Source organism: Vicugna pacos, chromosome 6 (assembly GCF_048564905.1).
Source record: "Vicugna pacos chromosome 6, VicPac4, whole genome shotgun sequence".
NCBI lineage: Eukaryota > Metazoa > Chordata > Mammalia > Artiodactyla > Camelidae > Vicugna > Vicugna pacos.
In genome coordinates, this window is record NC_132992.1 from 90,372,101 (window position 1) to 90,444,189 (window position 72,089).

General features: G+C 50.3%; 1 long non-coding RNA gene across 1 annotated transcript; it reads right to left on the bottom strand.

Annotated features, from left to right (window-relative positions):
* Window positions 1-25,514: 25,514 nt before the first annotated feature.
* Window positions 25,515-32,484, bottom strand: LOC140697197 (uncharacterized). Its single transcript, XR_012074047.1, has 3 exons — window positions 32,280-32,484; window positions 31,675-31,743; window positions 25,515-25,758 (listed from the first exon to the last, which is right to left on the bottom strand). It is a non-coding gene; the product is annotated as an uncharacterized lncRNA (long non-coding RNA).
* Between the last annotated feature and the right edge of the window lie 39,605 nt (window positions 32,485-72,089).

The window sequence follows — 72,089 nt, forward strand, 5'->3', positions numbered from 1 at the left end:
ACCTCCCATCTCCCACACCTGTATTACCCCTACCACACTGAGAGTCTCACCAGTGTTTGCTGAAAGGAATCACTGAATGGGTGGAATTAAATGAAATGCTAAGGCTTTACTTAATACATGATCCTTAGACGTACAAGGAGAGATCTGACTCAAGGAAGGGCCCCCAGCTCCTGGCCAAAGGCTTGGGTCCATGAACCAGATCCTACCACACCTGTTTCCTCTTCTTGGAGTCACAGAAAGACTACATTTCCCAGCATCCCTTACAGATTGTTAGGGCCAATGGAATGAGACTTTCATGATGGACACCTTTCTCAGCCAGCTCTAAGCCACTGCACATATGATCCTCATTTCTCTCTCTCTCCCTCTCTCTCTGGCTGGGAAAAGTCCTCTGAAATAGCGGACCTGCATGCTGGAAGGAGCCCAGTTTCCTGAGTCAGCACTTAAAGGAGAACCACAAGTCCTCAGCGTCTGCTAACATGAGTAAAAAACAAATATTTATTATGATAAGTCACTGACATGCCAGGGGTTTTGTTACAGCAGCTAGGGTTACCTATCATGACTGATCTAGAAATAGGAGGCAGAAGGGGTTGAAGAGCCTCTGAAACTCTAACGTAGGTGGCATCAGCTTATCAGTCAAGAGGTGGGAAGTGAAGAAACAGATACATTAGGATGGATGGATGGACATCTCAGTTATGCAGGGGTCAACCTTTTCTAAGACTGTTGTCTACGATAATTTGGAGGGCAGAACCTCTGTGTACTAAACTTATGGTTCAAAAAAAAAGTTTGAAAACAGAGCATTAATGTCTGTGTATATCAGATACAGTTGGCTGCATCCGGGGAAATAGTATAAAGAAAGAGATAAGCCCAGGAGATAATCGACCAGTTGACAAGCAGAACAGACATGAACAGAAAGTCCAGAAATGTGGGGCCTTACAGGGTTGGAAAAGACACCGTCCTAAATAGAAATGGAATTGTAAAGGCGGGGCAGAGGCCCAGGAAATCCTCTGGGCTGGATAAAGTGACTTAAAGCAAAGATCAGATTAAGGGCGTGTCGCTTCTGTTCAAGCTAATGAGGGACTTGGGGTATGGTTTCTGGTCCAGAAAATGGGGCGGAGCAAGCTGGTCGAACACTTACTAAGTTCTTGAGGTACAAACATTGCCAAAGAAATCAAAAGTAAACGTTAAAACCCTTTCACCATTCAAGGCTAAAGACATGTTTTGTTCTAGAAGAAAACGGGAGAAAATCTTAATGATCTTAGGTTAGGTAAAGTTTTCTTGGATACAGTACCAAAAGTACAATCTTTAAAAAAAAAAAGTTGATAAATTAGATGCAATCAAAATTAAGACTTCTTCTCTTCAAAAAACACTGTTAAGAAACTCAAGAGACATGCCAAAGACTGGGAGAAAATATTTGCAAATCACATATCTAATAAAGAACTTGTATTCATAATGTATAGAAAAACTTGGTCAATTGAAAAAATATGCATAACCTAAAAGTTGGGAGTTATGTTTGATTCAGCAGACTTTCTGAGGGCACACCTCCTCAGATGGCTTTAAGAGATTGCTCCAAAGAGGTAAGGGAGGAGCCAGGATATATAGAAATTTTTACAACAAAGACCAGGTAGTCAGAACATCAAAAGATTACTGTTGATTAAAGAAAACCAGACATCTCAAGTTAAGGAATTTAGTGCTTTTCTATGTATGGAAAGGTGCAAAAGTCTGGGCTCATTGAAATCATTCCTTTGCTATGCACCTAGCTATCTAGGGCCAGTGTCCTGTTCTTTCCCATCCTGAGTTCCCTAAGGGGGCGTCAGTGAGGGTGGCAGCAGAGGCCAGGCTGCCTGCTTGTCTCCAACCTGAGCTCCCTCTGCTCACTGTTGAAGAAGTTGCTAGTGGCTGATGACTTGATAGCCCCAGCATCCTCTGTTTACTGTTACGACAGGCAATATTTTTCATTCACAACTCTCACAACTCAAAATAAGGAAACAACTCAATAACAAAACGGACAAAAGATCTGAAGAATATCATCAAAGAAGATACGTGGATGGCAAACAAACACATGACAAGATGCTCAATATGATTAGTTACTAAAGAAATGCAAACTACACACCTCTTAGAACGGCAGAACAAAAAAGACAAAACACCAAGTGTTGACAAAGAAGGAAGGTAACTGGTGTTCCCAGGTGTTGCTGGTGGGGATGAAAATAGCACCGCCATTTTGGAAAACAGTTTGTGAGTCTCTCATAAAATAAACATACACTTCCTACATGACCCAATAACCCATTCCTAGATATTTACCCAAGAGAAATGAAACTTAGTTTCACACAAAAACCTGTAAGTGGATATTTATAGCAACTTTATTCTGTTTCTTGCCCCAAATTAGAAACAATGTAAAATCCTTCAATGTGATGTCCTTACAGTGGAATACTCCCTGGCAATAAAAAAAAAAAAAAAGAACTCTTGATCCACGCAACAATGCGCATGTGTCTCAAATGCATTGTGCGCTACGTGAGTGAAGTTTGACTCAAAAGCTACCCACTGCATGATTCTAAAACAGATCAGAGGTTGCCAGGGGGTTGGCAGGAGGGGTTGACCACAAAGAAAAACAAGAGAAACTTGAAGGGTGAGGGAACTAGCATTCAAAATCTCAACTGTGGTGGCAGTTCCATCATCTTATATGTTGGCCAAAACCCACATAATAATTGTCCACTAAAAGGTGAATTTCACCATGCTTAAATTATACCTCGATTTGAAAAATATTTTTAAAAAGCTCATGATGGCGGGGAGGGTATAGCTCAGTGGTAGAATGCATGCCTAGCATGCATGAGGTCCTTGGGTTCAATCCCCAGTGCCCCCGTGAAAAATAAATAAATAAATAAATAAACAAGTAAATCTAATTACCTCCCCCCATAAATAAATACCTAATTATCCCCCCCATCCTCCCAAAAACAAAGCAGAAAAGCTCTTGAAGGGCTATTGATAATTGAATAGCATTAAAAGCACACACATATGCACATTTAATCTCCAAACCTTTCCTTGAGCAAGAGGTGGGCTTCAAGGCTGTACAGGAGGGCACTGTCCCAACAACCACTTCAGATGTGGTCAGGGAGCGGAACGGACGAGAGAGAGCCCCGAAGGAGTACAGCCAGGAGCCACAGAGAACTCCGCATCAGGGACTTTCTCCTGGAGACCAGGATCAGGACCTGACCAAGGACAGTCCCCAGTCTCCAGGTGCAGAAGCCTGCATGACGTCCACCAGGATGAAGATTCCAGACTTGCTGCAAACCACCATCTAAGGAAAGAAGAGTTCCTAACGCAGGAGTTTACCACAACTGCTCAGCCCCTGTCCTAGCACCCTCCTAGTGTTGGACATCTGGGCATAAAACTTGTCTTTTTAATTCATAGGTCCTCAAGCCACGAGGAGTCATAGCTGGACCAGATGGAGAGGGCGCTGTGTCATCCAGAAACCAGCTTAAGCTGGATGCAGGGACTGATGGTATTTGGGGCTGTTCCCTTGAGGGAGGACGCGAATGCCTTCTGTGTAGGGGAGGAAGAGGTAAACGTTATTTGACAACCAGAACTGTGGACTGTGGCTGAGACTGGCTAGAGGTTCATCAATACCATTTCCCCCTCCAGGATGCACGGGAAGATTAGAGCTTCCAGCCCAACTGCAGTCAGGTTTAGGTCATGTGATTGACTTCCGGCCAGTGGAATGTGGGCAGAAGTCCTATAGGCCAGTTCTACACCTGGTCACTTAACAGTCCCATTTTCCCTTCCCTGGTCTCCTTCCCTCCATCCCACGTGGCTGTAAGCAAAGGAGCCCAAGAGAGTAGAGCCGTGCAGTGGGAAGAACCAGGGTCCCTGAGTCCCCACCCAGAGATGAGCTGCCCAGGAGAGGCCTCTGGCTCTCATCAGATGGTGCTGTCAGCAGGAAGTCAACTGTCGTTTTGTTGGGCTCCTGAGAGTTGGTTTGGGGGTGGCTGTTTCAGCAACCAGTGTTACTTGTACTGACTGATACCCATTTAAGAAAGCATATGTGAGCTGGGTACCAGTGGACCCAACATCCGAGCCAAGTCAAAAGGCTGGATGACATCTGACGGGCTTGCATAGCTTCTGCGGGAGCACAGGTGAGGTGGACATGGCCAGACAGCAGCATGAGTGTGGGACAGACAGACCTCCTGCATGTAGACGTCACTTTGCTCCAGCAGCGACAGTGTGAACTACCTCTGGATCCCAGAATGACTTACGCCACTACAGAGAATCAGAGACGTGGGAGCGCAGGGGTGGGCAACATCTGGATAGCCAGTCGTTCATTCATCCAGCAGAGACAGGATCTGGTTTCTGGAGGAATTTTCTACCACCACAAGGCAGGGCCTAGCCTGAAGGGATTGGAATGACCTGGATCACCAAGAATCATCTCCAGCAGAGAAACCTGGTTCCCAAAGCTGGGACCCAGTTAGACAACCAGGACCTGGGATGAAGCCAAAACCCAGAGGCTACAAATGGTCCACAAGGGCAAGGGTGGGTTAACTCCATAGAGAGGCAATGATGAGCTAAAAGAGTAGAGGGCTCCTTGCTCCCAGTCCCCACCAGCCAGGTGACGCTGGTCCCAGAGGCCAGCACCCGGCTTAAGCCTGCTAGGAGGGGTGAAATGGTCCCAGGAGAGATGCTCAGGAGGTCCAGGAGGCAGGCAGGACCTGCGATTTAAGGTAAGTTTCTTTATAAAGATCTATCCTTCGTATCAAAGTTCCCTAATTAGTAACAAGGTCTGTGTGTGTGCTGGTGGGGGCTCTTTGGTAAGTGGGAAGTCTAAAGGTTAAAACAACCCACAGGAAATATCGCTTTTAAGAATGACTGGATTATAGACCAAGTGATCAATGGTCACTCTAACACGATAAGAATAGATTGCAAACACCATAAATATGAAAATATGAGACCCTCTCTCTCTCTGCTAGTGTTTTGCACACGACCTGGATCCTGAGGTGTACACACAGGGAAGTGAGTAAGTGAAGATGGAGGTTTCAGAAAACACACTTTATCCTTTGAATAATTAAATGGCCCTTCGTGTTTCAATAGAGCAGTGAAATTCATACGATGCATTCACACTGTCTCCTGTGATATTTCCCCAAACCCTTCAAGGCAGATGTCCCTTCTCTGCTTTCGGCAGAGGCAGAAAGACAGGCTGAGTGTGGAGGGAGAAGAAAGCTGGCCTCAGCCGGGAAGGTTCTCCCTCCGGCACTGCTGCCCCTTGGGGGCTGGAGAATTCTCCGTCAGGAGGGCTGGCGGGTGCTTTGCAGGGCGTTTAGCAGCCGCCCTGGTCTCCTTCTACTGGATGGCAAAAACAGCACCACACACAAGTCGTGGTCATCAAAACTGTCTCCAGACCCCAGCCAGTGTCTCCTGGGTGGTCAGCCCCGCAGGAAGAATTACTGCTTTAGGGAGTCTCCTCAAATCGCTGAGGAAGATGCTGGCCCAAGATCCCTTATCCCAAACCCTCGAGGCCCAATGTGGTTTAGAATCCAGAATATTCTGGGTTTAAAAAGGTAAATGCATAATATCCCAGTGGAGTCGGGAGCCGCCCTCCATCATCCTAGACATGATTGTTCTATAGCAAAGTGCATGCACATCTGAATTAAGAGGGATAAACAAAGATTACAAGAGTCTCACATACGTGCAGGTCAAGTTTTGCTCTCAAATGAGTCTGCTATAAACCTGCAAAAGAATTGACTTTGGGGGCTTTTTGGATTTCAGAATTGCAGAATGGTCCGTGAGCAAGGGGCACCATGGAGAGGCTGGGTAACGTGCCCGAGGTCACATGACTATCACTTTGGACAGGGATCTCTGCCAAGCTCTTTACCATCACTCCACACCCACCTCGCCTCACTGCCTCTTCACCTGCCAGGGCCCCACACTGCTGAAGGAGGACCTGGATGCAGGTCCTGGCCCTGGCCATGGCCCATCTGGTCCCCTGAACTGTCCAGCTTCCCTTGGGACCCCACCTTGATTTCAGGAATCACAGTCTTACTCTTTTTCTCAGGTTGTCTCCGCTTCTGATCAGGCTTCCCACGTGGTCAACCCAGAAGATGAAAATCAGTAGAGTGAGAGACCCAGGAATTTCGGAAACAGAAAAAACGGAGAAGAGCTACAGAGGCAAAGAGGAGGCACCTTCCACAGCCAGGTCTGAAGACGCACCCGCCAGGGGGCCGCGACACTCCCTGCACCAGCCCAGAACGCACTCCCTCGTTCCTGCCGGTCAGACCCCACCCTAAAGCAAGCATCGCAGGGTCAGGTCTATTTATTCAAATATTAGCCCCCCAAAATGGAGCTGCCAAAACCATCCACCTCACCCAGGCCTGGGGACACAGATTTGCCTCCAGCTGAAGAAGCCAGCCTTCTGCTTTTGCCATGGGGACCAATCAGAGGCTGAGACAGCCCATGGGGCCTGGGAGTCCACGGTATCCAGCCATCTGGGGGGCCCTCACTTCTCTCGGCCGGCGGTGGAGGCAAGGGAGGTTTTTTTTTCCCAGAGCTTGGTGAAGCTCCATATGGTCGAGATCAAAGGTGTTGCTGGGTGCATGGTTCTGCTTTATTTCCAAGCACTGCTGTTAATTAGAAAACAAGATCAGAGGCAGTATTAAAATCCAATTAAATTGATATGAACAGATTGCCAAGTGATGTTCACTAATGTATAATTGAGCACCATGCAAATTTCGGTGGCTGGCTTTTGTTTCTTCCCCCCACACTCTGGAATGAATGATGAGGCTATGAAGTTTCCCTTCATTGTAAAAAACAAACAAGTTAATGCATTGATCTAGGGGGTATCGCCCTGGTGATTGATGAAAATGAGAGAGGAATAGTTAAGTGTGACTTTTGCAAGGGAGGGAGCAAGGATGCTTTGATTCACTGTCTATTTCTTCTCTTTGGTTCCAGCGCCATTTCTCCTGCCAGGGGTCGGGTCTAGCTTTCTGCTGACACTCCCTCGTTAGCACCCCGGAGAATAGTTCCTCTGGACTGCAAGGATGGATCAGAAACACATTTTAGAAGTTTGAAGACAAACCCCACAGATGAAAAAGGGTCTGTATGCAAGTAGGTTTGGCTTTCATGTTAATTGCTAGTTTCGGCCTTTGTGTACTTAAAAGAGAGATTCTGTCCTGACTGGGGCTCCTGAGCAAGACCCCTGGGATCTGGAATCTGGGGGAAGATCCCAGGAAGGTGAGGAAGGTCCAGTTTTACCAACAGAGGTGAGAAGCCTCCGGGGCAGCTGTTCACATAAACATGCGTCAGGGGTTGACTTCTGGTTGCAGAACCAGACTGTGCGCTCACTGCGGATACAGCAGGTCAGTGAGCATGCTGTCAGTATTCGTGTTAAAGAAAAAAAAAAGGTACCACCAAGGAATCGAAGAAAGACAACGGCGGATGGCAGTGTCGACATATTCATGATATGCTGGTGGCATTGGGGGTTTTGTTTCAACTCCCTGAAAAGAAAGGAAAATCAAATTTGCTCTCTCCCAGGATTGCAATGGGTGAGGGAGGCAGTGAGGAAGACTCAGAGATACCCCTGACCCCGGCCTTGACCTTCAGGCACCCAGAAGTGGGGCAGGGCGGCAATAAATAAGCAGCAGGGGACGCAGTGGGAAGGCAAGGCCGCTTCTAGGCACCCGTAGCCCTACTGCTCCCTCCCTCCGAGAAGCCCTGGCTGTGCTCAGGAGGCCGCCTGCCTCCGTGCAGTGCGGGGCTGGGGACCCCAGCCCCAGGGGAGCTCCCGATGGGGCTAAGCTGGAGGGACGCCCCCAGTCCTTATGCCCGCGGGAACGGATGTGACCCAGTTCCGGTGGTGAGATGTGAGCGGGAGGCCTCTCCCAGGGCTGCTGGGAGGAGCCTTCCTGGACGATGAGAAGCGAGGGCTGCTGCAGCTGCCGTCTGTCCCGAGGGGCGGCCGCACTTCCAGCAGGACCCGGAGAGCTCCTGAGACCCAGAGCCCACGCCCCCCACCCCAGATATCCGGCGCCTGGAACCCACACGTCTCTGCGCTTGCTCTTCCCCGTGACGGCAGAGCCCCTCGTTGTGTAAGCCTCTCTGGGCTGGATTTTCTGTTAAACGGTGCCAAAAGCACCCAGCTGATCTGGGCTGAGACCCCAGAGAGGAGGGTAAGTTTCATGCCCGAAGCTTCCTGACAGAAATGGCTTCCTTGTTGGTCTCAGTCATGGAAGAAGGGGGTGTGTCTGGCCATTGGTTGTTCCACAGGTTCATTTCCGAGAAGGAGCTTCAGCAGAGGTTCAGAGGGCAAAACAAGTGTGTTAGCAACCTCCACTCCTTTTCACAGAAAGGGGAGGACAGCCGCATTTATTAAGTGGCCCAACTATGTACTCCCCAAATAACAGCTCCCTAAAAAAGGCGGGTGTGATGGACGCAGTGTCCCTTTTAATCCTCCCGACAAAACTCTGAGATGGGCTTGACCACCCCCATTTTGCTGATGGGAAAACTGAGGCTGAGAAGAGTGAAGTACCTTGCTCTGTTGCAATCTCTCCTAGCCTCCTGCACATTCCCTCCATGACATTTACTACCTAGATAGACAGCAAATATTTTAGAGTTGTTTTATTGAGATCCATCTCCCTAGACCCTCAACTCCAGAAGGAAAAGGGACAGATCAGCCAGTTCAGGGGAAGGAGGGGGACAGATCACCCCCCTGACCACATGCCTGGCCAGCATTCTAAGAACACTCTATCAATGCGGCCAACATCACTTGTTTAGTGAGGCAGACCCTGCCATCTGAACCCAAATCCATCTGTCTCCGGAGTCCCAGCTCACGCCCACTAGCCCACACGCCTTGCCAGGATGGCTGTCTTCCCGGCCCAAGCATGCCACCCAGCACCCGGTGGGACTCACTGAATGTTTGTTGAATGAGTGTCCCATGACGCAGCCAACAAGAGAGAGATGAGGAAAGGTGGGGCAGGAAAGACTGGGCGAGGGCTCTGGCCACCGGCAGGGAAGATGCTCGGGTTTACTGCTGAGCTCGGTAGCTGTTGAGCTGTGTGACCTCGGGCAGGTCACTGCACTTGCCTGGGCATTAGCCCACTGTGAGGAGAAGCATCCCAGAGCTGCGTTACTCAAACGAAAATGCGGCTTCCCAGAGGGAGCCATCCTTCCGCCAACTGGCTGTTCCCCTGAAGCCGGCCGAGCGGCCCAACTCCGATTCTGAACACCTCATTGCTTGACTTCCATGAAGTCATCATCCCGCGAGGATGTGGCTAAATATCTCTAGGTCTCAGCCCCAGTATATTTGTGGGGTCCAGGGCCAGGTGTACATGCAGAGACACTTGTTCAAAACACAGGATAACCCTGTCCTGAGAGGGACTGAAATATAAGCTCTTTCTTCCACAGTCTTCTCTCTCCACTAGTCGTGCTATTTTTGTTTCGTATTTCGTGTCTTGCTAAGTAAAGAAAAATTAAAATTGTCAGCGATAGTTTTACCATATATCTTTATATAAATATGGATAGGATATATTCCAGGTTCAAATGCAAACATAAGGGCATCTGATTCATGTGTCAAATAAGCAAAATTACACAATTCGTAGTTGATGGCTCGTGCCTACACATACGTTTCCTTCTGACCAGAACAGTGGGAACTCTGCAGAAGCTGGCTCCACGTTTCACTGCTCAGCATGGGCCCCTTCCGCCAAAGCACCGCGGAGGCCAGGCGCTTCCATTACCTACTTGACAACATCCTGAACCTCCAAGCGCCGTGAGTCCACTGGCATTCTGTGCTCCCAGGGCGTCGAGAATGATCTACGTGAATATAGTAGAAAGTGGAGACATGCATAGGGTAGGCATCACCTCTGCTCTCACTCAAGCCCCACCGTTTCACTGGATGTCACTTACACAGCACAAGTTCAAAGATAAAATTATTTCGAATTTTAAGACAGCCCAAGCAGAGCGTTAAAGCCAGCATGGGCCCTTTGAAGTGTCAGGCCCGTGCAACTGCCCTGGTCATGGTCCGTGAAGCTGACCTTGGACTCGGTGCTGCTGTCTCTGCCATGTTTAATGGCTGAGTGGTCCAACCTGAGACCTAGCACCCCCAAGAGCACCCAGAAAGGGTCCAGCGCCCCAGGGCCAGGAAGCCCCATGGCTCATGACATTCTATTCCATGCCAAACAGCTAGATTTTTAAAATCCATATTTCTTCCAGATGTTTAATCATTTCAAACACCAGGGCTACACTGCTTTTTACTCAGCTTTGTTTCAAACATGTTCTAAATTGATTTACCAAAATACATAAAAAAAAAAGAACTAACTCAGATGAAGGGTCATTGCTATTATCAGAACTACATCCTCTATCCCCTATCAGATGGTAAGACGGTATCTTAAGCCATTTTATTCCGAACAGAATATATAGCACTGCACTGAACACATTGGTGCCTAATAATTGCAGAATGACTACATGAAATGTGCGGCATCACCATTTTTTTAACTAAACAACACACCTTCCAACAGACAGCTCATTTTTGAACTAATTAACCGAGCTCACTAGTTAATTAATCAGCCCACTAGGACTTGAGAAAATTTATAGGTGTTTTTTTTTAATCTACAAAGTCTTTGTATGTGCTTATCTCATCTGATGTTCAAACAGGTTTCCAGTGGAAGCTGGGTTAGCCCCACTTGGCACAGGAAGGCCTGGGAAGAGAAATGACTTGCCCATCATAACACACAAGAGACAGAACAGGTTTCAAACCCAGCTCTTTCTGACGCCAGGATTTTCTATGACTTCAGCCTTTGAGGTTATGAAGTAATCATTTGGACCAGAGGAATTTAAAAATGGGAGGAAAATGATCTGCAGAGAAAAAAGAGTGAGATTCCTCCAAAAATGCAAATCACGAGTCCCTCTGACTGAGCCACACGGAGACCTGACGGACGATTCGACACCCCGGGGGTCTGACGGGGCAGCAGCCGTGAGCGCAGCTCCAGTGCTGTGTGCACTGGCCACACACAGAGAGGAAAACACGATGGGCGTCAGCCACAGAAGACAGCTCGTGAGCTTCCAGACAGAGCATCTGATACACACAAGCTCCATCCCTGCAGCCAGTTAGGGGAGTGAAACCGGCCTGGGTCGCTTGACTGGAATCAGCACACACTGAGGCCTCGAGTTTGAGACCCTTCGCAGCCCATCATCCTGTGTGTGGAGTGATGAAAACCTGGGCAGTCCGGACAGTGAGGAGAGCTGTCCCACAGCTGGGCTGCCCCAGGCCCTTTCCTGCAGCTCACGGAGGCTCAGACATCACAAGGGGAGGCCAGGGGCCTCTTCCCACTGGCTCCAGTCAACGGCTGCCACCTGCTCACAGGCCAAGTCCACACAGCTACTGAATTCAGCCTCTCTGTCCAGCCAAGTCCGAGAGAAACTTCCAAGAGGGAAAACAAAATAGACCAGCGATTGGATGAGGTGTCCACCCTGCCCGCAGGCTGTGGCCAGAGGAGCAGGGCCATGCATGCCCAAGGCTGCCCCTTTGGCTCTGAGCGGGTCAGCGCAGGGCCCCCAGGCAGAGCACGGGTGGGTTGGCTTCACAGATGCAGGACATGCTCCCTTGAAGGGCTGATGTAGGCATCACGGACACGCATGTTTGCACATGACAGGCCCCCATCCGCCAATACTAAAACGCCAGCGGCACCTACACTCTATGACTGGGGGCCCGCAGAGCTGGTCCCCAGGATGTGGGGTCCTTCCACGCCATTCCGTGCCTGCGCGGACTTACGCAGGCTCCTATCTCAAAATCAGCCACCGCCTGCCTGGCGTTGTTCTCTGGTTCCTGGGCTCGAGTCCTGGCCCCCTCCTGTGAGGGTCTCCTCCTTCAGTCTCGGCCTGGCCAGACCTCTCCTTTGCACCTGCCGTGAGAGCTCGCTGCATATGGACAGGTGAGCCCAGCCCAAGTATGGTGAGAATGCTGGGCCGTCACACTTCACAGAGATTGTCACCCATGTCTGGCCTCCGGTCCTCCCTCTCTTCCCCTTGGATGGCTAAGGAGCCTGAAGGTAGGTGCTGGAGCCAATACGAGGGGGAGCTGGAGTCCGAACCAAGCCCATCCTCCACAGCTGGACCCGGTGCTTTCCCGGCACATCCCAGTTTCCTCTGAGCCAGGACCCAGCGTGTTCCTAGAGCCCTTTCCTGTTGCCAGAGGTCCTTTCACACCAGCGACCTCACTGGAACCCCGCGACCTTGTGAGTTGGTCTGCAATGTTCCCACCTTACAGAGGAGCAAACGGTGCCCCGGGAGGCGGGCTGACTTGCCCAAGGGCATACGACCTAGATGTGGGAGGACCAGACTCCAAACCGTGACTGTCTGGCTCCAAACGCCCTATTTTCCATCCACACCACACCACCTCCACAGAGACGCCGCAGAACCACGACACGCTAGACCATCTTTGTGGGCGGGGAAGTCAATGGCCTATGGTTCCAAGGATCCGTTTAACACGGCATCGTGGGGGGTCGGGAAGACCCTGGTGGTGTTCGGGCTGAGGTTATTTGCTCTTGAGTGCCTGCTGCTTTCTCATAAATCGTCTGAGAACTCACAATCATGCCCTGGATTTGATTGACAGATGCCCCTGCCGTGTGGGAGGAAGGTGCTCCCAAGGCTGTTAGGGGAGAAGGAGAGGGCACTGGCTCTCTCCCAGCCCTGGGGCAGCGGGGCTCGTGCAGAACCTCGCCTCCCTCTCCCAGCAGGCCGTGGCCGGAGCCCCGCTGCGTGGACGAAGCGCTGAGGCTCCCCCGGGCCGGGGGCTGTGGCTGAGCAGGAGAGTGGTTTATGCAGAGGGCCAGGAGGAGTAAAGGGGTGCTTAGAGCACCCAGAAACTTCTCAGGTGCTGTCTTCTGCCACCACGAGAATACGTCCACCTGCCCTCTTTTTTGGCTTAAAGGAGGGGCTCGCCGAACTTAACATGTCACTGATGCCAGATGTCCCCAGCACTCAAGAGAGACACACATTTCCACGCTGAAAAGGCTGGGGTTGCCGTCGGGGTGGCTCGCCCGACCATGGCGTGGAGAAGCCAGCAGCAGAAGGGCGAGGGAGGGAGGGGGTGGGCTGAGGCCAGGTCCCCGTGGTCGGGGTGGCCTGCAGGCCTGCAGGCGTGGCGCGGGGCAAGGACGCCTGTGGGAGCCGCTCCGGGGATCTCTGCGGAAGGATGTTGACGCAGTTCATGAAGGAGCAGCTCCCACAAAAGGAAAGATAAACTGATTTCAAGATCACTGAAAACGGGCCGGCTTCCTCATCAGTCAAATAAATGCAAAGTGAGACAATCTTGTTCTCTTTTTCCTTAGCAACTTAGCCAAGTTTTTTTTTTTTTAATTAAAAAGATGACAGCATTGGCCAATGAAAGGTGAAACAGAGGTCCCCAAAACTACTAATGAAAGCATAATTTGGTCCTCCCCTTCCGGAGGTGAATTTAGTAACACGTATCAACAGGCTGAAAAGTCACATTTCCCTCTCAAGAAACGTGTCCTAAGGAACTGGAGAAATAGGAAAAGGTTTATCTACAAGAACCTTCAATGCGGTGTTATTAATTATAGCTGAATGCAGAAATCTCCAAAAGGTCACATAATCATAAATCAGATATAAATAATGCATACTATATTCATACAAAAGGACATTTTGGAAAAAGATATAGAAGACTCAATATATTGATGACATACAGTTCTTTGGAGAAGGCAAAAAATAAACAGCTATTATAATTATCACCCAGTTAAAAAACAAAAGGCAAAATATAGTGTTACTTCTCCAAAAAAGCTGTGGGCCAGTCTCAGAGCTGTGCCCTCTTTTAGAGGGACCAGACTGAAATTTTCCTTTATTACTCACATCTCATCTCCCACAACATTAAGAGGGTTCAAGTTCACAACTGATGTTTAAAATCTGATGTCTGCCTCAATTTTCCAGCACCTCCAGCAGCAGGATGCTCCTACTCTTCCACTCGACAAAATGCTCTTTCTTGTGCCGTCTGGACCCACCTCCATCCTCTCCCATCAGCTCCGCACTCAGCCCCCGTGATGCTTCGCTCCCAGCGTGTCGCTCCCTTCTCAGAGCTCCCTCCTCCTTGAAGCCTGAGTAAGGGCACCAGCTCAGGAGCCTCCCTCCAAGATCTGAGGGTGACCTTCACCATCTGGTCTGTCACCCGCCAACCCTCAACATGCAGGGTTGGTTTCACTGCCTAGTCATGTGCTAGCTTAAGGGCAAGCCTCAGTTTGTTCCTCTGTAAAATGGGGACCACACCTTCTGCCTTAGGGGAGACTTCCTGAAAGCTGTGGCAGCACTTGGCACGTTGCCTGGATCAAGGTCTTCATTAAACGTGTGTTAGTTCCTTCCCTCATGTCCCTCTTGGTCAGTGCCCACACCTTGAGAGTCAAGTGTCAGACCAAACCCCACCGAGAACAAAAGCAATAAATGGGCTGTCCTCTGGACTGGACGCCCCTGCATCCCAGGAGGGGCTCCAGGACCGTGAGTCACACTCATAGATGGGCTCAGACCTGGGGTCCCTCAGGGAGGATGTGGTCCACCCTCCCCACGCCTGATGGCCTGTCTCCAATCCCAGCCCCATCATCAGGCAAGGGACTTACCTGCTCCCTGAGGCTCCCTCCTCATCCCCAGGCTAGGGATGGGAAGGTGACACCTGCCCTGGGGATCCGATTAAACAATGCCTGCTTGCGTTTTCAATCCCTTTAAGATACCACCACACACCCTCAAAAAATGGCTAAAACTACAAAGACTGACAATGTCAGATGTTGGCAGGCTGCTGATGGGGATGAAAAATGGTACAACGGTTGTGGAGAATAGTTTAGCACTTCCTAATTAAGATAAACACATACTTACCACATGGCCCAGCAATTCTGCTCCTTGACATTTACCCAGAGCATCCGTGCACGTATTTATAATGCCTATATCTGTATATACAGTTCTAGTATTCCACAGTGAGAGAATGAATAAAGAAACTGGGGGAATAACTCATACAAGGAATATAATTCATACGGCGGAATACTGATCAGGAATACAGGGGAGCTAATCCCTGCAACAATGTGGGTGCATTTCCCAGGCACGTGCTGAGTGAAAGAAACGAGAGGCAAAAGAGGGCAAACAGCATAATTCCGCCTATTTGAAGTTCTAGAAGAAGAAGAACTCATCTACGGAGAAAGAGTACCGATTAGTGGTTATCTCTGGCTCGGGGTGGGAAGGAGGGGGTAAGTGAAAAAGGGACCAGGGGAGACTTCGTGGGGCACAGCAATGCACTCTCTCTCAGCTGGAGTATTGTTCACAGGTGTGTACACACTTGTCAAAATTCATCAGTCTGTACATTCAAGACCCTGAAGATCTTAAATGCACCGTTTTACCTCAATTTAAAAATCACGGTGGCATTGGCACACAGTGAGTGTTCTGTAACGGCATCATTGTCATTGTGATGGTTGCTCTAGCTCCATGGATGAACAGGACACCAGAGTTTGAGGGACCCTTGGAAATCCCTAGCCCAGGGGACCTTAACCATTTTGTGCCGTGGACCCTCGGACAGGTGACTGGCGCCTGGGGCGCTTATCTCAGAATATAGCTCTGCCTGCACAAAATAAAATCCACGTGATGACAAAGGAAGCCAATTATTCTGAAAGTTATCATGTATTAAAAACAGATTTCTGATCTAGAAGCGCATTGCATCTTTATTAACGCGTTAAATAACAAGCCCGACCGGAGGGTCTAATCACCACCGTGACTTCAGGGGAGCGAAGAGTGTAAATGGCATTTTGAAATTTCTGCAGCAACGGCAGTGGGAAAGGAAAATGCCTGGGATTCCTGTTGGTAACAAAGTCACAGGGGCTGCAGCCTCTATGCGGACATCACGCTGTCCCCGCCCTAACAGAGGGGCTCCGCTCTAGGTGGAGGTTAAGGAAAACCAAGGTGCCATTTGATTTTCCCAGCCAGGCCCGCAGGCTTGACCACAGACCCTTGCCTCCCCAGTGAGGTGCCTGCCCTGGTCCAACCGTCTCCATCTGCGCAGGAGGAAATGGAGGCAAGAGGGGAGTTGTTATTCCAAAGCCACATGAAGTTTGAACTCAGAACCCAATATCCTGCCTCCCAGGCCACCTTCCATCCTTCAGAGATAAAATACATAAAGATTTAGCACAGAGCCTGGCATGGGGGTGTCTCATCATTCAGGATGACTGTGATTCGGTGATGCGGGGACAGACCAAAGCCAGGATGCCGACAAGCTCGTGCTCGCACACGCAGGCCCTGCCTGATTCAATAACACAGGCTCAGCCCAGCCAGCCCCCCTGGACCCCACAGGCCTGGCCAGACCCCGGCCCAGAACGTGGGCGACCCCCGCTGCAGCAGCGGTCAGCAGGCCACGTCCACCACAGGCTGGGAGGCTGGCAGTCAGCGGTGGCCCACAGAGCACCGGGCCTCTGCCCGCATTAACTCCCTGCTGGGATAATTCTTCTCCAGGCTTTTTTTCCCTGGCCACCAAGTGGGCCTGCCACCACACTGCTGTTTTTCATCTTGTTAATTGAGTCATTTATTTTGTTAAAAGGTGAAACTTTATCAGGGTTTATGTGCCAAGCGTGAGAGGTGTATTTAATGATACATCAAATGGCCACAGCTCCAGATGCCGCTCTAGTTGGAGATGGTGCTGCTCCGGGGGAGGTTGGGATGGAGCTGGTCCCTGGCAATTCAATTAGGCTCATTTTAAAAACAGCCACGAGTGAAATCCTGGACAACCTTGGCCTTAGGGTGCGCCCAGAAATCACACAATGCCTGGGGGCTTGAGTGCAGGGACCACACCCTGTTCGTTTGCCCCCACTGCATCCTGGTGGCTCCATTTGGCTCTGCAGGGTGCTCAGGCCTGAACCCTCGCATCTCCCTCTGCTCTAGGCCCTCTGGCCTCCCCAGGCCCAGTGACCAGCACCTCTCAGGTGAGCAACCCATCAGCCCCGCCCACTCCTGCTTGGCTCCACCCCTGACACCCCCATGACTCTCACCCCCTACTCCTGAGGACCAGCGTCCATCCTGAGCCCTGATGCTCCAGAGGATCCTCCAAACCACAGAGCTCAGCTGGCTTTCCCCTGCCAAGTGTCTCAGTGTCCTCCCTCCCCTAAAATCCTCAGGCAGTGTCCAAAGCCTCCCCAGCCGGGCCCCACCTCTGGTCCGGCCTCCCTCCAGCCTCAGACTAGAGCAGCCCCACCCTCCCTGCCTGCATCGCAGCCAGGTTCTGCACTGCTTCAGAACTCGGGCCTTGGAATAAACTCCCTCGCACCCTCAACCTCTGGTCCCTCCTCACCCTAAGGTAGTGCTTCTCAACCCACTAGAATCGCTCAGTGAGTTTTTCAAAATGCCAGGGCCTCGATCCCACCCAAGGCCAACTGAGCCAGAATCTCAGGGCCAGGGGCACAAGCACCCAGGCGACTCCACGCGCAGAGTCAAGAACCACCAAGGCAAGGCATGGTTATTACCTCCTCCGGGAAGCCTTCCTGGCCTCTGCTCCCAAATCCCTCGCCACCTGAGTGAGTGAGGCCCCTCCTTTGGGTCCCAGGTCTCCCTGGACAATCTGATCCCAGGGGCTATGGTTATCACAGGGCTCCCTGTGTGGGGTGCTCTTAAGCGCAAGAGTAGCTGGAATCACAGTTTGCAGCCCAGACCCTAGCCACGGAGGGTGCTCAGTGGGGGCCAGCAGGGGTCTGCGTGGTGTGAATACACCGCATGCTCCCCGTGATGCAGTACCTAGGAGAGCTCCCATCAAAGATTCCAGACCATGGAGACCAAGGCTCCAGACCTGCGCTAGCAACGCGTGGGCTGACTCCCAGAGCGCCGCCCAGAAGACCCCCAGGGAAGGTTTCAAGCAGGGCCGATGGTGGGTGAGCCGGAGCTTGGCTGCACCCGGCCCCTGCTGTCCCTGCAGGCCTGTCCATCCCGCCTTGGCCTGATCCAGATCTTTCTACCTTATTGGGTTGTTTGGAGGTTCAACAGCACCTGAAGTGGCACTTGGTGCAGGGTTACTGCATCAGGGTGAGTTGAATTCTTATCCCTCCCATTTGCTAAGTTTATCCCCATCGTCTGATTCTCCGCAGTTTGTTGAACCCAAAACGAGGCTGATCAGAGAAGGTATCTGAGTTGGTTGCATCTGCTTAATATATTTTTCCTCGTTTCCTCCCTTCATGACCCCTGTGAAGTCTCTCCTTGGGGGTCCCCTCCTCCAGGAAGCCTTCCAGGCTGCCATGCATCTGTTCCTGTGATGGCTGAGCTTCCCTCCATCCTGGACAGCAGTCAGCTGTGGGCTCATCCATCCCTAACCGCAATCACAGGCTACCAGAGGGCAGAAATAGGTCCTCTCTCTCCCTCTCTCTCCACGCCTGGCCTGGCACAGGGCAAGGAGACCTTCAATTAACATTTTCTAAGGAAAGAGGGAGGGTGAGAGGGATGGAGGGCAAGAGGAAGAGAAGGTGGAACCTGCTAGCCTTCTGACCGGAGACCTCAGTGCTCCTGAAACATCGCACGGCTTCGTTCACATCGACCCCTCCACGCCTCCTTTGTAGTTGGCTGTGTCCCTTGGACACAGGCAGTTTCTCTCTTCCCTCAATCACAGAAAACTCAGAGCCCTCCACCACCTTTGAGCAGCCCATGAGGAATCTTCTAGCTGGATTTTGTTCTTCCTGCTGGAACCAGAAAATAAAGGTTAAAGGGTGGCTTTTTTTTTTTTGAAAGGCATGGTGTTGTCTTTCAATAAGAAGAGAAACCATGATGATAAAATCTCCAGACCCCAAGGAGCAGGAGTGAGTTGAGAAAACACCCAGGTGGGAAATATACACTTAGTTTCCATTATCGCCACTGAATTTACCAGATCGTTCGGGATTGGGGTCAACCAGCAACTGGTCTTTCCCTTGCAAGAGCAGCCTGTTTAGTTCTTAGCTAAGTTCTTCCTGGTTGTGCTCTGGGGTAAACGCCCTGCTCAAGACATTTGTATCACCCCCCTTTCTACAAACTGCATGGTTTTAATCAGAAAAAAAAATGTCCTTATCTGGAGCCCACAAAATAAGTGGCTTCTCTGGATTTAAAAACATGAGAACCAGAGCGGACACAGCCCTGACTCTCAGAAGAGGCTGGACACCCACCCCCACCCCCGGGAGCCAGGTTTCCCCAGGAATAGTGGAAGGTTGGCTCTCGAAAGAGGAGAGAGGCTTCCATCTCCTCTGGGAGCTGTGAGGCGTGGCTTTGGGGGGGTGAGCTGTCTGGGTGAGGTCAACAGGCAAGGTCAGCTCGGGAAGGGAACACCCAGGCCTGACAGTTGTGCGAGGCCCCTCCTGCCTCCCCGCAGCTGTGGGTCCCCCGGAGATGAGAGTGACAGTGACGTGGGATTCTTGGAGAGGGCCACGCTGCCGGCCACAGTTACGGCAGCTGGGATTTCATACGCAGCTGTGGAACCCGCCTTCCAAGGACTGCGTTGACTGTCGCTAACTAGTATGAAGACAAAGCCTACAACAGCACGTGGACTCGAGCATCTGGCAGAAATCTAAGCTCTTTGGAGGAAACCAGGTGATGGCACCTGCCCTCCAGGGTCCACGTGAAGTTCCCCCGCACCGACCCCCACCATCCGGCTCCCCGGCCCGACTAAGCCCTGTTTCTCGTGTTGAGTGGTTCCGTTTGTGTGCTTGTCTTTGCCAGAACATCGCGGGCTCACTGTGGGCGTGGAGCCATCTCTGATGCAGCCTCGCGCCCCCGTGGTCCGACCCTGACTCCGAACAGGAGCTTATCACCCCGCAGGGCCCCGCCAACAACCAAGTCCCAGCTTTCTCTTGTCGTTTGCAGCATGCTCAGCGCTCACAGGGGAGGAAAAATAAAAGGGGACATTTGTGGTCAGATTGGTGGGAACCACTGAGGTTGCTGAAACGCTTCATTTTCCAAAGAAACAACCCCCAGCCCTGGTGGGAAGTGTCTTGACCACGATCTTCAAAGAAGGTGATAACATAGCAAAAAAATGACCCAGAAATAGGATTAATAGTTCCCACTCCACTTCCTCACTTGGGAGCTGAGGGAGAAGAGGAGAGGTAGGTGCAAACAAGGGGATCTTTCTGGGAATACTGCTTGTGTAATTAATCGGGAGCCCTGAGGCCAAAACTCTCTCTCTGGCTTCAAGCCCATCTTTCAGGCTTCCACCAGTGTTAATTAAAAAACTTTTCTCAGCACTAACCCGACCAGACTCTGCTGAGAACTGAGTTGCCTGTGCCTCCGTGGACACACACAGCATCTTTCACCAGAACACGCTGGCTGCTCTCAGCAGGGCGGGCTGCACGTACGTAAGAGGTTAGGAGAACTCGAGAGTCATTGAAGAGGTACCTGGTCTGTGGGAGGGAGGTTCCAGCCAGCCCAAGAGGACTGAAATGGGAAAGCCAGTTGAATCAACTAGAAAGAGAGAGGAAGGGAAGAGAATGGAAGAAATAGAAAAAGAAAACATCAAGGGCGAGGGTGGAGGGGCAACAGAGAGCGAAGCGAGGGAGGCAGGCTCTGGGTCCGGGGCTTACTGGGGCCGTATTAAAGGGTTTGCTCTCCACTCTGCATCAGTATATCACCAAAGGGGTTAAACAAGGGAAGGGCATGTCAAATTTCTTTTTTCTTTTTTAAAAGATCAAGCGAATTGCATTCAAAAGCGTTTCAGAGTTAGAAGAGAGAGTCTACAGGACAGCCATCATTTCCGACATCCTTTAAAAGTTTGGGGGTCCCCAAGCCCATCCATAAATAATACACTAAAGAGAATCATAGAAGTTGATGAAAGCTGTTAAACTCATGGCTCTGTTTTATTACAGCTAAGGGGCAGAGATTAAAATCAGCCAAAGGGCAGAGTCCAGGAAAGTTCCAAATGCAGAGCTTCCAGTTGGCTTCTGCCCATGGAGCCATGGATGGCAAAACTTTCCTGGCATCAGTGTGTGACAGTATCCACGGAGACTGACAACTGGTGACACTCGCATAAGCCCTGGTATTCAGACTCATTACTTGGGCTCAGTCTGCCCATGAGGCTGACCTGTCCCCATCCCCTCCAGAGGTTGAGCTGATGTCTTGTGACCCAAAGCCTCCACCCTAAATCACATTGTTGGCGTAGCCCAAATCCCCCAAGGAAACAAGGACACTCCTATCAGGGATAACATTCTAAAAGGCTTAGACATTACTTCCCAGGAATTGAGGGCAAAGGCCAGACCTCTGTCTGAGTAAGACCAAATGCATTGCTATGCAAGAATGGACTGGAGAATGGCTGAGGTAGAGATGGGGAGACCATATAGGAAGTGATTGTGTGGTCCAAGTAAAAGATGGAGGTGGCCAGCCTAGGATGGTGGAGGGAATGCTGATGGGAGAGGAAGGCATACTCAAGAGAGACCTGATTAGTTTCATTAGAGATTTAAAAAAAAGTTCTTAGAGAATTTTCACTCTAGCCATGATGGAATAACAGGGACTAGATCTATTATGCTGCCTAAGACAGTGAAAAATTTAGACAGATAGACAGATAGATAGATCTATATTTATATATATCAAAGGTTTTCAAGACCATGAAGGACATCAGGCAATAAAGGGCAGTGATCCCAGTGAGATGAGAAACAAGTGAAGTGAGTGTCACAATTGTCCCAGTCAACTGCCTTGAGAGTTTACAGGAAGAGGTGAGGGTATGGAGCTGACACCAAAGGAGAATGCAGCGGACAGAGTTTGCAGAACAGAGCACTGGAGAGAAGAGAGCTCACTGAGAGAGCTCCAGAGGACTGCGGAGTGTTCCCAGAGCATCAGCTGATTTTGGACCGAGGCACAAGCGTGAAGAAACTGCACAAGGCTGGGGAAAGAACCATGCAACCAGATTAAAGGGACTGGTGCTCACACAGAGCCTGAAATAGGAAATCCACCTGCTTCATGGAGTATTTGGTAGGACAATCAGAAAGTTTTGGATTCCATAGAGAAAATAATTAGCCTTAAGACTGAATACTAGTCTGATCTTGCCTAACAAAGCTTAAAGAAAAACCTGAAAACATCAAACTATTTTCATGTAAATGAATTGTGTCATGTAACAAAGTTCAAGAATATAAAAATACAAAAATATCCAGCATCTAACAAGGTAAAATTCACAAGGTCTGGCAACCAAGCAAAAATTACCAAGCATGCATAGAAGTGGAAAAGTATGGCCAATGGAAAGAGCGAAATAGAACTTCTAGTGATGAAAACTGTAACACCTGAGATAGAAGATTCACTGTGTGGGGCCGAGCGCAGATTAGACCTTGAAGAAGAAAAAAAGAGTGAGTTTAAAGACATAAAATAGAAACTATCCAAAATGAAGCAGAAAGGAAAAAAAATAGTGATGCAACAAGGAGTTATGTGATGACTTCAAGTGGCCCCAAATACACGAAACTGGAGTCCTGGAAGACGAGGAGGGGCGAGGCCAAAAGTGTCTGAAAAAAAATGACTGAACTGTTTCTCCAGGTTGGGTGAAAACTCTATTTCATAGGTCTAAGCTGCTCAAAGGACCGCAAGCACAAGAAACATGAGTAAAACTACACCAAAGGCTATCATCAAATTGTTCAAAACCAGTCATGAAGAGAAAATCTTAAAAGCATATGAGAAAAAAAGTCATGACATACAGAAGAATAAAGGTAAGAATGACAATATGTTTTGGGTCAAAAATGATGTAGGCTAGTACAAATGGCCAAAAGGCACATGAAAAAATGCTCACTATCGCTAGTTATCAGAGAAATGCAAATCAAACCTACAACGAGGTATCACCTCACACCAGTCAGAATGGCCATCATTCAAAAGTCCACAAATGACAAATGCTGGAGAGGCTGTGGAGAAAAGGGAACCCTCCTACACTGCTGAGGGGAATGTAGTTTGGTGCAGTCATTATGGAAAACAGTATGGAGATTCCTCAAAAAACTAAAATCGACTTCCCTATGATCCATCAATCCCACTCCTGGGCATATATCCAGAGGGAACTCTAATTCAAAAAGATACATGCACCCCAATGTTCATAGCAGCACTATTTACAATAGCCAAGACATGGAAACAACCTAAATGTCCATTGACAGAACTGGATGAAGAAGCTGTGGTATATTTATACAATGGAATACTACTCAGCTATACAAAGGAATAAAATAATGCCATTTGAAGCAACATGTTCTCTGTTGATGAACATTTTTTGACTTTTGCTTGTCTTCCAAAGTTTTGGAAGATGATTTTGCTGGTTATAGAATTTTAGGTTGACAATTTGTTTTCCTTTCCAGTACATTGAAGATCTGGCTTCACTCTTTTATAGCCTATATCATTTTTTTCTTTCTTTTTTTTAAATTGAAGTACAGTTACAATGTGTCAATTTCTGCTGAATAGCACAACGTTCCAGTCATGCGTATACATACATATATTTGTTTTCATATTCTTTTTCATTAAAGGTTATTACAAGATACTGAATATAGTTCCCTGTGCTATACAGAAGAAACCTGTTTGTTTTAATCTATCTTTATATATAGTGGCTAACATTTGCAAATCTCAAACTCCCAAATTTATCCCTTCCCACCCCCTTCCTCCAGTAACAGTTGAGATTTTTTACTATGTCTGCAAGTCTGTTTCTGTGTTATAGATGAGTTCATAGTGTCTTTTTCTTTCTTTCTAGATTCCACATATGAGTGATATCGCATGATATTTTTCTTTCTCTTTCACTTAGAATGATGATCTCCAGGTCCATCTTCCTGTCTGCATTGCTCCTCCTTTCTCTGGGCCTCCCCGGGTCTGATCCCAGTGGCACCTCCTCTGTGAAGTCCTCTGGAGCTCCCCAGGCACCTGGCCTCTCCACGGTGTGTTTATGTCTCCCCTTTGGTTTTTATCATTTTGAAAAGAGTTCATGGGTTTGGTGTTCCCACTAAATTGCAAGCTCTTTGGGTCCAGAGATGGTTTTTTTGTTCGTTTGCTTTTCATTTCCGGCTTCCCCCATCATCTGGCAGGTAGCAGGCCCTCAGTGATGGGAATTTTTCTGCTATGAGATGAATCCAGGTTTCTAAGCCTCGGTGCTATTGATATTTGGGGGTCTGAGTGGGAAATCTCCTGCCTGGAGAAGGATGTTTAGCAGCGTCCCCTGTTCTGTCTGTCAGATGCCAGGAACACCCCCACCCCAAGTGATGACCACAAAAAATGTCTCCAAACATCTGCCCAATGTCCCCTGAGGGTAAAAGTTGCTCCCAACTTAGGATCACTGGATTCATTGAATCCACGCTTACTTTTCCAGGCAGGGAAACCAAGGAACAGAGGCTGTCTGTGCGCCGGGCTCTCCCTCCCCTCTCCCTGCAGGACTTCTCGTCAACAGGTAAACACTCCAGACAGAAGTGAAAGTAAAGCAAGAAGGAGAGGAAACGGGCTCCAAAATCACACAGATTCTCTTATCTCAACTCCTCTGCCAATCTAACCGCGGAGTTGATGCTCATCTTGTAAACAAGAAGGAGAGTGGTTGCAAGATAACACTCTCCCTCCCAGGCACCGAGAAAGACCTGGCCCCTCTCCAGGCCCCGGGACAGGTGGCATCTCAGAGTGTCCCCACAGGACACATAGGCAGCTGCATTCGGGCTTCGGAGCCTCAGCTGGGGCTGCGAGTTATGGGCTGAGAAAGGGGCCAGGGAGGAAAAGAGCCCAACAGGAACACACTGAGGAATGTGATGGAGAGAGGTCATCACACGAGACTTTCCCCACGAGAAGAGCCTAGTTTAACAGTGAAGAGTGTAGATGTGGGGCCAGTTTACATAGATTTGGATTCTGGCTCAGCCTCCTCCTGGAAGCATAATGCTGGCTAAATTATGCAGCCTCTCTGAACTCAGTTTCCTCACCTGGAAAACGGGCATAATTGTAACACCTCCATCAGTCATGGTGTAGAGGAGAGTCATGGCCAAGTACAGGGCCAGCACACAAAAGTGTCATCTGCTATTACCTGTACACACACACCAGCTCAAGACCTGAAAGAATTTACATATTTTAAGAACAGGAAGGAAACAGCATGGGAGGCTGGACTTGGGGGTGACAAAAGAGGGGAAGAAGCCAGGATCCGCTACATGACCAATGTGTGATTTTATTTTCCCGGTTGGTGAAAAGGAAATAACGAAACCTCCCCTGCTTGCTTGTCAAAGCTGTGGGGAGGGTTAAATCAGAACAGTGTTTTCCTCACATGTTGGGCTATGACCCACAATAAGAAACAGAGTATACAATAGAATCTAGAACACACACACAGTTGAACCAAAAATTTCACAAGACAATTCTTACTGTGCACTCTGATAAATTCTATTGTTTGATTTAATTTTCCACAGCCCACTAAAATGACCTTATGATCCACTAATGAGTCATGACCTTCCACCAGAAAAACACTGAATTTTAGGAAACACGAGAGAGTAGTTGTAAAATTATAGAGTGATATTCAAGCACGAGTTTTCATGTTAGCATTATGCGCAGTATTCCCGTTAAACTTTGCTGCATAACAAACAGCCCGAAAACTCAGTGGTTTAAATCAATACTTTATTATTAGCTCTCACAGCTGGGAGGATTCACTGAGCTCAGTTGGCTAATCTTCTCTTGGTTCAGCAGGGACGGTAGTCATCTGACAGTCCAACTGGGCTGGACATCCAAGATGGCACACTCAGACGGCTGAAAGTCCACGCTGGCTGTTGGCTCCAAGATCAGCCGGGGCTGTCAACTGAAGAGCCTACATGTGGCTTCTCCATGTGACTTGGACTTCTCACAATATGGCACCTGGGTTCAGAGAGAAAGTAAACATCCTAAAAAGCCAGAAGCAAAAGCATCAGGCCATTGAGGGCTAGGCCTGGAAGTGGCAGAGCGTCACTCCTGCCTTAGACTCTGTTGGTCAAAGCAGTCCAGCGTCATCCCAGATTTGGAAGGGTAGCAAGCCTGCAAGGCAGAAGAGCTGATATGATGCGAGACATGGCTGTAGCCATCCATTTTTGGAAATACAATCTGTAACAATTGGTGATAAGCCTTTCTCAACTCCAACTCCCTCTGGATGAAGTGAGTGGATCACTTCATCTGATCTGGTCTCAATTTTCTCATCAGGAGAACAACGGAGTTGATTAAATATGCAAAAGACCTCCCAACTCTCAAGTTCTGCACTCAGGATGAAGTCGAGGCATAGATACGTGCCATCTAACGTGGTATGCACTTGACATCAGCTAAAATCACCCCTCACACTCACCTTGATTCTTGCTTTGTATTTGCTAAGCCCTGAAATTTTTCCGTTGGTTTTAAAATAAGAAAAGACACCTCTCTTTCCTCCTATCAGTAAAGTCATGCTGAGAAGATCCTTGTGCAACAACCTGGCTTTTTACCCCTCAGACCTATCAAGACATAAACAAGATTTTCTGAAGGACCAAACCGAACAGTCACACAATGAGTATTTGCAGCAAGCAGGGTACCTTATTTGATCACCAGTACTGCATAAGCCTCACAGGAAAGAAGCAAAAACCGCTAGGATTTTATGAAGCATCATTTTGTCAGGCTTAGGGAAGGTGGAAATGAAATGAAGCAGGAACAAGTGCAAAAGGAACGTATCTGCCAGACTCCAAGATCAATTCCAAATATAAACCGAAAGGAATGCCTCTCCGATGGAATCGTATTTCTGGTCCACTGTGTCAAGAAGCTGGAGACACTTAAAGTATTTGAATCCGTTCTCTTTCTCCTTGGATACGATCGCTAATCTTTCTTCTCTGCCTTCGTTCTTTCTTTTCTGGGGATGCAGCCCACTCGCGCGGCACATGAAACACTCATGTTATGACACCCAGGCTTTAGAGATTTACATGAGAATCAGCAAACTTTATTTTAGCCCAATATAGAGGATGTACGATGTGTGGAGGGAACTCTGGGCTTATTCCCCAGATAAGTCATTTATTTCTTTCCTCCAAGAAAAATCCAATATTCTGAGATCGGATGCATATTGGAGCTTTGGTGAAAAGAACCGGATGGGGCTGGATTGACATGTTCACATCAGCCTCTCCTCACAGAGTGACCTGTGAGGCAGAAGAAGGCACCCCTGGAGGACTGCCCCCTGCCAGGCAGGGCAGTGCGTCCGACGCTGTTGTTTGCCGCACCACCAGAAATGGGTGTGTCCCTCCTCCTGGTCCGAGCAATTCTGGAAGCACTTTCTAACTTACCAACTCATGAGAGCTGCGTGTGTTTTCTCTCCGTGCTTCACGAAACTATTTAAAAGCAAGAAAGACAGCGAGCCCGGACTTCACACCTATTCCTGCCCTTCCTTCCCACCCACTGGTCCTGCGTTGCCCTCCGTGTCCAGCTATGCCACCCGGGCCAGGCTGTCGCTGGCCTCCGGGCGTGACACACACTGCATCCTCTGCTCACAACACCCTCCCCGCCCTGTCCCCACGGAGAGTCACCCACACATCTTTGGGTCTTCAGAATCCGCTGTCTCCCGTCAACCCTCAGGGGACTTCGCCGCCTGCACCGCACTCCCTGGTGGTCCCTGAACCGAATTCAGTTACGCACCACCAGAAATGGGTGTGTCCCTCCTCCCACGTCAAAATGGCAACTTCTCAAAGATGGAAACTCCGATTTCTGTGCACTTGGAACCCAAGCCCCGGCCCCCACGTCGTGCAGCACGGCCACGCCTGCCCCCCTTCCTCAGTGCGCACCACCAGACCCCTCACAAGCCCCCCCAGAAGGCACAGCTGCAAGTCGGGCGCCCGGCCCTCCACGCTGTGCCGAAGGGGACGGGGTGCTGATTAGAGCAGATGAGGACCTGCAGGCAGTGCCGCACAGCCCGCCGGCTGGACCAGGGCTTATAAAAGGGAAAACTTCCGATGGCGGGCAGGTGGTCTGGGGTAGAGGCACATAGACGGATACGTGTGAGTGCCATACGTGTGACGGTCTTTGGGCCACATGTTAGCACCTGTCACCAGCCCCCGCCACTCGTAGTAACCGCAGTGGGAGAGTGGGGGCTACTCACGCTGCTCGCGGGTTTCTGCTGAGTCGTCTTTCTCAGCTGTGATGGGAAGTGGACGCATGCACGACCTTCAGCCTGAGAGGGTCGTAGTGGCGGGTCCCAGGCCTCTCATCCCGCCAGGTGAGCCTTGAGACCAACAGAGGTCCCACCGGAGGGGGAGGGAATCTGAGATCAGGGGTGGGGGAACCCCCCACCACGACCAGGGGTTGCACCCAGAGACTGGCTGCTTTTCACCCAGCAACTTGCTCTTCTAAGCCCCCCAAGACCATGGTGACCACAGTCCTGGAGGAGCTGCCCTCCAGGTGTATAAAGGAGGGGCCCCCGGGCTGGACATGGAGATGCACCGCCCGGATCCCCTTAAACAAAGGATTTATCGCCTGCAGCTGTCACACCTTCCGGGGCACCCCCATGGCAGAGACCAGCGTCACCTAAGAGCACACCCTTCCCAGAGCGGCCCTCAGCCAGCCACCAACTGGGACAGGAGCGGGAAGACCCGGCCTCGCGGCAGGGCAGGCGGGTGCAGTCAGCCCCCCTCCAGCTGGACTTCCTCCTCCGCCCGGTCCTTCCCTGCCCTGCTCTCCCACCGGCACAGTGCCCTAGGAAACGCCCTGCGCGTCAGCCTCCCGCGCAGGGTCTGGAGTCTGGACTGCACGGACTGGGGGTGGGGGTGGCCTCCCTGAGAGGCTGCGCTTTCACCGGTTTTAGATATCGGGATGCCGTCTTAAGTCCGTTGAGCTGCAGTAACAAAAACACCACGGATTGGGTGGCTTAAACACGTTGATTCCTCACAGCTCTGGACACTGGGAAGCCCAAGGTCAAGGTGCCGGCAGATTCAGTGTCTGCTGAGGGCCCGCCCCTTGGTTCATAGACGGCAGTCTTCTTGCTGCAACCTCACGTGATGCAAGGGGCCGGGGAGTGCTCTGGGGGTCTCATTTACAGGGGCACTAATCGCATTCACCTCCAAAGACCACACTTCCTAACACCGTCCCACTGGGGATGAGCCTTCCACATGTGGTTTGGGGGGACACAAGCATTCAGTCTACGTGGGTGCTGTGCTAAATTGCATTTTTCAAAGGGCTCGACTGCTGAAAATTAGAAAGTGATGAGAGCCATCGCACTGCACAGCACGTCCTCCTAAAGGCAGCTTTCCCAGGGAGAGCCGAGAAGCAGCAAGAGGAACGTGGAAAGCAGGGAGGGAAAAAGAAGAAGGAAAGGAGGAGATTTGGGGCCCTCAGCCCAGCACGAGGTCCTGGCAACGCTCTGCCTCTTCCCTGCCCTTCCTCCCACCTTGTCTCACACACACACACACACACGCACGCACGCACGCACACACACAGACACACACGCACACTTTCTGCATTCAGCTTGTCTCTCCACTAGACTGGAGCCCCTTGAAGGCAGGGATGGTGTCTGTTTCTCTGCATCACAGGTGGGGCTCAGACAGGGCACGCAGTGTTTGCTCAGTAAACGTTTGCTGAATGACTTGTCGGAGCTCTCAGGCAGTTTGTGCGGGAGCATCGTTTATCCAGCAGGTCCACCTTTACTGTGATTGCTGTAGCCGTGTCATGCCTTGAAGTCCTCCTACTTTATTCTTTTTCAAAATGATTGTAGACAGTCTAGTTCTTCTGTCTTTCCTTATACATTTTAGAATCATCCTGTCTAGATCAACAAAATTCTTGCCGGAATTTCCACAGGGATTGTGGTAAACCTCTTAATCAGTTCAGGGAAGAATTTCCATCTTTACTATGTTGAGTCTCCCAACATGAACCCAACATGTCTCTCCACACACTTAGATCTTCTTTGACTACTTCCCTCAGTATTTTGTAGTTTTCAGCGTACAAGTGCCATACAAATTTTGTTATATTTACACCCAAATATTTTTGAGGATTTATAAGTGGTATTATATTTTTATTTCTATTTCCGTATGTTTATTGCTAGTATAGAGAAACGCAATTGATTTTTATGTATTTATTTTGTATCCTGTTACCTTGCTGAACACACTTATTAGTTCTAGGAGTTTTACTGTCAATTATGTGACATTTTCTATGTGAACCATCCTGTCATTGGCAGATACAAGCTTATTTTGATTATTCTCTCCTATTTTTAGCAAATGAGCCTCATTTTCCACTTATAATAATAGTGTAACTTTTATGTTTTAAACAAATTCATGCAGAAAAAAGTAAATGGATTTAACTTAAAATATTAAATAAATAGTTGCAGAGGAAGTGCATAAATAGGGCAAAACTTGTAAGATGGGAAATGGCTTGAGAAACCCCACAACACCCCATGTGAGGCTCACACTAACCCCTCCGGGCAGGTTTACACGAGGAAATTGAGACTCAGAGAGGTGAAGCCACTCATGTACAATCACACAGAACAAGAGTCAGAGTCGAGATTCAAACCCAAGGCCGCCAGCCCACAAGGCCCTGGCAGCTCCCTCTGCCCCCACGGCGTGGAAGGAAAACAATGGGCAGACCATATGAAGGAACGAGGGACGGGCAAGGAGGACTAGGAGGGAGCAGATAGGAAGCAAAGACTGTGCCTTATCTTTTTTTTTTTTAATTGAAGAGCAATTGATTGACCATGTTAGTTTCAGGTGTACAGCAAAGCAATTTAGTTACACATATAGTTTTTTTTTTTCAGATTCTTTTCCATTATCTCTACAGCACCAGCTCTGTTGCTTAAAAACCCAGGAGCTGGCCAGTGAGGCAGGCTGTCGGTACAGACCCTGAAAGAAGGCTTTCCACGTGACATTGCCGAAGCCGGAGGGTCCTCACCAGCGTACCTGGTGCCCCAAAGCCCTTCAAAGACACAGCCTCGCTCCTCCCTCCAGTCAGCCACCCTAATTACCTGCGATGCAAACGGCCTCATCAGAGCTCGTAAAAATCTCCCCCTCCCACCAGACGTGTCACGATGACATCACTCCCCTCTGGGGGAGCTGGGAAGACGACCATCCAAGTGATGAAGGAGGAGGTTCATTTTTATGGTCTGCGCCTGCTCATGTGTGTTGAGACAGGGCAGGGCTGTCAGTGTGGAGGAGCAGATGCTGACTGGACTCATGGACTTGAGGAAAGGATGCTGCATCCCCATCCATTTTTATAAATAACTTTAAAGACCTATCAACCTTTCCCTGGGCACCGAGGGGCACTAACCCCCGGGGCAGCAGCCTAGCAGGTCCCTTGACGCTTTCTGACGTCCCCGCTGCTGGCAGGAGCCATCAACCTGTCACCTGCCCCCGGCAGCAGGTCCCTGAGACTGAAGCTGATGCCCACTCCTAGGTCCAAAACTTGGCTGAACCAATTCCCTGAGTGTTGCTTTCAAAGCATTTGGGAAATAAGGAAGTGCCCTTCACCCCTACATGCACACGTGCCTGCACACACTGCACACTTTCACAGATGCACACATGCTTATGCAACCCTCTCAGACACATATACAGAGGCCCGTGAAAACCTGGACACAGAGATAAAACAAAGATCTGCAGCTCATACACCAGCAGTAGGTCTGTAACCAGCCCTTCCACCAAGACAAAAGGGCCATTCAGTGCCTCTCCAAATGTATTCATTTTGACTCAACTCCACCACCTCGGGAGGTGGGAGAAGGGTGTGTCGTGAAGTTTCCTCTGGGCCACCCCAAACTGCAGGGACAACACCCCTGTGGGTCACCCCCACGCTGCCCAGAGACGTCACCCACATACCTACCGGTTCTCAGCTGAAACACTGCTGAGCGCAGGCGCGCCACGAAGATGGCTCTGGAGATGTCCCAAGCTGCTGTTAGAAAGAACAGTTTACAAGGGGGTATGAGGGCACTTTTATAACTTAGACCAGAGTTCGTCCCTGGAGTGGCATCACTGCCGAGCATTTGAATCCCAACCTTTCTTGAGTTGGAAATTATTCCCCTCCGTGGCCTGACACATCTCTCCCATGGCCACCCCCAGTGGCCCTCCCTCACTCCGGGGGAGACTATGGGAACCGTCTGTAGCATCAGTGGGGCGGGGGTCTGCACAAGACCGTGGAGGGATAGGGTCCAGGCAGCAGCTGGGAGCCCGCGTGGGGCTCAGCGTGCAGGTGCGCCCTCAGAGGTGTGGGTGCCAGGAGGTTCGTGCCGAGGTGAGGGGGCCTCTACGGACAGCCTCTGTCATCCTCAGGGATGGCTGATCTTGGGTGGCCTCTGAGAGGTCATCTGCTGGCCCTGCCAGGGTCTGGTGGACGCTTCTCAGGGGTCAGGGCCAAGGGCACTCCAGGGGAAAAGAAGCAGGAGCCGGGCAGGCGGGCGGGGCGGGCACTTGCTCTGCCCTGGCACTGACCTTAGGGATGCCTCCGTCCTGAGCTTGATCACAACCAGCTCCATCGCTTTTATGGAACTAAAACCAAAACTTCCAACAGGGACACGAGTTGATGCTGCCAACTCCGTAGGAATCTCATAGGAAAGCACAGGGAAGGGAGTGATGGGCGGGGCCTTTTGCCTGAACCCCTCCCTTCCTCAGCCCCTTGCCCCTCTCTCTGCTCTCCCTGGCCCCTCCCTCCAGGCCACCCGCTCCAACTGGACCAACAGGATGGTCTTCCCAAGGCACCAAAAGACCATGTCCCCTCCCACTTAAAACACTCAGTCTCCACCACAGAGGAAAAAACATCAGACTTCTTTCCCAGGCTTTCGAGATCCTTCAGAGTCTGGCCCCAGGGAACTCCTCTGCTGCAGACCCCACCCTTCTTCCCAAGACATTCTTCCCAAATACGGATCCCTCAGGGCCCCTGCATGGGGCCCTCCCTGCCTCCTCCGATTGCTTCACATTCTTGCATCACCACCCCGGTCTTCAGGTGGGAGAACCGAAGTCCAAGAGACTGTGTGGCTGCCCAAAGTGACACGGTCACAAATGACCAAACCAGAAGCCCACGCATTTTCTCCCCAGGGGAGGGGCAGACGTCTAGGTCTTGACGCGTTTTCTCTGCCCTCTTGCAGCCACAGCGGAGCAGAAGCGTCCTTCCCCTCACAAATCCCGGGCAGCTCCTGCAGGTCCCCAGCCTTTCCCTTCTTCCCACTGGGTGACTGATGGGTCACTGAACCTCTCTGGACTCTTAATCTCTAACGTGGAGCTAAGACACAGCTTGGAATGACTGGAAGGATGACTACAAGAGACAAACGTCACTTCTGGGGCCCCTTGTTAAATGTGCAGTGATTGATGACAGCAGCATGCCATCAGCCAGATGTCGCCGTGTAGGAGATGGGAGGGCAGAATGTAGGGGGCTTGATCCAGGCGTCCCTGGATTTTAGGGAGAGCTCTGATCTGGAAGCCCCTGGGACAACCTTGAGTCTCCACCCTGTAGGATTAGAAAAAGTACACGAATGCATGCTGGAAACCAGGAGTTCTGTGATCAGCGCCTGGGCTGGGAGGACGAGAGGGAAGGACGAGAGGGAAGGACAAGGCCAGGAGGGCTGGGAGACACCGTTCTGAGCTGGGCTCTCGCAGCAAAGTGCTGATCTGGAGAATCATTTGCTTATAGAAAAATCTATTTGCCTATACTTTGCTGTGTGACCCTGGGTGAGTTCCTGAACTTCTCTGAACCTCAGTTCTTACCGCTATAAAACTAGAATATTGAGCAAGCCTCTTAGATTTTTCTAGGCATTAAAAGTCCATGAAGTATCACCTCTGTTCCCCAACTCTGTGCCATGAGAAACCTCAGGAGGTGTCACTGCTCCCATTTTTCAACTTGAGCAAACTGAGACTCCTTGACCCACATTGGCATTGTTCCCAATGTTGCAGAAAAGGGAGGGACCAGGCCAGGAGCAGAACCATCTGCCTCCAGGGCGGTGCCCTGCCACGGCCCCAGGCAGCGCTGCCCTCCCTCCATGCAGGCGCAGGCCTGAACCGGCTGGCCGGGCCCCGAGCCTCCCATGCTGGTGGAGGGCCGCCAGGCACAGCCAGTGTGTCCTCCACGGCGGCGGCCCGTGCCAAGTGGCCCTGCCCAGACCGCACGAGGAGCTGGCCGCGGCCTGCCAGCCTGTTTCTCATTTAGAGTGAGCCCCGGCTGCAGCCCAGACATTCCAGAGGGGACATCCAGACGCCAATCCCGCCCAGGGCTTGGGAAACAGGGCTGCAGGCAGCCCCGTGGTCAGAAAGCATCACGATGTTTTTCCTTCCCATGTCGGCGTTTTTCAAGGTTGCTTAACCCCTCGAGGAGTTTGGTCCACAATCCGGGGGCCCTGACCTTGGCATTCGAGGTCCCCAGGGGCAGGAATGAAAGTGACCCAGCAGACCAGGCCGGGCTCCTCTTGGGTCCCCCGGTCTCCCCAGGCAGGCCGCCTCTGCCTCTGAGCTCAGGCTGGTCTCCGCCTCCGAGACAGCCTCCCTCCAGCTGCGAGTCCAGCGTCTTCCTGGGAGAGGCGACCCGCAACAATACAATTGCCACTAATTACGTGTCAGCTGCTGGCTGAAGGGAGGTCCCCTCACCTCCTCCCGAGCGGTGCAGGTGGAATGGCTCTATTGTCCCTGGAAGAGTCCTGCCCCGCACACAGCCTTGAGTGAGGAAATTACAGACTGCCGCCTAATGACAGAAGTAGCACTCCTGAATTCCGTCAAAGTGACACTTTGCCATCAACGTGGAGCCAGCTGCCCCTGCTGCTGGCCTGCCGGGCATCCGGGCGCGAGGCTCCTGGTTGTCCCCGTGCCTCCCCCACCTTCCGCTCGGCCCTGGACTCTCCCTGCTTGGTGTGTTAGTCAGGGTAAACTCTCTCTCCTGTCAGGGCTCTCCACCCAAAGGTGGAGCGGGTCCCTTTTTCCCCTTTTTCTTTTTTTTTTTTTTTTTGGATTTATAAACCCCTGCTCATGAGACTGGGGGCTTTACAAAACAGGTCCCGCAGTATAGTGGGTCCTCAAAAAATCAAAAGGAGAATTATTACAGAACCCAAGACTTCCACTTCTGGGTACACACCCAAAAGAATTGAAAGGAGGGACTTAAATAGATATTTGTACACCCATGTTCACAGCAGCACAACTCACAAGAGCCAAAAGATGGCAGCAACCCAGGTGTCCATGATGGATGAATGGCTAAGCAAAATGTGGTCTATTCATCTGGTGGAATATCATTCAGCCTTAAAAAGAAAGAAATTCTGAACATGCTACAACATGGATGAAACTTGAGGACATCGTTCTAAACAAAATAAGCCAATCACACACACAAAAACCAACTATGGTATGATTGCACTTATATGAGGTCCCTAGAGGAGCCAAATTCATGGAAACAGAAGGTAGATTAGCGGGCGCGGGGGGCTGGGGGAGGTGGGGAGGGGAGTTAGTGTTTAATGGGGAGAGAGTTTCCAGTTTACAAGATGAAGACGTTCTGAGACGGATGCTCGTGACGATCACACAATAATGTGAAAGTACTTAATGCCGCAGAACTGTGCCCTTAAAAATGGCTAAGGTAGTACATTTCATGTTATGTGTATTTTATCACAATAAAAAAAAAGTTTTGAAAAACAAACAGTTCCCTAAGGTCCCTGTTAGTCACCGCCAAGCTGGTAGACAGATCACAAGTCCATCTGATGCTGGAGCAAAGGGCATCCCTGCAGGGCAGAGCGTCCCCACCTGCACACATGGGGCCAGGATGCTTAGTTCCCACCTCACACGGTCCTCACGGAGACAGAGGGACGTGACCAGCCCAGGGACACTCAGAGCGAACCCAAACCCGGAACCCGCCCTGACACCACAGCCGTGCTCCCTCTGCGGGACAGGAAAACACACCCAGAAAAGGGAGGCATGCCCTCCCCCACCCTGAGACCGCCCCTTGGGTGCGGCAGCTGGGAGAGACTCAGGGCAGGCAGCCGGGGGCCGGGAATGTGGGTCCTGCCCCTCCTGACCCGGTCGCTGCTGTTCCCCCAACCCCTCACATGCAGGGCGTGCTGAGAGTGCACAGAAACTGGCCCAGGGACGAGGATGCACCTTCCTCAGACCAGCTTAAGTACCTTCCCCTTAACTGCTTCTGAGCTGGGGGATTTGACCAAGGCCAACCCCACCCCTAGCTCCGAGGGTGGGCACAGGCCCCAGGCCTGGCCAGTCAGAGCACTGGAACCCCCACCACTAACCACAGGATGCATCAAAAATGGGCATATGACAAATGGCAAATGCTGGAGAGGCTGTGGAGAAAAGGGAACCCTCCTACGCTGCTGGTGGGAATGCAGTTTGGTGCAGCCACTGTGGAAAACAGGACGGAGATTCCTCAAAATACTGGGAATAGACTTACCATATGACCCAGGAATCCCACTCCTGGGCATAAATCCAGAAGGAACCTTACTTCAAAAAGACACCTGCACCCCAATGTTCACAGCAGCACTATTTACAATAGCCAAGACATGGAAACAACCTAAATGTCCATCAACAAATGACTGGATGAAGAAGATGTGGTATGTTTATACAGTGGAATACTATTCAGCCATAAAAACCGACAACATAACACCATTTGCAGCAACATGGATGTCCCTGGAGAATGTCATTCTAAGTGAAGCCAGAAAGAGAAAGAAAAATACCATATGAGATCACTCATATGTGGAATCTGAAAAAAAAAAAAAAGAACATAAATACAAAACAGAAACAGACTCACAGACATAGAATACAAACTTGTGGTTGCCAGGGGGGAAGGGGGTGGGAAGGGAAAGACTGGGAGTTCAAAATTTGTAGAATACTGACAGGCATATGTAGAATAAATAAACAAGATTACACTGTATAGCACAGGGAAATATATACAAGATCTTGTGGTAGCTCACAGCAAAAAAAAAAAGGTAACAATGAATATATGTATGTTCATGCATAACTGAAAAATTGTGCTCTACACTGGAATTCAACACAACACTGTAAAATGACTATAACTCAATACAAAAATGTTTTTTAAAAAATGGGCATGTGACCCAAGTGGATCAACTGAGTGGACTCCAGGCCTTTTTCTCAAGTAACTGAGAGAAATATTATTACCTCTTACTGCAAAGATAAATGAACTAAGTTTGGAGCTGCTGGTGGCCATCTTTGCCACCTTACTGAGAATGAAGCCCAGATAGAGAAAAGCAGTAGGTAAAGAGCAAGGGAGATAAGAGAATGCTTGCCACTGTATCTGAGCACCTAGATGCAGCCAAGCCTGAGGCTAGCCTTATCCCCCAAACTTTACTAAATTCCATTTTCTCCTTAAGCCATTTTGGATGTGGTTTCTGTCACTTGCAACCAAAAGAATTCTATCTGCTATAGAAATGGATCCTTAGAATCAGTCTCTGCAGCTTCCACCCCCAACTGGTGTCCTGTCTCCCTGTATCAGCTAGAATGTGCTAGCTGCTATAACAGACGGCCTGAAAACCTCAGTGGCTGAACACAGTGAGGGTTTATTTCTGACTTACATCCCAGTCCACTGCAGGGAAGCAGGGCGGGCCTGGCTCCAAGCAGCTATTTGGGTGCCATCCATCAAGCGGACCCACCACCTTCCCTTCCTTGGACCTCCGAGTTTCCACTGGGGTCTACCTCTGCCCCCGGTGAACAAGGAGAAGACACACCTGCTTTTAATGGCCCAGCTCAGAGGTGACAGTCACACTTCTGCTTGTCCACCCTCACAGGTGACCCTCACGAGTGTACAGCACCCTCTTTCCTACCCACCCCTCCCTGGTCCCTAGGCTGAAACTCTCTGCCTCTACCCAACTCAACTATGGTTTCAACGTGGTGGTCTGGGGGGCCTTTGCCTTCTCTAAAGCCTGGCATGATTTGACCTCTAGCCCCCAGCGCTGCAGGGCTGGCACCCACCCCCCAACCTTGTGGAGGGGAGAAGGCTGGGTAGGGACACGAGAAGGATGTCTCCTTCTCTGCAGCTCCTGCTATGGCCACTGTTGCCCTGCTGGCCTCTGTCTCCTCCTCCTCCCCACCCTCCTCCTCCACCTCTTCCCCCATCACTACTCAGTCAGGACCCTCAAACAGAGACCCAAAGGCACTTGCCCAGTGTGTGGCTAACCCAGCTCCTTTTACAGCCAGGCAGTGAGTGGGGTATAGAGACAAGCCCAGAGTCAGACTCCCCTTGCCATCCTGGGCTTGTCCGCTGGGCCAGCTCCCAAGCCCTGATCCAGGACAGGAGGCAGGGACAGAAAGGAACCTGCATTTCCGATCACCTGCTGAGTGCCCAGCCTGTGGAAGTTGCTCTTTGCATCATTTCACTTAATCAGTTCCCGATTCGACATGACAGGTAATAAGGCAGGTCGCTCTGGAGAAGGGGGATGTTTAGGCAGAGAGGGGTGAAGAGGGCAGCCGGTCAGCCATGAGGACCAGGGGCAGAGCCAGAGGGAGCCCAGAGCCACTGTCACTCACCCCTGCGCCCCCACCCCAGGGACACCAGCTCCAGAGAGCACGCGAGCTGGTCTCATGCAGAGGAAAACAGGGGCAGGGGGAGCATAAGAGCCCATCACACAAGGGCTCAGCCGCCAAGAGGGAGGAAGGGAGAGAAAGAAGAAAAGAAACGTGGCCGAAGCCAAGGCACTGGGAAAGAAAAGCCAGGAACAAAGCCCACTAGTGTCACTAGTTAAAGCCCGTCTCCCCGTAAACTTGCGTCCCCCACCGGATGTCAGGCCCACACTCTCCCTCGTTGTTAATAGAGACTGGGCAGCAAGGGGACCAGGGGCTCCGCAGTGACACCCTTCCCGCCCGAAACACTCCAGATGAACACTTCTGTCTGAAACTGAAGGAGAATTCTTCGACAGCTGCAACACATTATATAAAAGGCCAACGTTTGGAGGGCAGCCTTTGGCTTCTGCTGCCCCCCACCCATGGCCAAGGGGCTCGCGCCAGCACGAAGCCTGGGGAATGTGGCCACGTGAGGTCAGTGCAGAGGAACCCATGACCCACGTGGCCTGAACCTGAACTATGGGATTCTGCTAACCCTCTGAGGCCTCCCATCTGCCCCCCGGACCTTCACCCTCTCCCCTGTGGCCACCAGGACAGTGTCTGGGGACCCCTCCCCAGCAGGTGGGCACAGTAACAGGTCCAGGCTCTCGCTCCAGCCCCCAGACCATCTCAATAAGAGCAGAAAAGGCTGCTGTTTGGGGACCACAGAACATGAAAAATAAAATCTGCTCTTTGTCTAAAACTGACCTCTTCCTCCAGGACTGGGGTGTCCATCACCTTCGGTTTTTTGTTTTTTGTTTCATTTTTCTTGAAGCCTGCGCAGGGAGGAGATGTAATTAAGTCCACTACACCTCCCTATGTTTGTCGAGGCCTCCACCATTGCTCACCATGCCTGTCGCACTAATCCACAAGGGGTCTGCCTGCCTGCAGTCCGTCCTCTCCCATCCAAGTCAGGTCAGGGTGATGGAGAACCTTCTAAACTCCAGATCTGACCAGGTGACACCCAACTACAAACACCTCCTGACCTGCTCAGCCAAGAATCTAAGTCCCTAAAAATGTTCCCCATCCTGCCTCTTGCTGCCTCTCAGCTCACTCATCCCAGGCCTCTCATCCTCCCTCCTCTGGCAGGACTGAGTGACTCATGGTTCCTTGCAGTAATGCGAGTGCTTCCTTGTACCTCAGGGCCTTTGCACATGCTATCTCATGGACCCTCCCCTTCCTCCTTCTCTGCCTGACTCCTGCTCCATCCTTCAGTCAGCCCCTTCTCCAGGAAGCCTCTGCTCATCTCCTGTGCCCCCACTGTGAGCCCACAGCCTCATGCAACCTTTGTGGTGACCTCAGCATGAACATTGCCGGCTCTGAGCCAGTCCTTCCCACCAGCCTGGCAGGTCCTTAAGACCAGGATTGAATCTGAGTCATCTCGGTGTTGCCAGCACCTGGCACAGGCCTGGCACGTAGTAGGTGCCCAACAAAAGTATGTTGAATGAACTTTGAAGTTATGCTGAACTAGACATGCCCCGCTCTGAGCGGTCCCAGGTGAACGGGGCAGTGATGCATCAGCTTGGCCAGGCGGGGCTCCGTGTCTCAGAATTTCACTCCCCTAAGGCTTCCAGTAGGAGGGGCCACAAGACGCATCTCCATGTGACACGTGGAGGGCAGGAGTGACACCGCAGCCTGCAGCCCACACACGTTGTCTTCCCTCCGCGTGGGGCAGTGGAGGGGGTTGGGGGGCCGCACCGGCTCCAATCCCTACACGGTCCTCACTTCTCCAACTCCTGAGCCATGTTTCCTTCAGGACAAAGGGCGCCTGCTTCTTTAGGCAGGACCCACCCTTCACCACGGGTTCCGCTGTGGGGGCTCCACTTGACTCCTGACTTCCCCGCTTCCCACGTCCCAGCCCTCCTCCCTTCCCAGCTACCTGCTGTGCAGACCGCAAGTTCCAGCATCAGAAATGAAGCCAACAGAGGCACAGGGGCTGCTGGCCCAGCTCCCACCCTCGTGTGAGGCCAAGTCCCTGCAGCGGGTCCCCTTATACCTACAATCACACACCTCCTAGGGGTTCAGCTTCTCTGTCTCAGCTCCGGCTGACACAGGAGACAGGACCCCACCTGGCTTCACAGCCAGACTCGAATGTACCGAATGCTCTGAGGCCGGGAATGCTGAAGCGTCATGGGGCAAGATGTGAGGGAAAGGGACAGACAGGGGTGATGCTAAGCTCAGCCTCGAAGAGCATCTGATGGAGGAGGTGAAGGTTGCCTCCAGGCTGAGGGAAGAGGCCCACGTGAGGACTGGCGGTCCCACCGGGCCCCACTGGAACCAGCCCTCCACCCAGGAGTCCCCACCTCTGGCTCGCAGGCCTGAGGGTACGGCCAACCCAGACCTGGCTGCCTGGCCTCCACCGGAGCCTGCAGTCCCCATCATCATAGAATGAAGGGCCATCGCAGGTGGAAAATGCTCTGAGCCAAACGTCAGCTTGCAGAGTTAGGGGCTAGCACTTTTGACTGAGTAGAGGGCCGGGTCCCAAGTGGCACATGGAGGCAGGGTGTGGCCAGTCTGAGGGCAGAGTGGAGCTCTCCCTTCTTCTAGGAGAGTGTGAGGAGACAGCCAGCCCGTGGCGCTCCTCCCACTCGGCAGGGCTGCCCGGGAGCAGTGATGCGACCACGACTGCATGAGGGCCTGCAAAGCCACTAACAGCCCTTGGTGGCCCGGGGTGGGGGTGCCCCGGGCCTCTCTGCAGGCCTGAAGGCGGCTGGGGCAGGGCCCCTTGGGAAGGCACGGAACCTGACAGGGACCACGCGGAGTAAGGAGGTCTCCGCGGTGCCAGCGTAGACGTGACGAGCACAGGTGGGCCATGCGCGCGTCCCTCTACAAACCCCTTAGGATGCAGACTCAAGCCCCGGGCGAGGGGCTCGCCTTAGCTTAACTGGGCTACATTTCTGTCATTTAGAGCTAAGTCCAGTCACAAAACCTTCCAGGAGGTCCCTGCACACCCCCAAGTAGCAGCCTGCGCTGCGCACAGAAAAAGGCCTCCAAGTTCATATTTCAAAACGACCCCCGTGCATCCACCAGCATTAGAAATGCGGCCGCCACCAGCGAGGGGTGAGGGGGCCGGGGGAAGGGGTGGTGGCCGACAGCCGGCGGGAGAGGATTTCCAGCAGCGGCGGAAAAAGTCAGGCCAAGATTTAAAACCAACCAGCAAAACCAATTGGAAACAGCAGGGGAATTTGCTGTGGACGCTGGTTTCAAGCGCCCCCATCCACAATTACTCATTAGGAAAGTCACGATTCCTCTGCCAAAATGTGACTTCCCTTCGCTGATGCAGCCCCGTTCACACCACTCCTTCTTTGCTCTGCAAAAATGAATTTCACTCAAAAAAGAAATTAGAAAAATAATTGATGTAATAACCATAACCTTGAAAATACTTCAGCCGGAATTTAAGCACAGAAGGGAGAGGAGGCCCAAGATAAAGGCGTCACACTGGAAATCAGAAACCTTAATTAGTTCTAAGCACAGGCTGCACCCACTTCCCTGCCAACTCTGAAGGTGAACAGGAGCGATCCCTGCTCCCATGACGCAGGCAGCAGGACCAAGGTGCTACTCCAGAAAGCACAGTCCTTCGACCTCAGTGGCCACAGCTAGAGAGAAGGGGCCAGCTGTTCCTGCCTCCTGTGTGTACAGATGGGGAAACTGAGGCCCCCAGATATAACAGTTCTCTTTCCAGGACATGATAAGACTGCAGGTCATCACCAACCTTGAAGTTATGTATGATCCTGTGACTTGCTTTGGCCAACCATATGTGAGTGGAATTAATGTGTCATTTCTGGGTGGAAATTCTAACCGTCTCTGTAGAATTCACCGTATTTTCTTTTTGCTGCCTTGGTGATTATGAAGGGCCAACCTGAAGTGATTCTGCATCTGACCGAGTTTGTGAGAATCTGTGAGAAACAGAGCCCTCCTGCTGACCAGCATTCGACAAGCAGCAAGAGCCAAAACTAAGCCTTGTGTTTAAGCCACTGTATATGAGGGTTGTTTGTTACTGCAGCATAACCTGCCTCATCCTGACAGGTGCACACTATTATGGTGGTGGCACTGATCCATGGCTCTGGTGTTTCCTAGTAAGGTCCATTATGGCAGGACTCACATCTCATTTTGGCTATCATGACACCCAATGTCCAGCACATAGTTGGGCTCGGAAGGTTTTTATTAAATGAATGAATGAAGACTCATTGGAGAATGAGACCCCCAAAAAACCCAAGATGATGTAAACTGACATATCCTGGATGGGGGAGTCAGATCTGACATGCGTGCAGATAATGACAGTCCACACTCCAGGGGTGGATGAACATGGCGCACGGGCTCTTAACTTTAACAAAAATCCCACCTGAGTCATGATTAGCTGCTGCTTTGTAAAGGGAAGGTGAAGAGACTTGGAGTGCTGGGGGGAGTCAGCCAAGGTCACAGCTGGCACCTGAGCAGCCAGCCCACCTCCAGAGCCAGGGCTGGTCCCCTGCCTGCCACGTGCTCGCATTCCCAGGTAAAACTCCAACCCTAGCTGTCCACCAGCCCCTCTCTCTCAAAACCAAGGAAGGGGGAGGCTCAAAGTTGAAGTTAGCAAACACATGGCAAGTGTCCACCTCAGGTCAGCCTTCAGGTGTCTTTTGGAGAACGTGGAACCTGCAGAAGTCAGGGCGCCTCCGAGTCAGGCAGAACTGGCTCTCAGGGGGCCTGCCCACCAGTCCCGCCGGCTGCACCATCTCTGGCCCCAGGCTCCGTTTCTCGTACTGGTACAGCAGATGCTCCGGACAAAGTTATCCCAGGATCCATTCCAGCTCTGAAGTTCCCCAGTTCCTGTGAGCATACCTCTGGCTGATGCAGGAAAGAAAGTCAAACCCTTTTAAGAAAATCGCTAAAGCCCTGAAATTACGTGGAAGCCTTTGAGATCCCTGAAAGGGAGGCATTTGCTAAATCCCCACTATTATTTCCAAAGGATATTTTCTATTATTATTATTTACCGAAAGAATTTCTGGACAGAGTTTAAGTGCCCCAGAGCCTACAAAATAATTATCTCTTCGAAACAGAACAAAGGGATCTGAATATTCTTGGCTGATGATTTTTTTTCTTTGAAAACATGTTCTCCACTGAACAAAGGATATTCTTTTTTTTTCCAGTTTTCCTAAGTTGAAGTGAAAAACACACACACAATCTCATTATGATTATCAAGCTAGTAAGTTTTTACATTAGCAAGCAGCCTGAGAGCACATTCACAGTACTGGTGACTCTCATTTCAAACATGGTCAGTGTCACCCCCTGTTCTGAGGATTGGTTACCAGGAACAAGACAAAGATGGTATCTATTTATTAAGAACTGTGAGCCGGGCTCTGTGCCAAGACCTTACAGGCACTAGTTCATTTGAACCCCTGCATAACCCGAAGAGATGGGGAGACGGAGTCTAAGAGGTGTTCGGCCTTTGCTGGCCAAAGATCATGCAGCTCTTAGGAGCCAGCGTTGGGGTTTGAACTTAGGTCTTACAGACGTTCAAGTCCTTGCTTTTAACCATCACACTACATCCTCACCAGGCAGTTTCCTCACACCCAGCCCGCAAGGCAAGTGTCGGAGCCCCGCTACACAAACAGGAAAACTGAGGGTGAGCTAGACCAAGTTACTGGCCAAAGGACACGCCGAGTGAGTGGCATTCAGCGAAGCCGGGATTCTAATCGGTCCATCAGACCAGAAAGCGCTTTCCTGCTTCCACACTACTTCCGGGAGATGCGGGCAGCAAGACGCATGCTCCTCTGGCTTGGTCCTAGCTTGTGGCCCAGTGCGCTGCCAGTGCCGACTCCCCAGACTTCCAAGTCTTGAGTGAATGAAAGAACAGAGAATTCCTTGTGGTGCCAGCGAGCATGTGTGGCCAAAGGACAGATTAAGTCTCGGGAGCCAGGGTGGAAAGCTCTACGTTTGGTGGGCATCACGGCGATGCCTCCTCTTGTCCAGGGACCCAGGCCCAGGCAGTCATTTCACTGCGGGCAGCTGTTTGCAAAGGTTAATAGCTCAGCCCATAAAAATGTGCGGCGAGTTGCAACTTGGCACCAGCTGCCTCAGACTGGGAGAGGAGCTAGCGTTTGCAAAATATGGTTCAAATAATCCCACTCTTCCCCCTCCTTTTCTTTTTTTTTTTTTTCTTCTTTAGTTTTAAGAGTGTAAGAAACATAGAAGTTTTGTGGTTTCACACTGGTCTTTTTATGGTTCGAAAGGCTCCAAAACACGGTTGATTAAAAAAATGCCTCCGCATAATGCCTACAATTGTGTGGGCATTTCCAGGGAAGCGTGCCATCCGGTGCTGGGACTTCGGGGACTTGGATGCGCTCTTGGTTGGCTTAAAGAAATGGTTTTGTTCTCAAACAAAAGAGACATCCTGACTCAACAACTGTTTGTGTCTTGACCTCTGCACCCAAATCCCCAATCTGCTCACGAAAAGCAACTTGATACAAGGAAATGGCAGAGACCTCGGGTCCAGCCAGGAAAACCAAATGCCTGACTCTGCCTCTTTTTGGCTCTGGGACTCTGGGACTCTCAGGAATCTCAGAGGATCCTCAAATTCCTCATCCCTAGAATGGACACAGCAAGTTCTACCTATAAGTTTGTTGAGAGACTTGAAAGAGATAATATATGTTAAGCATAAAAGAGATTCACCCATTCCTCCCAGAAATAATTGTTGAATACCTAATAAGTGCCAGGCTTTATTCTCAATACCTGAAAATCAACAGTGAACAAGGCAGACCCCATCACTGCCCTGGTAGGGCTTATATTCTCGTCAGGGCTGGCGGAGTGGGGAGATCATAAATAGGCAAAGACATAAATGAGATGACATTTGATGACGCAGTCTTGAAAAACAAAGCAGGATAATAGAATAGAGAATGACTGGGAGGCTGAGGGGTGGGGTTGGGCTGCTTTAGCAAGAGTAATCAGGGAAGGCTTCTCTGAGGAGCTAGCGCATGAGCTGAGACTGAATGATGGTGGCCATGGAAAGATGGCTGGGCAAAGGGTCTGCAAGTGCAAAGGCCCTGGGGCAGAGTGAGAAGGCAAGCTAGAGCGTGTGAGTTATCAGGGAGTCGAGGAGATGAGGCTGCAGGAGAATGCAAGGATAAGATCAGGGTGGGGGGCCCTTGAAGGCCATGATAAGGAGTTGTGTTCTAAGTTCACCGGGAAGCCATTGGTGGGTTTTAAACAGCGGAATTGCATGATTAATTTGTGTTCTGACTCTGCTAAATGGAGTCAGGATAATGGCAAAATAAGTTGAGAAACAAGGAGACCAGTTAAGAGAATGTCTCAGTCTAGCAAAAGATGATGGACTATCACAGCAGCAACGGGGATGGATAAAGCATCTGAAGTTAGGGATGCGGCTGGGAGGTGGAGCCATGGACCAGATGGCACCCAAAGAAGAGCCCAGGAGCAGCTGATCTTTAGAAGCTGGGTAAAGGAGCGTAGAAACAGTGGCCAGTGAGGTGGGAAGAAATCAGGGTTGTGCAGTGTCCTGGAAGCACTGCAAAGAAAGAATCTGAGGAAGAAGACAGTGGTCAGCTGAGCCAAGTGAGCAAGAGATGGACAGAGAACTTCCCATTGGATTTGACCAGATGGAAGTCATGTCAGTGACCTTGATACACACCCTTTCTGTGAAGGAGATGAAAAAGCAGGGCTTGCAAATACAGGGAACTCTATTAATAAGTTCAATACATACAAGACATTTTTTAAAATCTCTCCTTGAGGAATGGAAATTGAGAATGTCATACCATCCATTGATAGAAAACTTTATAAACTTTACAAAGCAGATTTACATCCATTGTCTTATTTCTGGTGACCTAGGAGGCTCCTTTCATGACAATAAAAATATCTGTAATAATAACCCTTGATCCTGAGATGTCCAGCCAATATGGTGGACTGAGCGAATGCTGAAAGGCTGTCCACCCCACTTACCCCAAGTTCAAACAAACAAAAATGTTGGATACAGTGTAACAACAAAGTATCTAACTACAGCACCAACCTCAAAAGCAAGGAAAGGAAAATCTCCAGGAGCTCAAATGAAGATAAACCTCAAACCAGAGGAGATGATAAAAGCTGAATACAAACAACCCACAGGGTATCAGAACCAGATGATAGGAGCTCACGTCTAGGGGAAGAAATGAAACTTCAGACTTAAGTGGGATAGGGTATGTCTCTGAACCCCTTCCTAAAGCCAGGAACCATGAAGCATGGCACCCCCATGAAACTCCAAGCTAAAACATTATAAAATTTGTCCAGAGCTGATAAACCCCACAGGATCCCAGAAGAGGCACATGTGAAACTTCTCAGAAGGGTACCTCTAAAACTCAAGAGAACGAGGCTCTGGAAAGCTGTCCCATTAAAAATGAGCTCACAGTAAAAATTACAATCCACAGGAGCAAAAAAATCCACCCTGAGGTCTGGTACAATCAAAAGACGTAGCAAAATAGAGAAATTCACTTCAAGAACTAGAAATAAAAAGTTGAAAGAAACTTTAAAATAAGCATATGTAAAACCTTCAAAGAGAGGAAGAAATGCATACAAAAACAAGATTGCATGGAAAAGCAAAGGCACCTCTGAAAAAAACTAAATAGAGATTCTAAAAATGAAAAATATACTGATTGAAATAGAAAATTTCAGTAGACAGATTAAATAGAAAAATAAATAGATTGAATCAAAAATATTGAGCTCTAAAACAGACATTTGGAAAGCACACAGAATGCAGAAAGAAAAGAGATAAATTCAATGGATAATATGAAAGAGTAATTTGAGACCTTCAGGACAGAAAGAGGAGCTACAAGTTGTGAAGATGAACCGTTTTTGTAGGTCAGACGTGGTTGACTGTCAGCAATTTTCATACAGTTCTACCTCCCATGTCTAATATAAGTAGTGGAGAGGAAAACAAGAAAGAATGTGGGAGAGACAATGTTTGAAATGCTGAGAGTTGACAGTTTTTCAGAATTGAAAAAACATGAGGCTTCACATTGACTCAAAGCAGCATAAATGAAGTGTGGTGGACCTATCGAACATCAAAGACCAAGAGAAAAGCTGAAAAAGCACCAGAGAGAAAAGACAGGAAGGACTGAATGATAGCAGACCTCTTGTCACCACTCTTTGAGTTTAAAGACTTGCAGGAGGTACTACCAGCTCGCTGTTCAGGAGTGAGGACTGTAAAGGACATCTCCAGATGCACAGAGCTGTAGGATGCGCATCACCCACAGACGCCTACTAAAGATACCACAACAAGAAGGCAATCAGTCAGAGAGAAAGAGGAAACAGCAAGAAGCAACGTGAATCTATGAATTGGTAAGTAAGCTGGAAATCTAAATAAGAAAGAAAAGAATGACTGAAACAGGAGTTAGTGAGGTAGAACTAAAATATTAGACAAAAACAGTATTTTTTAAAGGAGGAGGGAGTTCAGACTTAAAGAGGTCACTGGGTGGTTAGGGCAGAGGATGGAGATAGCTGAAGATCTTGCTCAATATTCACCTTAAATTTTTGAGGACTACTGCTAAAAAATTAGATGTAGAATATATTACTGCCAAACCAGTTTGGTTACAAAAAATAAAATCACCCCTATAGACAGGAATTGGCAAACTTCTTCTATAAAGGGCCAGATGGTAAATATTTTCAGCTTTGACAGCCATATAGTCTCTATCAAAATTACTTAGCTTTGCTATTGTAATGTAAAAGCAGCTGTAAAAAAAAAAAAAAGGTAAATAATTGAGCAAGACTATGGCGTCTGATCCTGGAGGGCCTTCATCCTATGCTACATTTTTTCAATCAAGTTTTATTTACAAAAATAGGTGTTGGGCCAAATTTGGCCTGCAGGCCATAGTTTGCCACTCACTTCAAAAGAAGACAAATGAAAGGACTAAAGTGAGTAATAAAGAAAATGCATGAATGTAAAAATCAAAGAAATAAAAAGTCCATCAGGAGTCAATAAACGTAAATGGGTTAAATTCATCTTTCAGAACATCCAAGTGGCAGAATGGTACAATGTGATGCCATTTATACACAGGTATAAAACACACAAACAATAGCATTTATTATTTATGGAAATGTTCCTGTGTAATAAAGGTACAGAAATGGACACATCCAATTCCAGAGAGTGATGGCCTCAGGCAAGAAGTGAGAAAGGCAGCCTCAGAGAAGGATACAAATGGAACGTCAACATAATTGTCAAAGATTTTTATTCCAAAACAAACAAAAAGCCAAAGCCAACTTGAGAAAACATTAATATTTGTTTATTTTAGGCAGTGGGCACATGGGTTTTAGTTGCACTGCTCTCCATAGTTTTCTTAAGTTTGAAAACATTTGATATTTTTAAGCACTCATATCTCGTTTGAATTTCAGCAATCATTAAGGGACTAGTATATAAACTCTATGTTTCCAGATGAGGAATTTGAGGTTCTAGAATGGCAAGAGCCTTGGAAAAATGAGACCATAATCTTCCAACCCAATTAAATGTGCTCTAGATACTACATGACATTTTGTGGGAACCAAAGACATATATTTAGCAAATATCTCTTCTCTCTGTAATCCCTGAGACCCCTGCCTTTTCCAAACACTTACTTTCTTCCAACTGGTCTTCCTGCCTCAAACCCTTCCCACCCATCCTCTGCCCTCTGGACATTTATGGTGTGAAAATATAGCTTGAATCACACCACACTTCGGCTCTTGAGTGCCAGCTGCGGGGCTGAGGAAATAAAAACAAAGATGTAGTTCTCTCAATGCAGTTTAAGATCCAACTCAACAAATCTCTACCTGAGCAAGCATTAACTTCTCTAGGCCTCCACTTCTTCGTCCATAAAGTGGGAATCACTATCCCTACCCTAAATATTCTCTAGGGTTATTGCAAGAATAAAATAAAATCATCTAGTAGACTTTTGTTCTAAGGAAAAGTCCAAACTCCTGAGCATGCCATCGAGAGCTGTCTTATATCTCATCACATTCTGTCTTTTAGTCTTATCTCCCATCACCCCCTACAACTCTAGTCCACTCCCAAATTATGGCAGTTACTTTACCCCTTCAAGGTGTTTCTCAGCAATTGGTTCTCTCCTTCTGGACTTACTTCCAGCCCTCCATATTAGTCAAAATAAATTTTACCTGAAATAACAAGACTTTCAAGAAGCTTTCTCCAGCTAGCGCATTCTATTGAGTTTCATTGTCTTTGCTTCCATGTTAGTATCAATATTCTTTTTCAGATTTAATCTACTAATTTTAAAGCCTAAAATTTGAGTTCCTGGAGGACTCAACCTTCAGAGCACCTAAACTTGATACTCAAAAACTGCCTCTGTCATTGACTGGACATAGCTTTGACCAGTTGAGCTCAGCTACATTATGCTGAGTTGAGCTGAGTACACTGAGTATGGCTGGGTTGTGCTAGTTGAGCTGAATGGGGTGAAGTCGAGTTGGGTAAGTTGGGTAAAACTGATTCATCTCAGCACTGAGTTGAGCTGAGCTGAGCTAGTGTGAACTGCGCTAAGCGAAGGTGAGTTGATTCCCACTGAGCTGAATTTAGTTGTGTCAAATTAAGTTGAGCTCAGTTGAGTTGATCCAAGCAGGAATGAATTGAGCTGCTCTAATCCACTCTTAGAATCTCAAAGTCTCACAACAGTTTGAGCTCCTTAAGATAGAAACCCCCTTCTACCTAGTTCCAGTGATACACCAGTGATACACAAGTGGTTTCCCCACTAGCAAGATTCTCTTGTCCTTTCCTCTAAACTACCAGGGCTGAGCCCCACCAGGTCGGGGGCCCTGGATAGGCAAGTTGCTCAGTGGATTGCATACACATCCCAGGCTGTGGGACCACAGAAACCAACTGGAAAGAATTCCAGAGGTTTTGTGTGACCACCATCCTCTGTCTGGCTGTCCCATTGTGGAAGCAGAGCCCTTAGATGGGAAGGCGCATTCACGGGAATGGCTCTCACCTCATGACTGCCTGCAAAGGCAAATTCCTCCAAAGGGGAGGTCAAGGTTGAGTGCTGCCTGGCCAAAAAGTGATAAACATCTGCCACATCTGGTGTCCCTCACAATCAACTGAAATCAAACAATTCCATCAGAAAGAAATTGGGTTTATAGAGGCAGCATGTTGAGGCAGAAAACACAGACTTTGGAGTCAGAGAAACCCATGTGACTTGCGGGCCATGTGAACTTAGGCTGATGATTTCATCTCTCTGAATTTCAGTGGATTTCAGAACTAAATTAAATTAAAATGAAACCACTAAACTCATAGAGTGGCTAAGAGAATTAAATAAAATGCTCTTTAGAGCTGGATAGAGTTCAGTGGTAGAGCACATACTTAGCATGCATGAGGTCCTGGGTCCAATCACCAGTACCTCCATTAGAAATATTTTTTAATTTAAATTAGAATGATCTTTATGAAGTTCCACATACAGCATTTGACACACAGCACGGCATTTAAACAGTATTTATCTACCCCTCTATGATTTCCTCTATCACTACTGTAGATGTTTTTTTGAGACTATTATCAAGTCAACAGGGCCTTTTAGGGTCACATTAAGAGATCACAACTGGAAAAAAAATGGTGTGCTGTCTTGCACACATCTGCCAACCCTCCATCCCCACCCAACCTGGCACACCCTAGGCTGGCCCCACTCCCTCTCCAGGACTCTGCCTCCCAGTCAGTAAAGGACGGGTTGGACCAGACAAACTCCAAGAGCCTTTTCAGCTCTGCCTCTAGGACCACCCACTTGGTTCCCTGGAAGACATGAAAGCAGAGCCTTTCAAGGCCTGTCTTAGGCAAACACTGGCCACCGTGAAGAACATGGCATCTGCCATTCGCATTGCTCATGAGAAGTAGGATGTCGAGCGTCCCAGAAATGAAAGGCCTTATTTATTGAGGCATGGGAAGAGGCCCTGCATTCCTGCTGCTGCAGCCCACCACCCTGGACACTTCAGCTTCTGAATGGGCCATGCTACTCCCACAACTGGGCCTTTGCACACACCCTGTCCTCTCTTCATAGAATGTTCTTCCTCACCCCTGCACCTAGTTAACACCTTCTCTACCCTGCCACCAGATCTCAGCCCAATCTCTGTTTCCTTAGGGAAGCCTTACCTGACCTCTTAGACTAGTAAAATACTCTGATTATGCATCTTCCTGGATCTCCCTGTATCAGCCATGCTTTGCCATGATAATGCTGCTTAACAAAACCACCTCCAAATTTAATACAACCACCATATACTAGTTCTATAAGTCTGTAAGACTGCTGGACAGCTCTGTCCATCTGAGCCAGGCTCAGTTGATCTCAGGTGGGCACATGCTTGTACCTGTGGTCAGCTGTTGAGCCAGGCTGGAGGCTGACTTAGCTGGCATGGCTGCTATGTTCCATGTGTTGTCTTATTCACAGCAGACTCACCCAGGCACGTTTGCATGGTGGTGGCAGAAGCACGCAAGACCTCTTGAGTCCTCGACTCAGAACCGGCATAGCATCGCTTTCACTGCCACTACTGGCCAAAGCAAGGCACAGGCCACCCCACATGCAAGGGGTGGAGAAATAACTTCCACCTCTTAAGGGGAGGAATTGGAATGTCACATTGCACAGGAGATGATAGGGAATTGGAGCCATTTTTGCCATCAGTGTACCACCACCCTCCCCTTTGACATACAGGTCATAATCATAATTCCCCTTTCATTTATCTGACTGTTATTATCTTACTCACTAAACTGTAAGTCCCAGGAAGACTGGAACCAAGTCTTGTTTTTCTCACCATTCTACTCCCAGTATCTGCTCATTCATTAATTTACAAGTGACCTAAAAGGAAAGGCACCTTCTCCAAGGTATTTTTGTATATTATTTCATTTCATCCTCAAATTAACCTGTTGTATAAATACTATTTTTCTGACTTTACCCATAGGAGACTAGGACTCAGAGGGAGGAAGTAACTCCCCAGAGCCCTACACTGGATTTTAAAAGGATGAAGTGGTGACCATTACATAGTACAGCCAACATTTTAAGCTTTTTTTCCTTCTAGGACTTGGTAGGGTTGCACTTTTCTGGCCACTTGAAGTTACATGGGACTATGGGACCTGCTGATGAAATGCTAGCAGAAGTGATGTGTGTCACTTCCCAGTGGAAGCATTTAAGATCCAGTGTTCAATTTGTGATGTTATAGCAACAGGTGACACTCCAGACAATGCCTGCTCTGTTGGCATGAGTCCCCAAGTGAGGACAACCTACAGCCCAGCCTTCAGCTGATCCCATTGGACATGTAGTGTGAGTAACAAATAAAGCTTTGTTGCATTCCTCCATTGAGATGTAGGAGATATTTGTTGTGCAGCATAACCTAGCCCATCCTGACTGATACAAATGCCTATGGCTACCAGCAGACCCAAATCACCAGCTCTGTTCCAACCTTACTAATCCAACAGAAACGCACATCCCTGTGGTTGTGTGGAGGTTAGCACTCTGACCCTAATTGAGACTCTCAGTCCATTGGGCACTTTCATGGGTGCTGAGCATCTGTGGTGTAACTTTATTTCTTCACACACAGTATTCTCTGGGAACAAACACAGGGGGTGCTGGGACAGGGACCAGGGATGGAATGAAAAGATCCCTGACTTGATGGTTTGAGTTCCACACCAGCTAGTCAATTCAACAGACATTAGCAAGCACCTATTATTCAAGGTCTTTTGCCAAATTCTAGCATGGAAAGGGGAGAGACTCACGTTTTAGTGGACAATCAGGTCCGGCTTCCTGATTCAGCAGATGTTGAGCACAAGACCCTTTCCTCGTTACCGGGACATAGCCATGGATCAGCAGTGGCTCGTCTAAAATAGAGCCAGGTTAAGGCGGAATCACTCAGCATCCACTGACCCATCTCTGCATATGTTCATTCAACTTCCTGAGCATCTGCTCTGTGCTGATCTAGGCATTGAGGGTACATCAGAGAACAGGAGAGGCAAGAACTCCACCCTGTGATGTGTCCACTGCGTCAAGGGGAGGACAGAGGTAGGCAAAGCCCTCTGCCAGGCATCATGTCAGAATCCCCAGAAGCACTGTGGGGCCCACTCTGCCATATTTTCACCTATATCCATAGAAAGTTCTCCAGGAGCTGGTCCCAAAACAGAATTTGGAAACACTCAAGGACAGAAAAGGATGCTGACCTGGGTGTGAGGGATTCTATGCACCCCTCCCAGAGGAGGAGACAGCCTGCAAGCCGGCATCCAACATGGTCCATCCTGCGAGCCTTAGCCAAGCTTGGAGGGGCTCTGCACAGTTCTGAGAGGGAGAGAGACTCAGGCAGAAGTCCCTGGGGTGACAGCACAGGAAACTGTATTCAATATCGTGTAATAAACTAGAAGGGAAAAGAATTGAGGAAAAAAAGACTATAAATATATAGGTATATCCGTATAACTGAGTCACTTTGCTGTGCACCTGAAACTAACATGATATTGTAAATCAACTGTAGTTCAATTTTTTTTAAAAAAAAAAGGAAAGAAAAGAAAAGAAAGAAAGAAATCACCATGTGTTCCCAACCAAGAAAGAAGAAGGGAGAGACCTAGGGTCCCGCCACACACGGGGCTCTAGCCTGACCCTCCACGCAGACAACAGCGAGGCGCTAAGAGCAGGTTGTAGCTGCCACACTTAGTTAGCCACTCAACTTGAAAAGTAAATCAACAGCTTTGTTGTCAGAAAAGCCACAGTGGCCAAACCCTCTTTGAGGCTTAAGGGCTGCACATGCTTTGAGGCTTCCAGTCCTGGGAACCACATGTTTGCCTCTCCAGAGGGAGGGTCCTCCCAGAAGCATCCATAAAACTGGCTCCAGCTGGTTGACCTGAGATTGGATTCCCCCAGCTGACCTCCCAGAAGCCCACCTCTCCCATCAGACCCACTTCAATGTGCTGCCAGCTCTCGCCATCCCAGGGGACCCCCTGGGCCTGGGCTCCAAGGGCAGTGGCAGGGAGATCACACTGGCGGATTTGGCAAAATCTCAGGGCTTCACTCAGCTACATCACTCCCCACCTTAAGCCTTGGTTCCCTTATCTACAAAATAAAGATGATATTAACTCCCCCCCCACCCTGTGTCATCGTGACTTTTTTAAAGTGAGAAGTAGAGATATAGCTCAGAACTCAGCCTGTTTCCTGACTTGCAATAGTGGTACTGCACTTCCCACTGCAGCATCCGCTGGGCTCTCACAGCTGTCTACGTGCATCATGCCACTGAATCGCTTAACCATACGGGTGGGCACTTTTATTATTCCCCTTTCATAAACACTAGGGCTTGGAGAGATTGCCCATGGGCACGTGGTTAGACACAGGGCTGAGACCCAGCACTGAGGGTGTGTGAGCCTCTCCCTGAAGGAGCAGCAGTGGGTGCACGGTGCGGCGGAGTCGGGGCGGGGTGGGGGGTGCCGCTCTTGACCTTGACCCCGCCTTCTCTCTTCCTATTTCAGTGGCCTGGGCCTCTCACCTGGGCTGTCCCTACACACCCTCCATTCCCAAGCACATCAGAAGCGTGGGCTTCGAGACAGTGGGACCCCCATATCAGACACGCCCAGGCCTGTCAGGGAAGAAGCATGAAATGTATTCAGCAGAGTGGGAATGGGTTTTTATGATTCCACCAAATGTCTGATAGTGGGAACATCGCCCACGACAAGTATGTATCAGCTCGAGAGAGAGGCAGAGAGCGTTTCAGGACACCCTGTGCTCGCGGCCTGGCGATGGCAGCTTCCGGGGTGGAGGACAGAGGGACCCAAGGGCCTCCCTCCCTCTCCTAGGAGGCCCGTTCCAATTCTCCAGAGGAGCAGAGCACTGGCCCAAGCACCGTCTGCATGTCCTCTCCCTCCCCCTTTGCCTGCCCTTTCCTGCCACCCTACCAGCACCTTCAAATCCCCATTCTACATATGAGGAAACTGAGGCTCAGAGAGGTGATGCAACCTGGGGCCCATGGTTAATAAGCAGTGAAGCCAGGACTTGGCCCAGTCACACGTCCCTCACCTTGACCACCTTCACTGCCCCCTTGGGACAGTTCCCAAAGCTGGGAACCAGGCGACACACAGGTCAGGGAACTGATCCCAGGTGGTGGGCTAGGGTAAGTTTGCTTGAACTGGGCTTCTGGGAGCTGTGGCCACTCTGCCACGTGCAGGCTGTGAGACCTTGCAGCAGGCATTCTCCTCGGCAATCCTCAGTCTTCTCATCCTTAAAAGGGGCCCATGAGCTCCTGGGAGGGTCAAGTGGGGCCGCGTTGGTGACTCTGCCCCTCAGCCTGCAGGCAAACTGAAACTTCAGCTGGTGTCTGCAGAGCATGCACCCCGGGCCAGGGGCAGTTTTAAGTCCTCCACACGCATTATCTCCTTGTCCTTGCCCTCACAGTGATGATTCTCCTCACCCACATGACAGCAGACCAGCTCTGGAAGGCCTCGAGAGGAGCAGGGCTAACTCCTAAGGACGGATTATTTCCTTGAAATAATAGCTGATGTGTTTGTGAAATTCACCATATTCAACCTCACCAAATTCCAAAGTGTCACACGGACACACTCACAGGCTAGGATGTCCAACAAAATCTGACACACTGACCAGAACACAGACTTCTTAGAGGAATAGATGCTGCCTCCCCCTCTACTTCTTTATCCCCAGGGTTTAAGTAGGCCTGACACTAGTAGATGTATTTCTTGAAAAAACTAATGAATGGAGTAATAATAATGGCCATTTGTATGAAAACTTCTAGGGCACAGGCCAAGGCACATTTCCAGCCATTCAATCTTGATGAGAGATGGTTGTCACGTTTCCATTTTGCATGACAGAGGGGACATGACAGAGAGAGGGGAGAACAGGAGTCTCCTCACTTGAATGGCAAATCAAACCCTCTCTGCTTATTGGATTCCTTTTCATCCATCATGGCTTAGCTTACATGTCACCTCCTCCAGGAAGACTTCCCAGTCTTCCCCACAGTTCATTTTTCCCTCCCCTATCTCCCAGAGCCCTTCACCAAATTTCTCTTATTTTTGGTTCACATTCGAGAAATATTAGGATTGGCTGTGTACATGCCCATCTCCTCCTAATGGCCGTGTCTTGTACTTCTCACATTCCCAGAGCTAATGCAATTCCTAACATGCAGTAGGTCCTCAAACAGTGTGTACCTTAAGTCTGTCCTCCATCATTTACTTGTGGCTAACATGTCAGATCTGCAAGACTTTAAAGATCACCTATTATTCCCTCATCTGACAGCCTTACTTGTGTCATCCAGAAAGCCAGCAGCAAATGCGTCTCATGAGTCCTCACTCAGAGCCCTTACCAACCACCAGACCCCAGCTAACACCTAGACTCACCCTCCTGTGCCAATTCCAATGGATTGGCGAAGGTTGCACCTGGCTGAAATAGAAAGAATGCCATGATCGATTAGTAATGTCTGCCACTGATGCAGGATGGGTGTGTGGTAGAGGGTTGTCAGATGCCCACAGCATCGGACCAGGCTATTTACATCACTTCGAATTATTATTTATTGATAGATTCTGCAACCAGGAAGGAAATTAAAAGGGACTCATTCTGTTGTCAGGTTTCCCCTATCCAGCCCTTATCTCCTAGTCTGCAGCTGTTTGTCTCTCCAGTTAGTTTGGGTGTCCCTCAAGGGCAAAGACTGTGTCTGATTAATTTCTGTACTCCTCCTGCCTGCACATAATACAAGGTCCTCTGTGAGTGTGGAGAGAAAAATAATTAAACTTGGTTCAACAATGATGGGTCCATGAGGTATGTGGGTGGACATGCAAATGGACAGTGGAATCTCAGATAACACGCCCCCAAATGTCCTGTCTGCATCAGCCTCACCAAGAAGGGCGCAGGAGAGAGCCTGGCTCCGTGGGGTTCCCGGACGCACGACCCTCACCAGCCGCTTTATGCATGAGCTCACATTTCATGGGTGTGGAAAATGCACGCCCATCTTTCCAGCTGTGGGTTGGCACATTAGCAAAATATCCACAAAATATAGGTTTGGGAAAATCATCCTATAAAATGGAATGAACCATTTTCCAAAATAGAAAATTGCCCAATCATTAAAGTGTTTTTTTTAAACCATTCAAATATCCATGGCCTTCATTCCCAACAGCCCTGTTCCTGCTGTGTTATGGAGGAGAAAAATGCGGATTTATTTGCACTTTATAATATCCCATTCTCTGTCCCGGGCTCACATGCCAACTATGTGTGAAGAGACATAAATATTCCAATTCAGTTATAAAAGGAGGGAGATTTGGAATTCCGAACCTCCTGATTTCAGTTGTTTACAAATTCTTTCTCTGTGCTGTGATTTGTTCGAGGTACTTCATAAGGAGACAGGTCTATAAAAAGACAGAAGGCATATTGTTTTAAAGATGACCCTATGATCTCAGTCCTTCAAAAATAGATTCTTTCCCAGGAAAATGGAAACCTCTAGACTTTTAGAAGCAAGGAAGGGGAAAATGAAGTGCATAAATTAGAAACAAACAATCCGAACGGAGTGAAATATTTTTTAATTAAGTCTAAGTTAGAGTTCCATAGGGTGTCTCTTGCAGCTGCATCCCTGCACGTAGCTGGGAACCACAGAAAGGAGGGTACCACACCGTGGGATGCAGACCTCATGTTGGTTGAACAGGGTGCTTGTAAGGAGAGAACTGGTTGCTGCTGGGATCCCAGGCCAGACACTGGTTCCAAGCCTTCTATCTCATTTGGAGACAGTCTGGTTTCTGTGCTCCCTGTGAGTGTCTTTATCAAGCTTTCATTCCTTATTCCAAATCATGTGCAAAGCACTTCTTTGATACAAAGCACTGGGCAGGGCTCTGAAGACCCAGAAATAAGGAGATCAATTCCTGCCCTTCCAACACCTACAGCCAAGATCAGACCCTCCAGCCCCACTGAGTATAACTCGAGGGGCCCGGTAAGCAGGCTGGAGGTGCCTGGGGCTGTGATATTTTGGTTTATAACAAGAAACATCCATTTGGTCTTCCTCCCTGCTTCTAGCATAGAGGTCCTAAAACTCCTTGTATTTCCCAAATGATAAGAGCGATAAAGATGTCTTGAGATTCATAACAGACCCCTTTCAACCTCACCTGCGTTTATGTTAATGAGGGGACTTTTGGAAAGCACCTAAAGATGGTTGCCAGGGGAACCAACCACGTGATCGGAGGGCTGGAACTTTCAGTTCCACCCCCCTGACCTCCAGGGAGGGCACAGGGGCTGGAGGTTTACGAACACGTGGAGATTCAAGGGGAGCAGCAGCTTGAAGCGGGCATGGAAACCCCGAGACCCTTCCCGCTGCCTTGCCCTACACGTCTCTTCCATCTGGCTGTTCCTGAGTTACATCCTTTTCTAATAAACTGGTCATCTAGTAAGTAAAATGCTTCTCTAGTTCTGTGACCTGCTCTAGCAAATTAATTCAACCCCGAGAGGGAGGGGCATTGAAATCGCCAATCAACAGCCAGTCAGAAGCGCGGGTGACAACCTGGACTTGCGATGGGGGCAGTCTTGCAGGACCGAGCCTTTAGCCTGCAGGATCTGAGGCTGCCTCCGGGTGGACAGTGTCAGACCTGAGTTGAATTGTAGGACGCCCGGCTGGTGGCGGAGAATCGCCTGATGCGGGAAAAATCCCCACAGCGTTAATTGGTGACGAGAACTGCAGGGGTCCAGCGGCCTGCGTGACACACACACAAGTAGTCATTTTCTTTAAAGACTTCTTTGTGCGCTTGATAGTGCCTTTTTTTTTAATTCATGGCTTCAGTGACCACCGTGCGGCAGGTCCCACCGGCTGCTCCTCGGAGGTGAGCTCATTTAGTCGTGTAGACTGGGGACTGAGGCTCAGAGATGGAAGTAAATTCTCAGGACCAGTGGCTGACCAGGATCCAAGCCAGAGCCTCCAGGTCCAAACTCAGGGCTGCTCTCCTTCCCAGAACCACATTCTGCCTTTGGAGATGAATCCTGGGCATTTTTAAATGCCTAGGTGACTCCCAAACTCCATATGAATGAACATGTCTATAGAGTATGTATTGCAGAGAACACAGACACTCGCTGAATGATGCAATCACTCTACCTTACAAAAGAGGAAATGTGGCCCAGAAAGGGAATTGACCTGCCCAAAGCCACACAGCACCGGGCCAAGCCTTGAATCTGAGTTTCCTGACTCAGTGCTCTGTGCACGGCTCCACGCCACCTGCATGTCTCCTGTCCCTCCTCCATCCTTCAGTGACACGTGGCTACCAAGTCAAGACCCCTCAGTGGAGTCGCTGTCAATATTTTCCACCTGGTTTGCAGGTTAGTAAGATCCCTCTTCTGCCTCGCAGTTTTAGACAATTTACGCGTCCATTCTCAAAACGGACTTCTATCCTAATAAAGGCTTTTATTACTGTTATCCACCTGTCACTACAAGGCATGAGACAATCACAGAGCACAGACTGGCTCTCCCACCACGAACCTTCCCCTCCGCTCTCGGCAGGGGGAGGGGCACACATAAACAGAACATTTCATTAAAAAAAGAGAGAGATGAATCTTCAATTTTTTTAAGCACTGCCAAGACTGTTACCTACGCTTTTTAAAACTTTGTTGTGAAAAGTCACCGGCATGAGCGAGAGGGGGATAAAAAAGAAGTGTGGGCTAGAAACCGTCTCCAGCCCCATTTTGATTGCCAGACGACTGACAAAATAATTTGTACCCGTCGATGCTCATGAAGGGAATTTTTACAATGGATTTGCCAAGCAGATTTTTAATTTTAATCAGTAATGAAAAAATGACAACCCGGATCACAACAAGACATCAGTTGCCGAGCCGGCTTTGCAGTCTCTGTCAGGCAGCCTCCATCAGGGACCTGCACCTCCGTGAACATCAATCACTGGTTTCAAACTCCTGTACATCTTCGGGATTTAATTAGACATTTAAGTTCTTTACCCGCAATTTGCAAAACTGTCACTTACCAAAAGTGCAAGATGCTAAAAAATGTTCCGCGTGAGTCCCTGGGGATTGTTCATCTCCCTCCTGGGAAAGGACAGGAAGTTAACCTTCGGACACCCCATCCCCTCCCACCTTCGCCACCACCACCCTGCCAGGCACCCTCACTCAGCTCCAGCCCCTGACCCACAGCTACAGCTATTTTCAAAAGCAAAAAATTCAAGGTTAATGATGTGGTTCAAAAAAAAAAAAAAAACAGCCCCAAACTCTGTCGTGGAAGGACAAGGGAGAGAAGAGGAGAGGAGAAGATGGAGTGCAGACTTATGCTGAGCCCTTTTCAGTCATGATGACTGGCCGGGGTATGGAAGACGGAAGGACTTCATAAGCACGTTCATGTCTTGGCTCCGTCCTATACCCACTGTGTGACCTTGAGCCAATCGCTTGGCCTCTCTGAGCTTTTGTTTGCTATAAACTTAGAAATAGATGAGTAAATAAATAAATAAATAAATAACCACCCCTCGTTAATGAATTGCAGAAATGTATATAAAGTTGCCGTCAAATGCTTTAATAGAGGTTAATTCCATCTTGCTTAATGGGTATTTTAAGCTAGTGCAGAGAATCAGGAAACGTCCCACACATCTGAAGAGGTGGGTAGACAGACACTTGACAAACCACCTGGGTCATGAGAGCAAAAGACAGACCAGCATCACAGGAAGAAGGCTCGCACTGCCCGCCAGGCACCGTGCCCACATGCCCCGGGACGGCCGGCCAGCAGCTGCGACCAAAGACACACACGATACATGGTGTATTTACTGTCTGGGGCTTGCACCGTCACCTTCAAAAGCCCCTGAAGCTGTGTTTGCTTTCAGATCTTTGGGGCTTGGTGCTTTTCATTCTGTTTGGCTTTCTGGTCTAGGTGAAAGAGAAGTATGTATTCTTGGTTTAATTTTTCATTGATGAGAGAGTGGGCCGGAAGATAGGGCTTCCGAGGTTTGCCCGTCAAGGCTTTTAGCTGGGTTGCACCACTCAGGAAATAAACACAGCCTTCTCCTTTAAGAGAACCTTGGCTTTGCCAGGCGCATTATTGAAATGAACATAAAAGGTGGATTGTGAAAAACCTATTACTCACAGATAAGAAATGCACCCCAGGCAAAGCCGAGGAGCACAAACTTCTTTTCTAGTTGAAGTTTCTTGCAAGTGATGGTTCCTCCCCACCCCTGAGAGTGCGGGGCCTGGAATTACGGGGCCCGGGAGGGATGCTGTCACCTTGCGCTCTGGTCTCCAGTACAATGGGTGAGCGCAAGTGTTAAACCACTTCACTGGTCAAAGATGACAGTGTGGATTTCGCAGTTTCACCCCTGCCGAGATGACCTGTCTCACCTGGGTGAATCCCCACCGCCCTCCCGCAGGAGACAGGCGAGGCGCTGTCTCATCACCCACTAACCGTCCTGACAGTCTTGTCTGCCGAGTGACCACGAGGCCTTTTCCCGGAAGCACACAGCCTGTCCCATCTGAGCTGCCGACTCCCAGAACCCAAATCCCATGACGGAAGCATCGGCAGGCACCGAGACCTGGCAAGTCTGGGCTGGGGCTCTGAGGCCAGCGCTCTCAACTCCACCCAGGTGCCAAACTCTGCTGTGTGGCAGTGTTAGGCCATGTCCCCTCTCTGGGCCTAAGCTTCCTCAGCTTCCAGAGGCAGTCTCCTGATTCTATGAAGCCATGGCCTTGGATGGAAAAACATTAATCTAGGGGGAAAAAAACAGACACAAGTTTTAGAATCAGCAAACCTGGGCTCCAATCCCAAACCTGCCATTAGTTCCCACCTCTGTGTGTATGTGTGTGTACCGGTCCTCCTGCACCCATAGGTGTCACCTCCTCCAAGAAGCCCTCCAGGACCTCTCTTCTCTGGGTTCTGGGGTACGGGGAGTGGAGCCTGTCAGGAGTGCTCGACCCAGACCCTCTGCCCCTACCTCACGGCTCCTTCCTGGTCCATTGGTGGTAGAGATGCCGGAGGGGGAACAACTCACATCACACTGTCGTGGTCTGTTAACCTGTCCCTCCCTCAGCAGGTTGTGCATCCTTCCACCTCTTCTGTCACCCCAGGCCTCCGGGGTCCTCTCCATTTCCGTGTGTGCACTCTGCCGGCTCCACCACTTTGGCCTGTCAGCCAGCACCTGGGACTCCCTTCAGAGAACAGGTCTGGGTCACCTGAGCTGTCGCCCTGCACGCAGAGAGCAGAAGTGCCTGGGAGTTCACGAACCCCTGGACGAAGAAGGGGGAGCGGTTCCTTGCCAGCGGCTGGCCCAGCAACCCAGCCTCCAGATGGACAAGCTCAGAGATACAATTTATGCTCCAAAGCTTCCCATCGGGAACAGGCTGAGTCTGGACCTTCCTTTGCCTGAAATCACACCCTCTCAGCTCTGCCCCCACCCTCCTCTTCTCGTTCCAACCCCCCGCCTCTCCCTGGTTCTCCTGGGAGCACTTCCTTAATAAATCACTTAACACAGGAGTTATTGTCTCTGGATTTGTTTCTGGGCAGCAAAAGCAAAGACATCCGATTGCTAAGAAAGGGCATGGCACGTGGTGGGTGCTACTCGATGAATGTTTGTTGAATGAATGAATGATGGGTTGACGGATGGGCATCTCCGTGGGCTCAAAAGTGCTGGGTAGATAAATGAATCATTTCATAGAGTTGGAAAGAACAGAGGAGGTCTTCTAGAAGAATTCTACCTTGGAATATAAGCCTCATGAGTATGGAGATATCGACCTGTTTCTGCACATCCACAGAGCTGACCTATCACAGGCACTCAACAAGCATTGATCAACTGAAAGAATGAATGTGGTCCTCCCCACTGCTGCCAACAGTGCAGCATCCTCCAGTTAAACACCTACTCTGTTTTAAAAGAAACTCTGGGACCTGGCATCCCACCCTGATGCCGAACAGAGCCTGGGAGCACAGCCTGGGCATCCTTCCTTCCAAACTCCTCCCTCCCGCCAGAGCCTCAGCCTGCAACCTGGATCACAGCAGAGACGCAGAACAGCTGGCCCCACCTCAGCAGTAGCACATTCAGGGTCGATACCCACAAAAGGCCGCACCCCTGGGCAGCATCACCCTGGGTAACCTCCCTGGCACTATGGGAACAGTGGCTGGGCAGAGCGCTCCCAGCCATCCGTGGGCCGGGGTGGGCCGGGGCGGCAGGTTCACACACTTGAGACCTGTGGGCGAACGCCCTTCATAATAGGGCTTTGTCCTGGCCCCAGTGAGCCAGCGTCTGCAGAGCCCTCGCCGAGCGGAGGCAGCGGCCTACATACACGACCCCGCCTTCCAGCTCTGGGAGCCCGGAAACACAAGGGCACCCAGGGAGGGATGAGACGGGTTCCAGGAGGCCACCTGCCAACACCTCTCCCTGGGGCTAGAGGAGCACCAGGAACTCAACCCTTATTCCCTGGACATTTGCAAAGAGGGCCATAATGCAGACCAGGAGGAAGTGGAAGGAAATCTCTATCCATTGAATGTTTACTATGCACTAGGCCCAGTGCCATGCACTTTGTAGTCTTTATCTCACCTCTGTGAAGGCTCCTTATCACACCCATTATACAGATGGGTAGACTGAGGCTCCAGGTAGTCATATGACCTGCTCGCAATCCTCAGGACCCCAGGTGTCTCTGCCTTCAAGGCTTGTGCTTTTTCCCCTCTTCCACATACACTGTCCCTCCCACAACATCCATCGACCTCTCACCTCTGCCAGAACAGACCCAGCTGGGTGGAATGGCGTTTGGATCCACTGGGCACCACACCCCCTCGCCCCCATTCCATCCCCTGCAGCTTCAACTTCGTTCAGCCTCTGGCTCCACCTGGGTCATTCAGAGCGTGGGGAGCTCACTACGAAATCCTCCTGCACCGGTCATCCCTTAGCTGCCCTGCAGCGCTCCCTCTTCCCGGGGGATGGGGCAGGAAAGGCACCAGAGCCTGCCTCTCTCCAAGGCCCCGTCGCTCACCCTCCGCCAGCTGGGCTGCGGCTCCCTGGAGAGGGAGGCAGATGCTTGGCGCTCCCCCCACATCAGCTGAGGACCGGGCTGGACACCCAAGTAAATAGCCAACCAGATTTGTCAAGCAAGTGAATGAGTGATTCAAGTACAGGTGAATTTCTGAAAGCCCGGATTTGCTTTTGTTCCTGCGCCATGTGAAACTCTTCTGGGCCATCGTGACCTTCAGACTCCAGCCCAGGTCCTCGCCCGGCATTCAGAGCCTAGGTCCTCTGCCCACCCGCAGCCTCCTCGCCCTTACTGCCCAGGCCACGTCAGGCCCTGTCCGGCCGCTGCGGGCAGCCTCCTCGGCCAGCCGGGCTCCCTGAGCTCAGCACTTGGCACCCAGAGAGCACCGTCCACCCGCTTTCCTGGAGACCCAGCAAACCCCTGCTCGGCCCTGACCTCTGACCCACGTGCATCCTCCTGCTGAAGCCTCCAAATCCTCCCACGCAGAGTCAGGTTCGACTTTCCTGCTTCCAAGTGCCCTCGGTCCAACTGTGTGCTCCCCGGATCCCGCCTTCCCCGGCCCACGGGATCCTAACGTCCGGGGTGGAACTGCATCGTCCCTCATTCATACATTGGAGTCCTCACCGCCGGTATCTCAGGTTGCAATCAGTCCTCACCGCCGGTGTCTCAGGAGGGGATCACGGTTGGAGAGGAGTTGATTACAGAGATCAGCAAGTGACAATGCGGCCATTAGGGTGGGCCCTCGTCTGATCTGATGGGTGCCCTTACGAGGAGGGAAAATTTGGACACACAGAGAGACAGGCACTGAACTGTCATCTGGCCAAGGAGGGAGGCCCAGCTAGACTCTCCCTCAAGACCCTCAGAATGAGCCGAACTCAGGACACCTTGATCTTGGACTTCTGGAACTGCAAGACAATATATTTCCGTTATGTAACTCACCTGGGTCATGGTACCTTGTCCCGGCAGCCCCGGGATACTGACCCACCTGGGAGCCCGAACTCGCCTGTCATGTTAGCACCACACACCCTCCTCGGTGCCCACGTCACCGAGGAGTAGACCCTGGTGAGTAAACCGAAGAGTGACTGATATGTGAGTACAGTGTCTTAGGGTCCAAACCTGAACAGATTTTTGCACCAAATTCATCTGATAATTGAGGCTTCTTTTCCTCTACTGGCTAGCAATTTCCAAATATTACACCCTGGCCAAGAGAAGTGGGGTGTGAAGCAGAGAGTCTCACCCAAGAGCATTTATTGAGCACCTGCTGTGTACCTAGAATAGGCTTCGAGGGATCCCTGAAGCTCTGCAGCAGAACCATGGTGAGGCTTTTTCCAACACACTTGCACACACACACACACACACAAACACGTGTACATATGACAGTAATTGGTAGAACTGTCCCAGTTTCAAGTTCTTCCTCTCCTAAATTTCTCTTAAACTTTTGACTTTTGGTGCCAGTATAAGATATCACCTAACATAGCTTCAAACTATATTTAGCGCATTCAGTCATTTTAGGCTTAAAATGCCAGCCGTTCCACAACATGCCACAGATCATGGCCCTTTCCTTTTTTAACCTGACAACCTCTGGAGCTTCCGAGATGCCTCCGAACACACACACACCTTTTGTTTGTTTTGAGGCCCTAACTAGGAGCTTACACACCCGTTCATCAATTCAAGTCCCGTCACTAATTCACAAAACACTACTGAGTTGTACCCTGTGCGGGGCACACATGGGTGCCAGGCACCAGGGCAGGCGAAGGAACTGCGAGCAGGTCGCAGCAGAGAACCTCCCGCCAGCCGAGGTCACAACTGTTGAGTCTGAGCACAGGACCAAAGGCCTCCCGGGTGCACCCATCCACAGGGGAGGGGGCCTCCTGCACCCGGGCCTCCCTGGGGGAGGGCAAGCTTCAGGGCCTGGTCCAAAGCCAGCTGCTGCCGTCTGAGAGCCGCATGGCCCGGAGAGCACCACAGAAGCTCCCCGAGTCCGCTGCCACCTGCAAAGAACAGAGACATACATACTTCTCAAGACTTGTGTATAATTTCAAAGCATCTTCTCCCACAGCGGCTGGTGCTTAGCAGGAAAAGCAAAGCCCCTTTTCTCTGGAAGATGCTAGAACCTTCATGCGATCCTTCTCCCGGCCCCTGTCTTCTGGGTCCAGGTCCCCCAGATAATTTGGCTGAGCTGAGTCCTTGGGGAGGAGGCTGCAATGGTAGCCTTCATCAGGGCTTCCTGGGTCCCCCAGGGACCCCACCATCCCACGCCCTGAGCTTGTCCTTGGCATCTGAGAGAGGAAAGAGGAAGTAGGCCTCCATCCCACATCTCATCTTCCCTTTGACCTTTACCTGCCTCTCCTCGTAGACTTGCCACCCAACTCCCCAAAGACACCGTTCTTCCCATTCTACAGATGAGGAGACCAAGGCTCAGACGCCGGGCTCGCTCAACCAAAGTCACAGCCATGGATGTGCCAGGATCCAAACCCCACTCAGCCAAACCCCAGCACCCAGCCACCTTCCCCGGGCATTGCGGGCGGCTCAACCTCACGGCGGCTTCGTCACACACACAACAGCTCTGGAAACGAGGAAAGATCCTCGGCTGGAAACAGGAGAGAGCCAGCTTGCACTGCGCCAATCATCAGGGGAACAGATGCATTTCAAGGAGAGAGCAGTTGTGTGCTCTTTTTCACCCAAACTGAGTGTCTCGCATGTTCCTCTCCCACCACCGCAAGCTTCCCTGTCACCATGTTGCGTCAGCCCCAGAGATGTTTTCTCTCTTCTGTTTTACCCCACACAGCGGCTGTCTTCTGAGAAGAGACATCGACCAAGGGACAAAATCTTGTCAATATTCCAGCCAGTCACTTATCCAGCATAATTACCCTGCAAAGAGCAGCATTTGGGCCTCAATTCATGAGCAGATAAGTAACCGCATTAGGCAATTCATCGACATGCAATTAGCAGGGTGGGCTGCGTGCACACGCTCCCGGGAGGCCTTGCAGGCTTCGGGGACCCCTCCCTCCTGGAGCAGACACAGCATAGTGACACCTGCCCAGGGAAGGTGTCTGGAGTAGGGTCTTTTGGAAAACTGAAAGTGAGCACCTAAAACTGAGAAATTCACCTCTTCCCCTCCATCCAATCTGCCTTCGTACTGGCCCAGTGACATAGCTGCTCAGGCTGCTGTAACAACCTGCAGACTGGGCGATCTAACCCCCCTCTCATCTTCATCCTTCGGGAAGTCCAAGATCAAGGCGCTGACCGAATCTGTTCCTGCTGAGGCTCTCTTCCTGTGGACAGCCGCCTTCTCACCGTGACTCATGTGGCAGGAGAGAGAGCTCCGGCCTCCCTTCCTCTCCTTATATGGTACCAGGCCTACCGATTCAAGGCCCCACCCTATGACCTCATTTAACCTTTATCACCTCCTCACAGGCCCTGTCTCCAAATACAGTCACACTGGGAGGTTAGGGCTTCAACACATGAATTGGTTGGGGGTGCAGGGCACAAACATTTAGTCCATAGCACTCAGGGTCCACATTTCTCCTTTAGGCTATCACAGCAGCCTCCTTCCTGGCCTCCCCGCCTCCGTCCTCCACCCAGCAGCCAGTGAGATCTTCCTGAATCCAAATCTGATCATGTCCCCTCTCTGATTCAGTGTCACCCTATCACCTTCAAGAGAAACTCCCACGTGGCACAGAGGGTTGTCATGACCTACAGCCCCCACAGACCCCTCCAGACTCTAGTTTTGACATATCCGGGGACACACCCACCTACTCACTCACACCCTTGTGCACACACATGCGGACACACACGCACAGGCACACACGCACAGACACACACGCACAAACACAAGGCCGCCGCCTCTGCCCGGGCTGCTTGTCTCCATCCATTTCCACTGTCTCATCTGTTGAATGAACAGCTACTGACCTTTCAAGCCTGAGGTCAAGAATCACATCTCTGGGCGGGAATCCCATACGAGAAGCTGCCTCCCTCACAAAGGTGATGCTCTGTGTTCCAGAGAGCAGCCATGATTATTATTTTTAATTTTGCTAATCTAATGGGCCCTGTGCCTGTTCTAGTTTGCGAGGTCAGCCATTTCTTTACATCGTTGCCAATTGCCTCCCATCCTGTTAGAATTATCTCTTTAAAATGTTTGCTACTGGTGTCTGCTTGTTTTCTCGTTCGTCTTCAGGAGCTTACTACACAAACCAGGAGCACAAACATATTCACATCAGCATTATTTATAGTGGCAAAAATAAAGACTCTCAATGAGGGAGTGCTTTAAGCATCGATGGAATATTAGGCAGCCATCAAAAATGATGGCAATAAAGCCTTTGTACTACAGACACATGCTCAGTGTATGATGGGAGGCCAAAAGGGCATTATCCAAAATTGCTTCAATGTTCTGATTACAGCTTTGCAGAATGTATTGTGTGTTGGGTCTTAGAGATAAAAGGATGAGGAAGGCAGCCCAGGTGCAGGAATACACGAACACACTGCTGTAAAACAGTGTGAGGATGTTTCGGTGGAGAGGAACATAGAAGGTAGCGGAAGCCTAAAGAAGGCTTCTCGGAGGACCTGGAGGAAGGCTTCATGGCTGAGTTGAGTTCAAAGGACTAAATTATCAGTGATGTAGCTGGTGTCTGCCAGACTTGGAGCCCCAGTCACCTGATGTTCAAGTATCACTAACTAGTCCTCCACTTGGGAGCTAGGTCTACTCCTTGCAGCCTATCAATGCAGAACTAAAGCAGCTTTACATGCATGGCCGCATGGTCCTCCAACAGCCCTCCAGTGGACACATCCTTATGGCTCATTTCACAGCAGGGGGAAGTGATGCTTGAAGAGGTTAGATCTCTTGGGTTGGGTCATAACAGCTTCAAACCCACAACTGGAAAACATCAGCTCACACACTCAGACCCCCACATGCACATTTCTCAAACTTCCTGCACTAGAACCCCTTGGAACAACTAAAACATTGAGATTCCAGTACCCATCCCACCAGGCTGAGTCAGAATCTCTGTGGGTTTGGTCAGAGAATCTGGATTTTGGGAACCACTGAATGACGTGCCACGTGCTGAGTTATTCTAGGAAAACCCAGCGCCTGCCTGGTTGGAAGCAGTCTGTTCCCGCGGTCCAACCCTTTAGGTCCCTGGTCATCACTGCCGGTGTTCTACCTGCTGCTCAGGACAAGATGCATTCGAGGCATTTCTAAGAGCCAGCCCACACCCTCCACTCAGTCCTCTCCCAAAAACGCATCTGCTACAGCTCCGGTGGGGCTCGTGGTCTGTGCGGAGCTACTGTGCAGACTGCCTTCCTTTCTCTCTCCTCCTTTTTTTTTTCTTTTGACGCCAGCAGTCATGAGGCATCTTCTGTACCAAATGAATTGTGTCCGTCATCACTAGGAGAAATCTGCTTAGCCCCATCGAGCCTGGCACGTGATGGAGAAGCCCACATTTCGCACGCCTGCATCAGCAACAGAAGCCGAACGCCGAAAGCGGGCAGAGGAAGAGAGACGGGCACCATCAGATGTCAGAGGTTCCAGGACTTGGCTTCATCAGCCAGGATTGAGGGAACGACTCCGAGTCACGTACACCCCAGGTTCCAGTCCCGTCTGCCTTCTGCAAGCCCTGTGACCTTGACCACCTCCTTCACCTCTGTGGGTCTCAGTTTCCTCATCCGCTCAATGGGCGTAGTTACACTGCCCTGCAGGGCTGTCGTGAGGGTTACTCGACCTGATGGACAGAGTGGAAAACTAGACAAGCACACTGCTTCCCAACGTGCCAGTGGGATGAAAGGACGCGGATGTACCTGGCACTCCAGGTAGGGGCACCCCTTGTTCTTGGGGGAAGAAAGCAAGCCCAGCCCCAGCACCTCAGCTACTCTCCCAGGACTTAAAAGCACCCCTAGTGAGGCCTTGGCCGTACTGTTCCTTGTGCACAATGCTCTTCCTGCACAGAGCCACGGGCTCCCTTCCCCTCCCTCCAGGCTCTGCTCAAGGCCCACCTCATCAGCGCAGCCCTCTCTGCCCCACCGCACAATCTCTGCCCGCCACCGAGGCATAGGTCACCGACTGATGGGCAGCATCCTGACTCCTCTCCCTGGCCGGGTCTGCGTCTGCTCCCAGAGCACCTGGGCCTTGTCTGGTCACATCCCCAGCAGCCCAAATATGGCCCCGACCCTCAGCAGACACCCAGTCAGTGCTGTTTGATTAATGCATCAATTGCCCTGGCTTTATCCCGTTTCATCCGCACCGCCAGCCTGGCAAGGTGGTGTCAGGGCACCCATACTGTAGATAACATAGACAAGCCTCAGCTGGCCAAGCCTCACAGCCAGCGAGTGATGGTACAAGGGCTAGGAACTCAAATCCATGTTGTCTGGGCCCCAGGAGCAAACCTTGCCGTCTCACCTGCGGCCTCAAAGGGCAAGCACGTGGTAGTTAAGCTGGTGGCTGAGGACATACTGGACTCATCAGAAAAACAAAGCACCCCTCGCTCAGCCTCACAAAAGGCACATTGGAGCCTTGATAGGACGTGGACCACAGTGAGAGAGCCTTCGTCTTCGTGCCTCTCTTCTTAAAGCAAAAGCTCCTTTCCCAGGGCTGTGGGAGCGAGAAACAGGATGCTGCATCTCCAGGATGAGCCGCCGTGACCCAGGAAGAGACATGTTTCCAATGAGCAAGCTCCTCCATCGGCCCAGATCAAAGGGCTGTGGAAAGCGCAGCTTCCATCGTGACTTTCACTCCAATAAACCCACAGTCTTTGGTTAAAATCATAACCATCTTGAGGAACAGGGACGGCGTGCTGCAGGGTCATCCCTGAACACCACGCTCACCTGCAGGAGCCTGCCAGACACGCCAGGAAAGGAAAGAGGGAGAAACACCTGCAGTAGGTGAGGGATGTCCCCCACTCCCACCCACACCCTCGTCAGCCAGGCCCTGGGTGGCCCAACGGACCGGAGAGCGGCCGGCTTGTCCCAGGGCAAGTGTGGTAATGGTGAAATCAGAATCAGAATCCTCGCCATTCTGACTCCCACGTCCAGACTCTTCCTCCCGAACCTCACTGTCCATCAATGTTATTCCGTCTATGCTCACAGCAACCCAGATGCCCACTCTTGCTGTATTTCCAGAAGTGACCACAATACTTCCCATCTCAGAGCCTTGCCCCTCTTCCATCGAGAGCTGTGGTCTGGGCCTCTTCCCCCTGCATCTGCTGGCCGTGGTCAGTGTCTAACAACAGAGGACAGCCGACATGGCGCCGCATGACTTCTGACCTCGGTCACGGACGGCAAAGCAGCTCCCTCCCGCCTCGCAGGACGCTCACTCCTGGAACCCAGCCACCATGCCGTGCGAGAGCCCAAGGTCCATGGGACGACCATGTGTGGACGTCCCGACCCACATCCCTTCTGAGGTCCCAGCCAACAGCCCAAGCACCCACCAGACACGTGCGTGAGAATGACTTCAAAGGCCTCCGGTCCAGCCAGCGTCTGACCGCAACGCCCTGAGCGATCCTGAGCGAGGACAGCCAGCGGAGCCCGGCGACCCGCAGACTCATGAAAGACAACAGTGATAAACGCGTGTGGTTTTATCCCACCGCGTGGGCGCTCTGCTCCACAGCCGCAGCCAGCCAGGACCTCGCCTTAGCAACGAGCAGCGGGCTCAGGGTCGAGAAATGACACATCCAAAGGGGAAGTCGGATCTCCACGCTGCACAGGTGACCCAGGCGGCTTCCCTGGAGCAGGCAGGAGGAGGCGGAGGCCACTACTTCGCCCATCCTTCACCCCTCGCCTCTGTTGCTTTCAGCTTCTTAAACCTCAAGGTTTTCTTTGTCTCGAGGAAATAAAGGAGGGACATTTGCTGGTATCGTTTCTG